The sequence below is a fragment of the Phocoena phocoena genome, chromosome 3, assembly GCF_963924675.1.
Source record: "Phocoena phocoena chromosome 3, mPhoPho1.1, whole genome shotgun sequence".
Classification (NCBI taxonomy): Eukaryota; Metazoa; Chordata; class Mammalia; order Artiodactyla; family Phocoenidae; genus Phocoena; species Phocoena phocoena.
This window is the reverse complement of record NC_089221.1, coordinates 136,914,855-136,986,943: the sequence shown is the minus strand read 5'-3', so window position 1 is coordinate 136,986,943 and position 72,089 is coordinate 136,914,855. Positions and strand designations below refer to the sequence as shown.

Genomic DNA, 72,089 nt, shown 5'->3' with positions numbered 1-72,089 from the left:
CTTTCTCAAGATCGCTTTGGCTATTCAGGGTCTTTTGTGTTTCCATACAAACTGTGAAATTTTCTGTTCTAGTTCTATAAAAAATGCCATTGGTAGTTTGATAGGGATTAAACTGAATTTGTAGATTGCTTTGGGTAGTATAGTCATTTTCACAATGTTGATTCTTCCAATCCAAGAACATGGTATATCTCTCTATCTGCTCATATCATCTTTAATTTCTTTCTATCAGTGTCTTATAGTTTTCTGCATACAGGTCTTTTTTCTCCTTAGGTAGGTTTATTCCTTTTCCTTGCAATGGTAAATGGGAGTGTTTCCTTAACTTCTCTTTCAGATTTTTCATCATTAGTGTATAGGAATGCCAGAGATTTCTGTGCATTAATTTTGTATCCTGCAACCTTACCAAATTCATTGCTTAGCTCTAGTAGTTTTCTGGTGGCATCTTTAGGATTCTCTATGTATAGTATGTCATCTGCAAACAGGGACAGTTTTTCTTCTTCTTTTCCAATTTGTATTCCTTTTTTTTCTTTTTCTTCTCTGTTGCTGTGGCTAAAACTTCCAAAACTATGTCGAATAAGAGTGGTGAGAGTGGGCAACTTTGTCTTGTTCCTGATCTTAGTGGAAATGGTTTCAGTTTTTCACCATTGAGAACAATGCTGGCTGTGGGTTTGTCGTATATGGCCTTTATTATTTTGAGGTAAGTTCCCTCTATGCCTGCTTTCTGGAGGGTTTTTAACATAAATGGGTGTTGAATTTTGTCGAAAGCTTTCTCTGCATCTATTGAGATGATCATATGGTTTTTATCCTTCAATTTGTTAATATGATGTATCACATTGATTGATTTGTGTATACTGAAGAATCTTGCATTCCTGGGATAAACCCCACTTGATCATCGAGTATGATCCCTTAAATGTGCTGTTGGATTCTGATTGCTAGTATTTTGTTGAGGATTTTTGCATCTATGTTCATCAGTGATATTGGCCTGTAGTTTTCTTTCTTTGTGACATCTTTGTCTGGTTTTGGTATTAGGGTGATGGTGGCCTCGTAGAATGAGTTTGGGAGTGTTCCTCCCTCTGCTATGTTTTGGAAGAATTTGAGAAGGATAGGTGCTAGCTCTTCTCTAAATGTTTGACAGAATTCACCTGTGAAGCCATCTGGTCCTGGGCTTTTGTTTGTGGGAAGGTTTTTAATCACAGTCTCAATTTCAGGGCTTGTGATTAGTCTGTTTATTTTATTTTATTTTATTTATTTTTCTTTTGTGGTACACAGGCCTCTCACTGTTGTTGCCTCTCCCGTTGCAGAGCATAGGCTCCGGACGCGCAGGCTCAGCAGCCATGGCTCACGGGCCCAGCCGCTCCACGGCATGTGGGATCCTCCCTGACTGGGGCACGAACCCGTGTCCCCTGCATCAGCAGGTGGACTCTCAACCACTGTGCCACCAGGGAAGCCCTGGTCTGTTTATATTTTCTATTTCTTCCTGGTCCAGTCTCAGAAGGTTGTGCTTTTCTAAGAATTTGTCCATTTCTTCCAGGTTGTCCATTTTATTGGCATATAGTTGCTTGTAGGAATCTCTCATGCTCCTTTGTATTTCTGCAGTGTCAGTTGTTACTTCTCCTTTTCCTTTTCTAATTCTACTGATTTGAGTCTTCTCCCTTTTTTTCTGGATGAGTCTGGCTAATGGTTTATCAATTTTGTGTATCTTCTCAAAGAACCAGCTTTTAGTTGTATTGATCCTTGCTATTGTTTCCTTCATGTCTTTTTTATTTATTTCTGGTCTGATCTTTATGATTTCTTTCCTTCTGCTAACTTTGGGTTTTTTTTGTTTTACTTTCTCTAATTGCTTTAGGTGTAAGCTTAGGTTGTGTATTTGAGATGTTTCTTGTTTCTTGAGGTAGGACTGTACTGCTATAAACTTTCCTCATAGAACTGCTTTTGCTGCATCCCATAGGTTTTGGGTCACCGTACTTTCATTGTCATTTGTTTCTAGGTATTTTTTGATTCCCTGTTTGATTTCTTCAGTGATCTCTTGGTTGTTAAGTAGTGTATTGTTTAGCCTCCATGTGTTTGTATTTTTTACAGATATTTTTTCTGTAATTGATATCTAGTCTCATAGCGTTGTGGTCAGAAAAGACACTTGATATGATTTCAATTTTCTTAAATTTACTGAGGCTTGGTTTGTGACCCAAATATGATCTATCCTCGAGAATGTTCCATAAGCACTTGAGAAGAAGGTGTATTCTGTTATTTCTGGATGGAATGTCCTATAAATATCAATTAAGTCCATCTTGTTTAATGTGTCATTTGAAGCTTGTGTTTCCTTATTTATTTTCATCTTGGATGATCTGTCCATTGGTGAAAGGGGGGTGTTAAAGTCCCCTGCTATGATTGTGTTACTGTCGATTTCCCCTTTCATGGCTGTTAGCATTTGCCTTATGTATTGAGGTGCTCCTATGTTGGGTGCATAAGTATTTACAATTGTTATTTCTTCTTGTATTGATCCCTTGATCATTATGTAGTGTACTTCTTTGTCTCTTGTAATAGTCTTTATTTTAAAGTCTGTTTTGTCTGATATGAGAATTGCTTCTCCAGCTTTCTTTTGAATTCCATTTGCATGGAATATCTTTTTCCATCCCCTCACTTTCAGTCTGTATGTGTCCCTAGGTCTGAAGAAGTGGGTCTCTTGTAGACAGCATATATACTGGTTTTGTTTTTTATCCATTCAGCCAGTCTATGTCTTTTGGCTGGAGCATTTAATTCATTTACATTTAAGGTAATTATCGATATGTATGCTCCTATTCCCATTTTCTAAATTGTTTTGGGTTTGTTATTGTAGGTCTTTTCCTTCTCTTCTGTTTCCTGCCTAAAGAAGTTCCTTTAGCATTTGTTGTAATGCTGGACTCTCTTCACTTCCTGGACTTGATTGGCTATTTCCTTTACCATATTAGGGAAGTTTTCAACTATAATCTCTTCAAATATTTTCTCAATCTCTTCCTTTTTCTCTTCTTCTTCTGGGACCCCTATAATTCGAATGTTGGTGCGTTTAATTTTGTCCCAGAAGTCTCTTAGACTGTCCTCAATTCTTTTCATTCTTTTTTCTGCTCTGTGGTAGTTATTTCCACTATTTTATCTTCCAGGTCACTTATCCATTCTTCTGCCTCAGTTATTCTGCTATTGATTCCTTCTAGAGAATTTTTAATTTCATTTATTTTGTTGTTCATCATTGTTTGTTTACTCTTTAGTTCTTCTAGGTCCTTGTTAAACATTTCTTGTATTTTCTCCATTCTAGTTCCAAGACTTGGGATCATCTTTACTATCATTACTCTGAATTCTTTTCCAGGTAGGCTGCCTATTTCCTCTTCATTTGTTTGGTCTGTTGGGTTTTACCTTGCTCCTTCATCTGCTGTGTGTTTCTCTGTCTTCTCATTTTGCTTAACTTACTATGTTTGGGGTCTCCTTTTCAAAGGCTGCAGGTTCGTAGTTCCCATTGTTTTTGGTGTGTGCCCTGAGTGGCTAAGGTTGGTTCAGTGGGTTGTGTAGCCTTCCTGGTAGAGGGGACTGGTGCCTGTGTTCTGGTGGATGAGACTGGATCTTGTCTTTCTGGTGGGCAGGACCGCGTCCGATGGTGTTTTTTGGGGTGTTTGTGACCTTATTATGATTTTAGGCAGCCTCTCTGCTAATGAGTGGGGTTGTGTTCCTGTCTTGCTAGTTTTTTGGCATAGTGTGTCCAGCACTGTAGCTTGCTGGTCGTTGAGTGGAGCTGGGTCTTAGCCTTGAGATGGAGATCTCTGTGAGAGCTTTCACCATTTGATATTACGTGTGGCCCGGAGGTCTCTGGTAGACCAGTGTCCTGAAGTTGGCTCTCCCACCTCAGAGGCTCAGGCCTGACACCCGGCCAGAGCACCAAGACCCTGTCAGCCACTCGGCTAACGTTTTAGGAATAATCCTTTGAAGAGCTAATTTACTGAGGTTCCAGCCTGAAAAATATTATCTCAATCACTTCTTAGCAGAGATGTTCATGCCGCGCTCATCCTGGGGCCAACCTGGCTGTCGACCCCCGCCTGGACCCCAGCATAAGCAAAGGAAGCAGCCTGGTCCTTTTTGGGTCCCACAGGAACCCACACTCCAGCCATATCCAGGACGTGCAGTTGCTCAGATGCACCTGGGGATTCTATCCCACTGTGCCTTTTCTTGTGCCCATGAGAAAACTGATGTAGTGAAGACAAGGCAGGGACTTGTTATATATCTGTTGAATCAAATCATACTTTATTTTTCCCTCTTGTCGTCTTTAAAAAGCACAACAAAAATAAAGACACAGATCAACATAGCTATGAAAACCGTACCTTAAACAACAGGGATAACTGAAATAAATTCCTGATGCTGACTTGTCTATCTTGAGCCAGGATTGCAAGAGGCTTGTCCTAGCACTAAAAAGGGCAAATTGGAGCTTTTGTCTTATCCTTTGTCTGGGGGCTAATAGCCCTGGAATTGAATATCCCCCCTAGGCTCCATCACTCTTTGCCCCTTACCCCACATTACTTTTACTCAAGTAGAGAACCGGAGGCTACAGAAGAAGCCTGTATGCCACAGAATATGGAGGTAAAACAACATTTTGTAAGAGGGCATTTGTCTTTTCTCTATTGGGGACCAATTCATGCTGCCCCTAATTTGGTGGCTAAAACCATTTTGTATGCAGGATTCTTGGGTTAAGAAAGACTCAAGTCAGCCCCAGTAACCTTATGGTGTTAGCTATAGTAGGGTCTATATTAGTTCTCATCCAGGGGCATTTTTGTCCCCCAGGGATACTGGCAATGTGCAACATTTGGAAATGACTTGGGGTGCTCGTCTCCAGATGATCCCACGGACACAGCTCAACTGGAGCCTCCTCAGAGAGGTCTTCCCTGTCCATCTTACAATCACTATCTATGGTAATCATTTCATTTCATATTCTTCATAGCATTCAACAATATCTGAAATTAGCTTATGTATTTGTGTACTTGTCTAAATCCCTCACTAGAAAGTAAGTTCCATGAAAGCAGGACTCCCTCCTGTCTTGTTAACCCTTACATCCCAGTGCCTAAGGCAATGGTAGGCAGTAGGAAACTTTCATCCTTGGTAGATCAGTGAGTAACTGAAGCCACTGTTCCTTCCTGCCCATCCTCATCTATTCATCCTTCACTACTAGTCTAAAGTTCACACCATAGGCCTATGTAACCCCTTCCTTTTTTTGACTCCTCCTAGCACTTTATAACTCTGATTGACTTTTATCTTACTCTGCTGTGCATTTGGATTCTGTGGCTGTTGTGTTGACCTCTCTGCCCTACTGTAATCTCCTCAAGGACAAGGAGTGGGCTTTACACCTGGATGTATTTCCTGGTATCCTCCCAGAGTCTACACTGTATAGAGTGCTGCTTAGATATTTGTTAGTGCCTGTTGCATTGAATTCCACTTGGATTGCCCCCCACAGGGCGGACAGGGAGCTTTCTTCTCCTCCAGCATCTTCAAGGTAGAGACACAGCCTTTAGCAAACTAGATTTCACACCTAGTGAATTTTCAAGCAGACGAGCAGTTTTTAAGGCAAGAGATTGTTGAGTCAGGCTATCGTTTGAGCTCCTCTAAGTGTATATTCTCAGCAGAATCAGAGAACTTATGAAAGGATAAGTAGAGCACTGCAAAACGTGCAAAATTCCATGCTATCGATGAAATGTGGTTTCTGATCTCCTCTCAACTGCTCTTTTAAGCTGGCCCAAACAATGCTGAGATTCTCTTTTACTAGAATAATTCCACTGAAGAATAGTAAGCATTACATTCAAGAGAGTTAGAGCTAGGACGGATCTCAGAAATAATCCAGCCTGACTCTCCTTATTAAGAGATGAGGAAGTTGAAGTTTCAGGAGTGGTTGTGTCCAACATTACACAGAAGTCCGGGGCAAATGCAGGATACCCAGGCAGGCCTCCTCACCCTTGGTCAGTGCTGTTTTCAACTCAAGTTTCATCCCTTTATCTCTGCAGCTCTTCTGATGCTGTCACGTAACATGTTTCTTCCCCCAAACTGCAAGTTTTAGTCTTTTCTGCACCCTGGATGGTGGAATGGGGACTCGCCTCCATGGTCCGAGTTCAAGGACATCGGGAAATCTTCTCTGTTTCCTTCCTGCCCCAGTCTCCCACCCTAGTCAGTCACTGCTGCCAGAACTGCACCGTAAGAGACAAGCTACTTTATGTCTGGACATAATCTGTCTTTAGATCGAAGGTTCAACCTCAAATGCCTATGGGGGCTAAGAAGGTAATATGAATGGTAAGTTGGCACAGGTGGGGCTCTGGGGGGCTGGAGAGTACAGGCCATGTCCAGTGGGCCTAAAGAGGCAGCTGTGGCTCCACTCCAGCTGGAGAGGCCATATCTTCTGTGTTTTCAAAAGAAGCTAGAAACGAGGATTTTTTTCATTGGAACTCTTCTGAATTTTAAGCACTGGCAACAACAACAACAGAAAAATTAAAGTACTATCTGGCTAAAAAACAAACAAACAGAAAGACCTCTCCAAGCTGGACTTGATCTTTTACATAGGAGTGTGAAGCCATGTATAGATTTTTTCTAATGGACGGAGTTTGGGAGAGATCAGAGAAATAAACTATATCCTCAGGGACCAGGTTTAGGTAGCATCTGCAGGACCTGCAGTAGGATGGGGGGAATGACACACCCAGAGTGCAAAAAACACTGAACTTGCATGACCTGGAGAGTGATTGCCTCCTTCAATTTTGCACCCTGGATCCCTCACTTACCTCGTCCTACCTGCAACCCTAAGCAAGGCAGGGGTGGGGTATAGCAGAGAGAGGTGATGTGAGTCAGGGGAAACCATATCTAAAGGTCAGGCTGAGTGAAGCGGACAAAGTGGTGTGAAGGCCACTGAAGGCCAGTTTTGCAAGCTGTATGATGCTGCTCTGATTCCCCTGCTGTGGAGGCGGCTGGGGAGAGTGTGTCCTGTGCTAATAGCACCACTGTTTGCTTCCACGCTATTGCCAGACCTTCTGGAAGCCCTGACTCAGTCTTGCCCCAAGTGACCTCAGTGGAAATTGTGAGAAAGCAAGAAGCAGCAGTTGTTTTTATCTCCAAACCAAGCAGAGAAAACAGTTGTGGACACTGCCTAGATCTCAGGCCTCAGCCTTTTGACCCTCTGGGAGCCCCCAGAGCTGCTGGGGACCATTCCTGACAGGTAGGGAAGGAGGTATCAGCTAACTCAGAGGCCTCAGGAGCTTGCATAGGCCTCTACCTCCTGTGAGCCACCTCGGGGGCCGGGCAGACTTGTTGCCCTTGAGGTGCTGTCCTGTTTAATTGTGAAGAAGGGGAGGCTGGGTCTTTGCAGAACACAGCCTCCCTGCCTCCTGAGTGGAGCCCAGCAGGAATCTGGAGGAGCAAGACTCTGAGCAGCTCCTCCTGCTGCCTCTTTGGCTCCCCAGCCACACGCCTGTGGTTTGGGCCCAGCACTGGGGACAGCTAGGTTTGTTTTGGTGTTCAAACCAGGGGGGAGGGACATGATTTTAACATCGAAAAAATAAAGTGTTTTCAAGAGAGAGAGAAGGCTTCCAGTGGGAGCCTTTGAAGGCTCTAACCCTGCCTGCTCCCTCCCAATCTCAGAGAATTTAATGCCTGATGGGAGCCAGCAGTTAGCAGCAGCTGTAGGGAAATGAACAAGCAATGCTGTGGGAGTTGGACCAGTTATCCCCAAGATGTTGGGAGGGTCCACATAACCTTTACAGTGGGGGTCTCTGTGACCTCCTTGTTTACCTGAATCCTTGCTGCTACTGGCTGTTCTTAATAACTGCAGCACATATCTGGGTCTCCAAACCCTGTGGGGCTGCTTGAAGGGGTCCAGGGGGAGGAGGGATTTGAGGGGATAGGAAAGATGTGACAGCTGTCTGCAAATACTGGATGTTGGAGAAGCTGTCAATTGGAAATCGGAAAAAATAGACTTTTCTGGGAGCCCAGACTATAATTAGGACCCGACATGGAGCTAAAGGAGACTTATCTTCCTATTAATATAAGCAAAACAACAACCAGAAAAACCTCAAGTTTTCTTTTCTTTTCTTTTTTTTTTAAACAATCATGGATGTCTGCCAATTGTTGTATCTGGTCTCAGTCACCTCCTCAGAGAAGACTTTGACGAACTCCTCCCCCTCTCTTCCTCCACTACACTTGATCCTCCCTCAGTTATTCTGTGCCAGCAATCTGCTTGTTTTCCTCAAGTTACTTATCAAAGTCAATAAACATTGCACCTACTGCCTGCTCACTTGCTCAGTTTCTGTCTACCAGTCTGGATGACAAGCTTCATGAGGGCAGAGATCTTGTGCCTCATTCATCCTTGCTTCCCCAGTGCCTAGCATGTGGCCTGGCACATAGTAGGAACTCAATAAACATTAGTTCTAACCAAAGCAATCTACAGATTCAGTGCAATCCCTATCGAAATTACCAATGGCATTTTTCACAAAACTAGAACAAATAATTTTTAAATTTATATGGAAACATAAAAGACCCTGAATAGCCAAAACAATCTTGAGAAAGAAGAACATAGCTGGAGGAATCATGCACCCTGACTTCAGACTATACTACAAAGCTACAGTAATCAAAACAGTATGGTACTGGCACAAAACAGAAATATAGATCAATGCAACAAGATAGATAGCCCATAAATAAACCCATGCACTGATGTTCAATTAATTTATGACAAAGGAGGCAAGAATACACAGTGGAGATAAGAGAGTGTCTTCAATAAGTGGTGTTCGGAAAACTTGTAAAAGAATGAACTTAAAACATTCTCTAACACCATACACAAAAATAAACTCAAAATGGATTAAAGACCTAAATGTAAAGCCTGAAACCATAAAACTCCTAGAAGAGAACATAGGCAGAACACTCTTTGACATGAATCATAGCAATATTTTTTGGATTTGTCCTCTAAAGCAAAGGAAATAAAAGCAAAAATAAACAAATAAGATCTAATTAAACTTAAAAGGGAACCACTGACATAACAAAAAGACAACCTACTGAATGGGAGAAAGTATTTCCAAATGATAGGACTGATAAGGGGTTAATATTCAAAATATATAAACAGCTTACCCAACTCAACATTAAAAAAAAATCAAACCAATTAAAAAATGAGCAGAAGGTCTGAATAGACATTTTACCAAAGAAGACATAGATGGCCAACAGGAACATGAAAAAATGCTCAACATTGTTAATCATCAGAGAAATGCAAGTTAAAACCACAATGAAATATCACCTCACACCTGTCAGAATGACTATTATCAAAAAGAACACAAATAATAAATGTTGGAGAAGATGTGGAGAAAAGGGACCCTTCATACACTGTTGGTGGGAACGTAAATTGGTGCAGCCACTGTGGAAAACAGTATGGAGGTTCCTCAGAAAACTAAAAATAGAACTACCATATGACCCAGCAATCCCACTACTGGTTATATATATGAAAAAAATAAAAACACTAATTCGAAAGGATACATGTACTCCAATGTTCATAGCAGCATTATTTACAATTGCTAATGGAAGCAACCTAAATGTCCACCAACAAATGAATGGATAAAGAAGATGTGGTGTGTGTATATATATATATATATATATATATATATATATATATAAAATGGGATACTACTCAGCCACAAAAAAGAATGAAATTTTGCCATTTGCAACAACATGGATGGACCTGGAGAGTAATTATGCTAAGTGAAATAAGTCAGATATCACTTAAATGTGGACTCTAAAAAGTAAAACTAGTGAATATAACAAAAAGACTCACAGATATAGAGAACAAACTAGTGGTTACCAGTGGGGATATGGAAGGTGAAAGGGGCAAGATAGGGTTAAGGGATTAAGAAGTACAAACCCTTATGCATAGAATAAATAAGGTACAAGGATATATTGTACAACACAGGTAATATAGCCAATACTTTATAAATAACGATAAATGGAGTACAACCTTTAAAAATTGTGACTCACTATGTTGTACACCTGAAACTTATATATATATTGTACTATATACCTCAATAAAAACCAAACCAAACCAAACAAAAACCCATTAGTTGATTGATTGAATGAAGAGTGAACGAATACTTCAGGAAGAAAAGAACTCCCTACCACTGGAAAGATTTAGGCAGAAGTTGGGTGGTCAATAGTCAGGGATGCTAGAAAGCTCTCCTTCCTCCTATTTCCTGCACTGGTTAGTCAGGCTAGCTGCTGGGACAAACAGACCCAAACTATATAATTGTTCAACTATCAAAGTGAGTTCTTTTTGCTTATGCTTAGTTTTAGCTGGGCAATTCTGATGGGTAGGCAGCACCTCTCTAAGGGGTGGTTCAGGGACTCAGGACCCTTCCATCTTGTGGATCCATCATCTTCAATACGGTAGTTCTCCCCTTAACTGCAGTTTCATTTTCTGCGGTTTCAGATTCCGATAGTCAACCATGGCCCAAACATATTAAATGGAAAATTCCAGAAATAAACAATTCATAAGTTTAAATTGCATGCTGTTCTGAGTAGTGTGATGAAACCTCATGCTGCCCGGCTCTGTCTCACCTGGAACGTGTATCCTCCCTTTGTCCAGCGCATTCTGCCCATTATCACTTAGTAGCCACCTCAGTTATAAGATTGACTATCACAGTATCATAATGCTTGTGTTCAAGTCACCCTTATTTTATTTACCAGTGGCCCCAAAGTGCAAGAGTAGTGATGCTGGCAGTTTGGATATGGCAAAGTGAAGCTATAGTGCCTCCTTTAAGTGGAAGGGTAAAAGTTCTCTACTTAATACGAAAAAAAAAATCATATGCTGAGGTTGCTAAGATTTATGCTAAAAATGAATCTTCTATCCATGAAAATGTAAAGGGAAAAGGAATTCATGCTAGTTTTGCTGTCACAAACTACAAAACTTATGGCCACGGTGCTTGTTAAGTGCTTAGTTAAGATGGAAAATGTATTAAATTTATACACTAAGATAACAAGGTTTGGGTCATGGCCCAGGAGAGAGAGGGGATGAGTTTGGTTCATAATCTGTCAGGCTGCGCTGTACCTACATAGGCAGGAGGTGGGAGCAGATCTTTTCTGGAAGCCTCTCCAGTCCTCAGCATTTGTGTTTAAAAGTTTGTGTTTCCTTTTTGCAACAGCTTAGCACGTAAGGAAAAGTCCAGATATTTATCACCTCTCTTTCTTTTTTCACTTTTTAAATCCTTTTTCTTTTGCTCATGAGTTCCCTTAAGCATTTCTGGTGTGTCATTAGGGACAGTGAGAATATTTGCTTAGGCAACCACAAAAATGCCCAGGTCTAACAGACCTGTCTAGGAATCCCAGCTTTATCACTCCCTAGGTATGTGGCACTGGACAAGTGATTCAACCTCTCTGTCCCTCTACTTTCTCCCCTGGAAAATAAGGACAATAACATAATACTACCTACTCTGTAATGTTGTGAGTTTTAAAAGAGCAGAGGTATGTATCATTCATGGTGCATTCACTCCAGGTTGTTGTGTCAGGTGCTTTATTTTTATCATCTTTTTAAATTCTTCACAGGAATTCTATGACTTACAGACTATTGTTTGTCCTAGTTTTATAGAGGAAAACACGGAATCACTGAGAGATAAAGCAGCTTGCCTCAAGTCATGCAGCTAATAGATTGGGAACACAGACTTGCACAAAGTCATCCAATTTCAGAGTCCACAAGGTTTGTAAAAGATGATAGCAATCATGATTACCAAGAGGATGATTTTTTTTGGTTGTTATCATTTGCTCTCAAGCCAGTTCTAGGATTACTTATAATATTAGTCATGATTTGCAGAACATTTCACAGTCTATAAAGTGCTTTTGTGGCTCTTAGCTAGATAGTTCTTCACAATGACTCTGAGGTACAATCACTATGGTACCCCTTTGATAGGTGATAGAAATGAGCCTCAGAAGGCATGAATCACTGGCCCAAGGTCACACAGATAGAATATGGTGGAGGTGGCTCTCAAGCTCGAATTTTTGACAAAGCTGTTGCCCTGGTTAAATTCAAGTTAATATTTGTCAGAATGGTGCCTGGCACATAGTAAGCATGATATAAATGTTTGTTAAATAAATTAATTAAATAAATATCACACACCACTGATCTCCTCAACAAATATTTCTCTAGCACCTGCTACCATCTGGGAAGTGGGGGGGGTGTAACTGTGAGCCTGGGTCTCTTGTCCCCCCACCCCACCCCCACCTCGTGTCCAGTGTCCTTAGGCTGCCTCTTGGCTGGGCTGGTCTGTTTCTGTTCACCTTCCGCCTTGCTCTGGTCTGCTCTTTTTGGCAGCTCCCTATGACCTGGGCTCCTCCCCACAATTAAAAAAAAGACTGGCTTCTCACTGTTCCTGTTTTTCAGGCCTCTGCTTGCTACAGTCTGACGGAATTGACTTCTAGAAGGTGTTGTTAACTAACAGTGATCTGATGGGTCATAGTGCCCTCTCATATAACTGATTTACAGTGGGCTTCAATTAACCTGAAGGAATTATTAGTGGTGGAATTTCAGGCCTCTGCATAGGCCAAGGGGGAGAGAATTTGATGAGAGGGCCTGAAGTCACAGCACAGAAACCTGTGAAGCAGGAGGGCCAACGCTGCTCAGGGTTTTTACATGAAGTCCACTCTGACTGGAAGACTGGTGATGCTTCTTTCACTCTGCCCTCTTTCGTAAAAGTTCTTCCTTAAGTTGCTTCGGAAGATTCCTAACATTCCTTGTCAAATGGAGCCCCACATGATTTGTAACTCATGTTTTTTATGGAACAGACCCATAAATTCCCAAACAATGAGGAAATAGAATTGAGAAACATGTGTACACTTAGTCAACAAGTTTTATTGAGTCTCTGTTATATGTCAGGTACTGTTTGAGGTGCCAAGGAGGCGAGAACAAGCAAGTAAGCCATGGGTTCCCAAGAGCTTTGAGACGGCCTGTAAAATGTGTTTCTGCCTTTTAAACCTTGAGGGAGAGTTGCACCAGATGGTCCCCTAAAGTATCTTGGGCTTTAAGACCTATGATCACATGACATGACAACCTATTGCTTTGCTAGTTTAAAGAACTCCTTCCTTCTACAAGTAAAGACATCATGAAAATGGGGTGTGTCTGAGACTTCCAGTCATATCCTAGTATCTTTCTTCACCTGTAGTAACAGAACTTCTGATTTATAGCTGGGCATTTGGCTACAGGGGATAAAGACTGTATTTTCCATCTTCTTTTGCAGCTGAAGGTGGCCATGTGACTAAATTCTGACCAAGGAGATGTGAGCAGAAACACGTGTGCAACTTCTTCTGGCCGCACTCTTAAACTGAAGGGATATGCTCCCTCCCATTTCCTCTTCTGACTCTCAGAGAGTGAGGATGTGGTGATGAGCCATCAAGGGCCATGGGGATAAAGGTATACTCTGGGGATAGTGGAGCAACAAGATAGAAGAAGAGATGTAAATAGCTTTTTTTGTTGTTGTTTAAGCTACTGATATTTGGGGGCCTCCATCATAGCACCCAATTAGCTCTATCAATTAGTGAAAGAGTGGAGTTAAATTTTTCTATTATGATTCCTGATTTGTCTATGTATTTCTTTGATTCTGTCCATTTTCATGTCTTTTGAAACTTTTTATTAGTCATTTACCTATTTACGATTACATGTATTTTTGATGAATTGACACTGTTATTTTGAAATGCCCCTATTTATCTCTGATATCACTTTTTTGCCTCAAAATATATTTAATTTTAATTTAATATAGCCACTCTAGCCTTTTTATTCTTATTATACACATGGTATAGTGATTTACTCCATGGATGTGCATGGGACATCCATCTACTTTCAACCTATATGTGTCTTTATGTTTGAAGTGTGAGTTTCAGGCAGTACATAGTCTAGTCTTGCTTTTACATACATTCTCATAATTTAGTTGAAGTGTTTAGTCCCATCACATTTTAAAAAATAAAATTTACATTTTAAAACAGTTTAAGAATTACAGAAGAATTACAAACACCATCCAGAGAGTTCCCTCAAACTAACAGTACATATATAATTTCCCCTATTAGTAACATCTTACATTAGTAGCCCGTTACCTTTAATATAATTATTGATGTGGCTGGATTTAGATCTACCATTTCAATATTTGATTTCTGTTTTTCCCTCTGTTTTCGGCTCTTGTTTTCTTTTGAATTACTTTAATTTTAGAATCCTCAATTTCTCTATTGGCTTTTTAGCTATACATTTTTGCATTACATTTTTAGTGGTTACTCTAAAGGACTACAATATAAAATTTTCACTTTTCAAAGTTTGATTAGAGTTAATACTGTGCCACAGCACATAAAATGTAGAATACTTGTGATGATATAATTTCATTTACTTCCCCGTAATCTGCCATCTTTTATGGTATAGTTGTCATATATAGTCTATCTACCTATGTTATAAACCCTGCAAGACAATATTATAGTTTTTCCTTAGACTGTCATATGCATTTAAAGAAATTAAGAGTAAAAAACAGCTTTTATTTTTATCCAGATATTTATTATTTCTGATGCCCTTAATTCCTTCCTGAAGATTTGATTTTTTCCTCTGGTATCATCTGCTTTAAGCTTGATGAATTTTCTTTATCATTTCTTGTAATACAAGTGCTCTGGCAACAAAATGTCTTAGTTTTCTTTTAACTGAAAATTTCATTTTAGTCTCCTTTTTGAAGAGGTTGGGTATAGAATTATGTCCCTGGATATAACAATATGGATTGTTTTTTTGCTTGTAACATTTTAAAGCTGCTGCTCCCCTGTCTTCTGACCACTATGATTTCTGATAAGAAGTTCATGGTCATTTGAGTCATTGGTCCCTTGCATATAATGTGTTTTTCTCCAGCTTCCTTAAAGATTTTCTCTTTTTATATTTATATATATATATAATATTTTCCCTTTTTATATTTATTTTCCAGCAACTTAACTATAATCTGTTAGGCATTGTTCCCCTTCTGCTTTGATTTTTCTATTTTGAATCTATAAATTTATGTCTCAACAAAATTTAGAAAGTTTTCAGTCATTATTTCTTCACATATGTTTTCTATCCCATATTTTTCCACCTTCTCCTTCTGAGAATCTAATTACATGTATGTTAAATCTTTTGATCTTATCCCATAGTTTTCTGAGGCCATGGCCATTTTTTTAGATTCAGCATTTCTATTCCTCTGTTTTTCAAGTTTACCAATGCTTTTCTGTCAACTTCATTCTGCTATTAAACCCAACCAATGGCTTTTAAAAAAAATTCAGGTATTACATTTTTCAGTTCTAGAGTTTCCATTGGGTTTAAAAATATTTTCCATTTATCTGTTTAGATTTCCTATGTTTTTATTCATTATAAGTATATTTTCTTTTTTCTCATTACATGGTTATATTAGCTGCTTTATAGTCCTTGTATAATTCTAACACCTGGGTCATCTTGGAGTTTGATTGTCCTTAGAGAATGATTCACATTTTCTTGGTTCTTCATTTGCTGAGTAATTCTGAATTATATCCTGGATATTACAATTGCTACATTGTGATGACTCTGGATTCTATCACATTCCCTGAAAGAGTATAGATGTTTTAGTTTCAGCTGGAAATTAACTTGGTTAGACTCAAACTGCAAATTCTTGCCTGTGGTTAGTGACAACTCAGATCTTGGTTCAGTTCTAGCTGCAAGATGCTATATGTGTGATTTGCTCATGCATGGTGTATGAGTTAGCCAGACACTAGGGAAGAGTTTTGCATAGAATTTGCAGCACCCCTTTTCTGGTCCTCTCTTTTCTGAGTTTTGCTCTCACTGTCTAGTAGCTGTGTTTACCTAGTCTCTGTTCTCTAGTTCTTCAGGTTAGAAAGATGGTGGATTTTCTTTGGGATTTTAGCTGCTTCATGCTGTACTGCTACTTAGGTCTCACCTGAGGCTAAAGCTATAAAAACTGGAAATTCTGTACTAGTACCTTCTTTCAAGTTTTGATTTTCCTCCAAATATGCCTGCTTTTGTTAATTTTATGGAGCCTTCTGATAGTTGTTTTTAAAAATGTTCTCCAGAGTTTATAGTTGTTGTTTGAAGGATGGTCAGTCTGTTAGGAGTTTAATTTGCTGCACTGAAATGGAACTCTGGAACTCTGAATGTATTAACTTTTTATACTTATGTTTAAAATTATTTGAAAGAATCTAAAAATTCTGAACTTACAGAACATCAACTTAATGGCACATTGTGCAGACATTAAAATAGAGTTAAGACTAAGTAACAACTGAAAAAAATGGTACAAATTAACCTATTTACAAAACAGAAATAGAGTCATAGATGTAGAAAACAAACTTACGGTTACCAAAGAGGAAAGAGGTGGGGAGGGATAAACTGGGAGATTGGGACTGACATATACACACTACTATATATAAAATAGGTAACTAATAAGAACCTACTGTATAGCATAGGGAACTCTACTCAATACTCTGTAATGACCTAATTGGGAATGGAATCTAAAAAAGAGTGGATATATGTATATGTATAGATTTACTTTGCAGTACAGCAGAAACTAACACAACATTGTAAATCAACTATACTTCAATAAAAATCAATTTAAAAAAGACTAACAACTAAGAAACATTTATGATTAAGTGAAATTTTCATTATGTAAAATCATGTCTACACTTTGATTACAGCTTTGTAAGAATTTGTGAATATGTGTAAAAAACAAATGGGAGGAAATGGGAAGAAAAGGAAAATGTTTTATTTTTAATGTATTCTTTATGTTTTAAAAAAGCATTTCTGTTGTCCTTGCAGTAAATTTCAATGCAGTTAAAAATAATTCAGGGAGAGAAATATTTGATTCCAATCCTATGCCAAATTTTGGACACAGTATTGGAGGAAAAGGAAGATGAAACAGATTATGATTCTGGGCAGCGAATGAAGTGTTTCTGGACTGAGGCTTCCAAGAGAGGGGTGGGGAAGCAGAGCCCAGCCAGGATTGGAAACCACATGCACCTTGGAGCTTGGAATTCATCCTCTTCCCTTTGAGGGTCAAGTCCAGTGCCCTCATGGGAAATGTAACTTCCTGCTCTAAAGACAAGTAGCTCAGAGCAACTCCAAAAGTCATAGACTTTAAATGGGCCTTGCAAAACATGGAGATAAGTTTGAGGAAGTGAATCAGAAACATATGGACTATATTTTGCCTGAAACTACACAGAGATTTTAATACACAGAGAAGAACATTCTCAAGAGAACTAGCACATTTTAGCATTCCTTACCCAAATCCCAAACATTTGAGAGATGTTTTTGAATAACTTCTTTAAAAAACAGAATCCCAAAAGCCCCCAAACCCTCCTAGTTCCAGAACTTGAAAAGAAAGTTCTGGATTATTATGTCTTTTCCATAGCTTGTCCCAATCACTCTTTCTCTATATCAAAGGATTTTCCTGGTATAATACTGTCTCAGAGGTAAAAGGAAAAAGATCTGTGATCTGCCATTTACCATCTCTGGGAACTGGGGGAGTTTATTTTAGTGGCATGAGCTCTATTTTCCTCATCTATAAAACAGGGCTATTTTATCTTCTTTGCAGAGTTGTAGATGAGAGATAATATCTATATCCAATGTCTCTGTATAAAGTGTCTGGCCCATAGTTAACTTTTGGTAAGCACCTAGCAATTATTATTACATTGCTAAATAAATCTGTCCATTCAACATAGGGTTTTTCTTATTCTCTAAACATACAGTAGTAATTTTTTTCTAGTTAAATTACTATTTAATTTATTGTTTGCATGAGAAGACAGGAGAAGATAAGGATTGAGCTAGAAAAGGGGTTAAATATGCTATTTTTACATCACTAGAACTGGGTTAAAAATTTGCCTCTACTAGATATGGGCTATATGACTAAGCTAAGAGATTTAAATTCTTTTATCTACAAAATGGAAAAAATAGCATTTACCTCTTAGTGTTGTGAAGATGAAATAAGACAAGGGATTAATCTCCAAGATTTACAAACAGTTCAAGCAGCTCAATATCAAAAAAACAAACAATCAAAAAATGGGCAGAAGACTGAAATAGACATTTCTCCAAAGAAGACATACAGATGACCAAGAAGCACATGAAAAGATGCTCAACATCACTAATTATTAGAGAAATGCAAATCAAAACTACAATGAGGTATCACCTCACACCAGTGAGAATGGCCATCATTAAAAGGCCTACAAACAATACATGCAGAAGGTGTGGAGAAAAGGGAACTCTCCTACACTGTTGGTGGGAATGTAAATTGGTACAGCCACTGTGGAGAACAGTATAGAATTTCCTTAAAAAACCGAAATTGAGCTACCATATGATCCAGTAATCGCACTCCTGGGCATGTATTGGGAGAAGATCATGGTTTGAAAGGATACGTGCACCCCAATGTTCATTGCAGCACTGTTTACAAGAGCCAAGGCATGGAAGCAACCTAAAATGTCCATCGACAGAGGAATGAATAAAGATGTGGTACATATATACAATGGAATATTACTCAGCCATTAAAAAGAATGAAATAATGCCATTTGAAGCAACATGGATGGACATGGAGATTATCATACTAAGTGAAGTAAGTCAGACAGAGAAAGACAAATATCATATGATATGGCTTACATGAGGAATGTAAAAAAAAATACAAATGAACTTATTTACAAAACAGAAACAGACTCACAGACTTGGAGAAGGTTACCGGGGGGAAGCAGCGGGGAGGGATAGATGGGGAGTTTGGGATTGACATGTACACACTGCTATATTGATTGATTGATTATTTTTCCCTGTTCAGCCTTGATCTTTATTTTTTTAATTTAATTTAATTTTTGTAGAATGTTTATTGGAATATAATTGCTTTACAATGGTGTGTTAGTTTCTGCTGTGTAACAAAGGGAATCAGCTATACGTATACATATATCCCCATGTCTCCTCTCTCTTGCGTCTCCCTCCCACCCTCCCTATCCCACACCTCTAGGTGGACACAAAGCACTGAGCTGATCTCCCTGGGCTATGCAGCTGCTTCCCACTAGCTATCTATTTTACATTTGGTAGTGTATATATGTCCATGCCACTCTCTCACTTCATCCCAGCTTACACTTCCCCCTCCCTGTGTCCTCAAGTCCATTGTCTATGTCTGCATCTTTATTAGTGTCCTGCACCTAGGTTCTTCAGAACTTTTTTTGGGGGGGTTCCATTTATATGTGTTAGCACACAGTATTTGTTTTTCTCTTTCTGACTTCCTTCACTCTGTATGACAGTCTCTAGGTCCATCCACCTCACTACAAATAACTCAATTTCATTTCCTTTTATGGTTGAATAATATTCCACTGTATATATGTGCCACATCTTCTTTATCCATTCATCTGTTGATGGACACTTAGGTTGCTTCCATGTCCTGGCTATTGTAAATAGAGCTGCAATGAACATTGTGGTACATGACTCATTTTGAATTACGGTTTTCTTGGGGTATATGCCCAGTACTGGGGTTGCTGGGTCATGTGATAGTTCTATTTTTAGTTTTTTCAGGAGCCTCCATACTGTTCTCCATAGTGGCTGTATCAATTTACACTCCCACAAACAGTGCAAGAGGGTTCCCTTTTCTCCAAACCCTCTCCAGTATTTATTGTTTGTAGATTTTTTGATGATGGCCATTCTGACTGGTGTGAGGTGACACCTCATTGTAGCTTTCATTTGCATTTCTCTAATGATTAGTGATGTGGAGCATCCTTTCATGTGTTTACTGGCAATCTGTATATCTTATCTGGAGAAATGTCTATTTAGGTCTTCTGCTCATTTTTGGATTGGGTTGTTTGTTTTTTTGATATTGAGCTGCATGAGCTGCTTGTATATTTTGGAGATTAATCCTTTGTCAGTTGCTTCATTTGCAAATATTTTCTCCCATTCTGAGGGTTGTCTTTTCGTCTTGTTTATGGTTTCCTTTGCTGTGCAAAAGCTTTGAAGTTTCATTCGGTCCCATTTGCTTATTTTTGTTTTTATTTCTATTTCACTAGGAGGTGGGTCAAAAAGGATCTTGCTGTGATTTATGTCATAGAGTGTTCTGCCTATGTTTTCCTCTAAGAGTTTTATAGTGTCCGGTCTTACATTTAGGTCTTTAATCCATTTTGAGTTTATTTTCATGTATGGTCTTAGGGAGTGTTCTAATTTCATTCTTTTACATGCAGCTGTCCACTTTTCCCAGCACCATTTATTGAAAAGCCTGTCTTTTCTCCACTGTATATTCTTGCCTCCTTTATCAAAGATGAGGTGACCATATGTACATGGGTTTATCTCTGGGCTTTCTATCCTGTTCCATTGATCTATATTTCTGTTTTTGTGCCAGTACCATATTGTCTTGATTACTGTAGCTTTGTAGTATAGTCATAAGTCAGGGAGCCTGATTCCTCCAGATCTATTTTTCTTTCTCAAGATTGCTTTGGCTATTCGGGGTCTTTTGTGTTTCCATACAAATTGTGAAATTTTTTGTTCTAGTTCTGTAAAAACTGCCATTGGTAGTTTGACAAGGATTACACTGAAACTGCAGATTGCTTTGGGTAGTATAGTCATTTTCACAATGTTGATTCTTCCAATCCAAGAACATGGTATATCTCTCCATCTGTTGGTGTCATCTTTAATTTCGAAATTTCATCAGTGTCTTATAGTTTTCTGCATACAGGTCTTTTGTCTCCTTTCCTAGGTATTTTATTCTTTTTATTGCAGTGGTAAATGGGAGTGTTTCCTTAATTTCTCTTTCAGATTTTTCATCATTAGTGTATAGGAATGCAAGAGATTTCTGTGTATTAATTTTGTATCCTGCTACGTTACCAAATTCATTGATTAGCTCTAGTAGTTTTCTGGTAGCATCTTTAGGATTCTCTGTGTATACTATTATGTCATCTGCAAACAGTGACAGTTTTACTTTTTCTTTTCCAATTTGTATTCCTTTTATTTCTTTTTCTTCTCTGATTGCTGTGACTAAAGCTTCCAAATTTACGTTGAATAATAGTGGTGATAGTGGGCAACCTTGTCTTGTTCCTGATCTTAGTGAAAATGGTTTCAGTTTTTCACCATTGAGAACAATGCTGGCTGTGGGTTTGTCATATATGGCCTTTATTATTTTGAGGTAAGTTCCCTCTATGCCTATTTTCTGGAGGGTTTTTATCATAAATGGGTACTGAATATTTTCAAAAGCTTTTTCTGCATCTATTGAGATGATCATATGGTTTTTATCCTTCAATTTGTTAATATTATGTATCACATTGATTTATTTGTGTATATTGAAGAATCCCTGCACTCCTGGGATAAACCCCACTTGATCATGGTGTATAGTCCTTTCAGTGTACTGACACACTGCTATATTTAAAACAGATAAACAACAAGGATCTACTGTGTAGCACAGGGAGTTCTGCTCAATACTCTGTAATAACCTAAATGGGAAAAGAATTTGAAAAAGAATAGATACATGTATATGTATAACTGAATCACTTTGCTGTACACTTGAAACTAACACAACATTGTTAATCAGCTATACCCCAATATAAAATAAAAATTTAAAAAACACATGGGCTTCCCTGGTGGCGCAGTGGTTGAGAGTCTGCCTGCCGATGCAGGGGACACGAGTTCGTGCCCCGGTGTGGGAGGATCCCACATGCCGCGGAGCAGCTGGGCTTGTGAGCCATGGCCGCTGAGCCTGCGCGTCCGGAGCCTGTGCTCCGCAACGGGAGAGGCCACAGCGGTGAGAGGCCCACGGACAGCTAAAAATAAAAATAAAAAAAAACAAACAAAAAAAAACACACAAATATGTAATTGGCATAGCACCTGAATATAGTAATTGCTCTCAAAACAGTAACTGTCATCATCATCATATCAATATTCTATCAGTTGGCAAATATTCTTTCGTTTCCTTACTCTTCCCTATCTTAAATATCCCAATCCAGTTAGATACGAAAAATCACCATCTACAATAAAACACTACACACAAATATACTAGATTTTTGGGTTCTTCCATCCTTTTCTTCTTGGGTCAACTTTACTTAATATTATTATTCACAATTACCTCCTGGAAGCATTTGCAGCTATAGTTTGCTGGAAAGATGGTGTCTAACCACATATTCTTTACAAGTAGATTCACTACTAGTGTGAAATTGAAAGTTTTGGTGACATAGTGAATGATCATTGAATGAGTCAATTTCATGTCTCTTAACTGAACCCCGAGATTCTCAGGCCCTCATTCTACAAAAAGAGCAGGCAACCCCAGGTATAATTTTACCCTCTGTATCTCCTTGAGGGGTCTGTTGGAAGTAGTTATAGCATGTAAATGTGGAAAGGCACTTTGGAGGCAATCTTTTGACCCATACTTATTGATCACTTGCTCTGTGTTCAGTACTGTGCTAAATGGCATAAAAAGGCATAAAAAGGAAAATCTTTAAGGTACAGTCCCTAACCTCAGTGAGCTCACAACCCAAGTAGGATATTAAAGGTTACTAAAATGCAAAATTTCCCCAAAGATTAATATCTTCAGCAGGGGACATTAATTGACTTGGCCTAGGGAAGAAAGGAGGGGGAGACCTAGTGGTGCTTTGCATGAATTATCTCATTTAATTCTTCTAACATCCTATGACACAAGCACTTCATTATCCCCATTTAACAGATGAAGAAGACCCAGAGAGGTTACATAGTCTCTCCTACTAGGACAAAACAAAACAGTGAGCTGAGTTTATGATTGTGCTGAAAGTCAGAGAGAAATGATCCTTCTAGTTTAGGGGGGAAAAAAAGGAGGACAAACCTTTCCAGTTTGCCCATCTGTAAAATGGGTTAATAGCTACTAACAAGCAAGGAAAAAGGAGACAAAGTGAAATCCTCTATGGGAAATATATATTTTTTTATGGTTAGAATACTATAAAAATGTTACAGTTCAATTCAGACCTCTAAGCTCTTTCCTCTTTTTGTGACAACTTCCCTAAATCGAGTTGGCTTCTGAAAGAGTGCTCTGAATGTACTAAAACATCATCTCACTTCACATAACAAAACACCATGCAGCATACATGCACATCATTTTTGCAATAATGTTATAGTGATAAAAATCGACAAGTTTCTTGTCAGAACATCTTGGTTATTAAAAATACATTAATAGCTCATTTTTCAAGATACTGTACTAATTCTGCTCATTTCCTATTGAAACCTATTGAATACTAAGAGCCTAATCAACCAGAAATAGTGTTCACAAAGAGTATGCTCCATTAAAGAAAAAAAAAGAATTATGACCAAAAAGGTAATTATAATACATTGTATTTATCTGGCACTGTGCCCCTCTAATGGTTGAAGGGCTTTATAATTCACATAGGAAAGGGTTGAAGATGTAAGGTGTCCAAAAGTAAAATTACAGACAGCGGCAGGCAATAAGGTTTAAGAGCTTTTCAGAACTCTTCAGAAAAGAAGGTCTGCTTAAAGTGCTTTTGCAATGGGTTTTCCTTTTTCTGTTTTCTTCCCTCCACTATCTTAATATCTACATATCTAAATGATCAGAAACAACTACAAGCCGCCTCGAAACCAGAAATTTCCACTCTACTACATATTAGCAGTGTGACTTTGGACATTCTTAACACTTTATTTAGTCCAAACGACTATCAGATTTTAGGTGTCATTCTCTGGGTATCAGTAAAATCATACTGAAATAATATGTCATACCTTGCAGGGGTTGTGCTAAGACTTAAGATTAATGTATGTGGAATATAGGCACACTGTAGACACTCAATAAATTATGGTATTACTGTTCTTACTCCAAATAGATGAGACTTTTTAAGGGTGGGGATTATATTTTATTCAACTTTGGATCCACAGCACTAGCACCATGCTTGGCATACAGAAGATATTTAGGATATGTTTGTCACACTACACTGGAGTCCCAGATCTGAAGCAACGTTTGATCTTAAAATCCCTCTAAGCATCATGTTCTCTCTGGGTGCCCAATAAATGTTTGCTTTTGACTATTCAATAACAACTTAATGATTACTGATTAAATATTGAGCTTCATTTTTACCCTCAAGGATCTTAAAATTGATTTGGAAAAGCTAGGTTTATACATATGAAACGATGGGAGAACACAGCCTGCGATGGATCTTCATTTCTCTTCTCTGCCCAAACTCCATTTTCTCTTTTTCCTCTTTTTCTGGTAACACATCTTGGTTTTCCTTGCTGGAATTGATACTCCACACTCCATGCTATTAGGAGCTGTTCAGCATTCTCCAGAAAATATATACTATTAAAGAATCTAACACTAGAGTCATTTCTGCCATGTGGAGCTACTCAGGTCATCATGTGACTCAGGCCAGACTAATTGGAGCATCACATTCCTGTGGCTACAGCAATTGACCCAGAGATGAGTAGAAGGTCATCAGAAGCTTGTCAAAAATGTACCCTCTGAACTGAATCTTACAGAAGTTACAGACTACTCTGATAAGCTCAAAGAATATATTATCAGCAGAATACCAGGAGACCACAGGCTGTAGGATGTTCAGAGACTTCAGCTGCTTGAGATGCTTCAGCTTCCCATGGAAGATGCTCTTGGGTTGGTGATGATGGAACTGGGCCCATCAGGCACAAGGTCCTGACAGTCTCAGGAAATTCCCAGTGAGGCATCATACTGTAAAACTGTAGCTTCGTGGTTGCAAAAACTGACTTTAGCAGCTCTTGTCAATTTCTTTGTTCTCCATGAACACCAGTATGCTGCATTGTGCACAAGTCATGTAATAATAACCAAGTGTCCCTATGCTGGTGCCACAGTTATCTAGTGATGACAGTCATGGCCTGGGTCTAGGAGGAGGTGAGCACAGCAGACCAACAACAAGCATGTGCCCAATCAGACCCAATGATACTCCTACATGGGAATCCTGTGGAACTGCTGGGAAAGAGGAAATCTGCTTCCTGCTGGTGTTATTAAGAGGACAAGATTCAACTTGGAGCTGCTGGCAGCTATCATGCCATCGTGAGGTAGAGATCTTGAGAAAGGAGCTCACCCAGAGGAAGAGGGAGTGCAGAAAATCAAGCTGAGCCCTGACGGTATCATTGAGCCTCAGGATCCAGTCATGCTTGAAGTAAGTTTACCCCTGGACTTTTCAGTTTTGCAGCAAACAAATTGTCTCTTTTTGTTTTTGCTTAAGACAGTTTAAATTGTAAACCGTCGTTTGCAAGCTACCACACAAACAAATGCGTGACTCACATGACAAATGTGATTTCAGAGAACAAAGCAGAAATTATTCCTAGAATAACTAGGTTAACTTCTTGAAGCACGTGGAATATAGACTGGTTCTTTGCAAACTAGAGAATATTTGCGTTAGTACAAAAGGGAGGATTTCTACATGCTGAAACAGATTTTTAAAAACAACATAAAAGAGGATAAACGAAGGAACGGAATGTGGAAACAGTCTGATGACAGAAAGAGCACCAGAGGGTCAAGGTTCTAGTCCTTACTCGGCTATCAACCAACCTGATGGCCTTAGAAAGACTGCTTTTCCTCTTCAGGACTCAGTCTCCCCTTATGTCAAGCACAGAATTGGACTCGTAGGTCTCTAAGATTCTCTCCGACTCTACCTTCTAAGGGTCTATGAAATCATAAAAGCTGTTCACAGTCCTGTATATTTAAACATCTCCACAGTCACTTACCCATTCTCGGAATATAGACTCTTCCTGGTCTTTTGTCTTTCCCTCCACCCCCCATTCCTTCATGTTCTGAATGAAATGGAAATAGACAAGCTACACTCCCTGAAAAGCCATGACTTTTAAGCTCTGAAAGCACTTGATTGTGCCCAGAGAAAGCTCCTCTCTGAGTGAGGGTGATGAAAGCAATGGGAAGGGGCCTCCTGGTTAATTGCACCTCTGTGGAGATTAAAGCATGAGCAAGGAATTTGGAGGAACTTTGCTCTTTCTGAGCTGTCTTCCTCTGTCCTCTTCCTTTTCTGTGGAGAGAGGCTTTGGCATCAAGGTCTAAATTAACATCCAAGCTGTGTTGTATGCAAAATAGATACTGAACTAGCTTATAACTGTGCAGCCTGTAGCATCTGCTAAAATAGAGTCATGTATCCCCCAAAGAAACATTTTCATGTTCATAATCCAATGAAGATTGACACCAATTCTCACCAAGGCTTGCACTCTTGGTTGGAATGTGTTCTACCTTAAAACCATTGCAGGTAGCACAGGGAGATCAGTTCAGTGCTTTGTGACCACCTGGAGGGGTGGGATAGGGAGGGTGGGAGGGAGGGAGATGCAAGAGGGAGGAGATATGGGGATATATATATGTATAGCTGATGCACTTTGTTATAAAGCAGAAACTAACACACCATTGTAAAGCAATTATACTCCAATAAAGATGTTAAAAAAAAAAACATTGCAGGAAGATATGTAAAAATGATGAGAACTCTTCAGGCTGGATTTGAAAGGGAGGCTTACAAAGGCATATATCTTCGAATTCTAAGTGCCCAAGTCATTATCTAACACTATTATACAAATTTATTTGTTTACTTACTGTCTGCCACCACCTTGAAGGCAGTGACTTCATCTTGTTTACCACTGAATACCGGAGCCTGGCACAGACTAATTGATCAATAAATGTTTATTGAATGAGTGAATGATCAAATTTTAAGTAGTAAAGGATTTAGCTCTTTTAATTAACCAGAAACATAAACAGTTGTTATCAGAATTTGGTGAGAAAACCACAGATACCACACAGACCTGATATAATTCTAGCTTAAAGCAAAGACACCTGACAATGTATGTTCCTTCACTGTAGATAAATGTGTAGTATTAATCTGGCTTTTGAAAAGAGTTCATGGTCCTGGGGTTCAGGGAACTCAGCCTGGGCATCTTCAATGTCTCTTAACCTCTTCATGTTGCATTTAATGTATAGAAAAAGATTTGTGTTCTCAGCAGATGCTCGAGACTCCCGTTTAAAGTAAACCCTGGCATTATTGAGACAATGCTTGGTTGGCTACACCTGCTTGGCCAGGGAGTCCCTGCAGTCAACGAATGTTGGCCAAACTCCAGGCTTTCAAGAAAGGGCCAGAACCGCTGCACCCAAGACATTTTGGGGTCCTGGGGGAAGGAGAGAGAAGAGACAGTTGGCCAATGGAGTGGGATGAGGGCAAGGCTAAACTGTGAGCGGCGACTCCTCCCGTGACCTCTCATGTTGTTTTTAAACTCACTACACCCATGGATTCCTAGCTGCACTTTCCTTTTTTTCTTTTTTGGATGCATGGGACCTGAGTTTCTCATCTGAGAATGTTGGTAGGGGATGGACAGAGACAGGACTTGCAGATCCAAAGTCAAAAATGCCCATGATAAAGGATGCCCTTGAGGATTTGGAGAAATTGAGATCTGTCACAGGCAGTGGATGGGGAGATGTCTGAGTTGAGGTTATTTAGATGTCTGAGAGATGGCGGCTTCAGTGCCACTGGGGTTGCATGCAGTTGAGGAAGCCAAGGCAACAAGACATTGGTAAAAACAAACAAACATAACACAACAAAAAAGATTCTGGTTCTAGAGCCAAATGCCCTGTAATTGAGTTAGAATCCCAGCTGTCATAACTGTTCCAATGGGCCCTACTCAAGTCAAAAGCCCTTTGAGCCTCCATTTCCTTGGCCACTGCCTTAGAAGGTTGCAGGAGACACAGCTTATCAGCTCTTAGCACAGAGCTCAACAAGGAGTTCATATTATTTTGAATTTAGGAGATCTGCCCAAAGCATCCAGACCAGAAACGAAAACAAGGACAAGAACCTGGCCCTCCTGTCACCTCGTTTGCTGCCCTTTCCCCAAACTCTGAGGCTCCATCCCTATTTTCAAGGTAACAGCACAGATGGAAGCGCCAGCTTTGTGTTTTTTAAAGGCCCAGCTGCTTACTTGATGGAAACATCCTGCCCAATGTGACTTTATAAAAGTGAGAACAACATGACTACTTTAACTAACAGCAGTGAATTATGACTTCCTGTGTATTTATTAGGACAACACTATAAATGGGAAATTGTTGTGGTGTCCTTGGGGAGAGGAAGAATTTAATTCCATGGGAATCCCATTGTCTTTTCCCATTTGGGCTCTCTTTGCTGGGGAGAAGTCACATTTATCATCTGATGTCTAACATGACATTTATAGTCTTGTTGAAGTTGTTTGCAGTGTTGATGGGCTGCTGGCTAGAGATGTCTGAGCTTGGAGCTTCACTGAGACAGTGAACCAAGGAGGAAGTCTGGCTGGATGTGGAGCCCACCCGTCTGTGTCCAAGAACCAACTCGATTTTCTGTGCGGACATAGGAAGATAATTTCCCATCTCAGCGCCTCAGTCAATGCAAGTGAAAGGTTTAAAGGTTTGGCTTAGACAAATTTTAAGGGTCTTTCCACCTAATATCACATTATTCTAATAATTGAAGCCAATTTCATTGCCGGTCGAAAGGGAAATCATTCCTTTGCTGACATTTGCTTTGCGTGTTCTTTGCATTGGGTCTCCATATGTCCACATGCTGGCTGCACAGGAGACAGATTTCTGTTTTCAAAGTGAATTTCCAGGCAGCTGAGCTCTCCGTTAATTTCAAATTGTCAGCTTTGTCTAGCTACCCAGTATCCTTCTCTTCACCCTGCGCTCTGCCCTTGGCATCTGCCTGGGCTTGTCCAAGGGGATTCAGAATTATGTGGAATTCATGTTGTCTTCTTTGAAGATGACAGACTTCTTAGGGCTGCAATGAGGAAAATGTGGGACTTGGTGTATGAGAAATTGTGGCGGTTTTAGATGATGTCATCTTTCTCCAGAGAAAACTTTATTTTCTTCTGGCCAGCAGTGAGAGGAAGAACAGATCCTGCCTATCCAATCAGGAATGGAGATGGGTCTCAACTGAGAGTTAGTAGGGGTTAGTCTACTTCCAGTTTGTCAATCTGTCTTTACTCTTGGTCTTAACTGGAAGCCCGGCGTGTTTAGTAGGGCTCCTCATTCTAACGTCTATGAACTTCACCTTTGTCTCTCCACCTCTGTGTCAGTTAGTTTTTTAGCTTCTGACCAGCCGCCTTCTGCTTGGTTTCTTGACCTTTCTCTCCCATCCAGTTTAGGATGCAACAAATTCCTTTAGGTAAAAAGCAGAGCAGAATATCAGGCTCACTTCTCTTAGAGTCTCTGTCCCCTGGAATCTCGTGCCCTCAAGTCCTGGCTGCCGTGGTTGTTCTCTGATGCCATCAAACAGACTTTTTCTTGTCTTTGAACTTAATCTAGCTTTTATAGTTATTTTAATTAAGATTAATGGGAGGGTTGGTCTAAATCAACGCACTCCATCATAACTGGAAGCAGAAATTATATAATGATTTAATTTTAACTATAACCTTCAAGAGGCAATTGTCTGCATGCTCTGGTTTGGAAGAACATCAGAGTCATACTGAACCCACTTTGAATGCCAATGATGACTTTCACTTATTCATTCAAGAAATATTTATTGAGTGCCAACAATATTCCAGGTATTGCATATCAGGCACTAGGGAGACAATGGTGTACAAAACGCGAGGTCTCTATTCTTATAAAGTCTTCTTGGGAAGTTTATACATTAAATAATACATAGATATAGATTACAGTAAGATCTTTGAAGAAAAAGAACATGATGCCTAGTCGGAGAAATAACAAGGTAGAAGTAATTTAGAGGGAGATGGTGCTCAGGGAAAGTCTTTGAGGAGTCATGCAGGTTGAAAGCTGAAGGCTACATTGCAGTTAGCAGGATGGAAAGTGCGGGTGCTGGGTGGGTGGGGAGCATTTCAAGCATAAGGACCAGCACATGCAAAGACCATGAGATGGTCAAGTCTGATGAACGAGAATAACTAAAAGTAAATGCATCTGGATGAAACACAGAGATCAAGGATGAGATGAGGTAGGACTAGGATAAGGACTAGGATTGCTGGCCTAGGAAAAAGTCCAGGTTGTACCCCAGGAGGACTGGGGAGCCACTGCAATGTTTTTAAGTACGGGAGTGATGAGGTATGATTTATTTGATGAAGATTGCCCTATTTTGAGTAAAATGGATTTGAGTTGGGATAGGGCAAGAGTTAAGGAAACCTGATACAAAGTGGTTATGATGATCCAGCTGAAAGATGATGGTAGCTTGAAGGACACAAATGGCAATGGAGATGGAAAGAGGTGATGAATCAGAAATATTAAGGAGGAAAAGCATCAGTAGGATTTGGTGATGGACCAGATTGGAGCAGAAGGGAAGGGAAGGAATCAATAATGATGCCCACATTTCTGACTTGAACAGCCAAATGGTCATGTGTGGATCCACAGTCACTAATTTGCCACGGCCACTATAACAACGTATCACAAACCAGTGGCTTAAACAAGAGAACTTTATTATGTCACAGTTCTGGAGGCTAGAAGTTTGAGATCAAGGTGTTGGCAGAGTTGGTTCTTTCTGAGGGTTGTGAGAAAGAATCTGTTCCATGCCTCTCCCCCAGCTTCTGGTGGTTTGCTGGCAATCTTTGGCATTCCTTGGCTTGTAGATGCTTCACCCCACTCTCTGCCTTCATCTTTACGTGGTGCTTTCCCTCTGGACATGACTCTATGTCCAAACTTCCCCTTTTTATAAGGATACCAGTCATACTGGATTAGGGCCCACTCTGATGACTTCATCTTACTTACCTGCTTACATTCCCAATGATGCTTTCCAAATAAGGTCACATTCTGGGGTACTGGGAGTTAGGGCTTCAACATGTATGTTTTGGGGGAAGATGCAATTTGACCCAAATAGTCATATAGCATCTCTGGGCCTCAGTTTTTTCACCTGCAGACTGGGGACAAAAATACCTCACAGAGCTCTTATGAGGAATAAACAAGAAGATATGTTTAACATGCCAAGAACAGTATTTGAAACATAACGGAATTGAGGAATTGTTAGTCCCTTTCTGCTCCGTTGCCTAACCCAGATAGAATGGGGAACTTCAGATCAGAAGGGAGGAAAATCCATTAGGGAGGCCTCCTGGGGCACTTGGGGGTCTCAAAGTGTCCCCTAAATCATGCTCTGTTGGTGAATACCTCCAAAACAGGGCAGGCTTGATTCCCTGGGACTAGGCCAGCCAAGAGTTGGAGGAATGACTGAGACTCGACTGCTCTGGTCAGGGAAAGAGCACTGGCCTGGGAGTTGGACGCCTGAGTTCTAATGACTGTGTGAGTAACCTTGGGCAGGCATCTGCCTCCTCTGGGCCTGAGATTTCTATTCAAATTATCAGGCACTATTTATTTGTTGGCTGAACGCATGCTGAATGAGTAAGTCACAGAGCACTTGCTGTGTGGCAGGCCCTGTGATAGACGGTTTATATCCATACTCTAATTTAATGCTATCAAGAGCCCCATGAGATTTCATAGGTGGGGAGCCTTGGCCTTAGAGAGCTCCATCACTTGTCTAAGCTGACACTAGGTCTGTCCTCCCTTACCATCTGGGTTCTGAACTTCCCTGTTCCCAGGCTTTAATAGTTCAACATTCCATACATTCCCGCCAACATTCTCATGCTTCTTCCTCTGCCTCTGATGCCCCATGGATGAGGCTGGACCCTGGTACAGCTACAGGCACGTGACACCAGGGGGACCTGGAATGCGGCTGTTGCATAGTTTCCCAGCCTTGCCCAGGGAAGCCCATTAAACATGAAAGGAGAAATTACAAGCTGCAATCAAAGGCACATGAATCAGAGATTCCTTCCCTTTAAATATTTTGACTCACTTGCCACTTTTTTGACTTCTAATCTACATTTTTGTCTCTGTCATTCTGAAACAGATTTCGAAAGGGATAGGAGAAGTGGGCATGGAGATGGAAGTTTCTCTTTCTGAACAGTTAGCTAGGATTATTTACTGCAGGCTGATTTTTACCCTTAGGTAATTTCAGGCTTCCTTCTTCTTGTTGGTTCTAATAATATTAATTCTGATTTCTTCTGCCAATATTTGGGCTGTCCCTGTAATGATGAGGAATTGTGTGGTGATTCAGAGGCAGCAGCTGTGGCAGTGTCATTTGAATATTAGAACCTGAAATTTGCTCAGATGGGGTCCCTAGTATAGGATATGGCTTTGATGGGTATATGATCCTCATGGTGCTTTCTTTCATAATGGATGGAGGAAAGGTACAAATGACAGTAAGAAAAGGACAACCACTTGGGTCTGACCTAGAGTACATCAAGAGCTCAGATCTGCAAAGGGAAGGTAAACCAATCGGGAACTTGCCTTTTTTTTTTTTTTTTTTGTATTTAAAATATATTTTAATAGAAACACTTTCTCACCATCTTAAAATAAAGATGATTTGCATTTTTTAATCTGAAATGCTCTGGCATTAGGACTTAATTGCTCCCTGGTCCACAGGGTTTAGATGCCATGCACTACTAATTCTCCAGTGTTCACGAGGCAGGCATTACGCACATCCTCCTTTGCTGCAAGTCCTTGTGGCAACTTCAGGGACTTGATTCTTTTTTTGTTTGTCTGTTTGTTTCTAACAGCTTTATTGAGGTATAATAGACATACAACAAAATGCACACACTTGAAAAGCATATGGTGCTAAGTTTGACATACGTATACACCCATGAATCCATCACCTCAACAGGGACTTGATTCTTATCAAATGTTTAACCACTTTCTTTTTTGCCTTCACTGAAGGGATATTCTTGTGAACCTGAGGAATAGGTGCTTTTTCTAATCCAAGCATCTTTATCGTAACCTTTTTCCCAAATGGATGTCTTTTCCTAGTTCTTATTCTGGTAACAATATGCAGTTTATGAAGGTGCTTTGGATCCCCACCATATTTTTCATGGTCTGCAGGTGAAGGCTGAAAAACTTTATCTGGAATTCTTGACCTGGCAAATTTGTGATGAATCAAATCTGTACAGATGAGAGGCTCTATACCTTTTGTCACTGTTTGCAGTCTGCCTGCTGGCCGCTGACCCACAGAGTGCAAAATCCCTGCAGTGAATATGGTGATTATTCTCTTTATAGGCCACTGAGGGAAAGCCAAGCAAAAGAAGGACCTTGCCTTTGTAATACTAACAATAGTAACCACCTTTTGAGAGTTTGCTAAAGTAGGTACTGTCATCACCCCCATCTTGTATATATAAAAAAAAAAATGAGGCTCACTGAGGATACATAATCCCAACTCACTCCTTTGGAAAACGGCAGACTTGGGATCCAATCTCAAATTGTCTAAACTATTGCTCTTATACACTTGACCACTATACCTACAAACCCAGACTTGCAAAGTAAAGTCATCTAAGGTCCCAGGACTGCTGATGGGCATCTTGGGAAAACAGCCCTGCCCAAACCACAGCCATTCACAGGGCTTGTGATGAATCATCACTGTACTTAATACACACTTAAATGCATTATTTCATTTAATTCTCACAATGTTCCTAATGAAGTAGGTACTATTATCATTCCCAGTTTATAGGTGAAGAAACTTGGGTTCAGAAAAAAAGAAGTGACATCCTTGTGCCATGCCACTAGTAAATGGTACAGCTGTATTTTATTTTACTTTCATTATTCTACTCTCAACATCAATGACTCAGAAACTTTTTACCAGCTGGAGATTTAAATTGGGGGCATTTTTATGAATCTAAAAGCAATGTTCTTTTATAAGAAAGCATTTGCCGTCTTCTCCTCTGTAGGAATATATTCTGAGTGAGTCTTTCTTTAGCATCTTAAACCCACATGGCCCTAATAATCATCCATTTCCTGGGCAGCTACAGAGCTTTTTGCTAACTCTAATTCTCTTCCCTTCAGGGCTCAGATCACATCATTCTGTCCTCAGATCCTGTGAGGACTGGCAAATCCAGGTGGCTCAAATGGAGCCCTTTCTAGTGTCCTCTGCTCACCTGAACCCCAGGCCTTTCCCTCTTTTGAACAACCTTCCCTCCACACCAAACTGCCATCTACCCCCTTCCAGTTTCCCTCTCTGACTCTCACTTATGCCCTCCATCCCAAACGTCCTAGTCTCCGTTCTTCCTCCTGTAAATAGTTTTTAATGGTGCAGTGGAAAGAACCTCATGGTCCCTTAAAACCATAGTCAGATTATTGCATTCTTGCCTGGGGCGGGTCTCTTATTCCCTTCCAAAGGAGCTGAGAAATACAGAAAAGAAAAATGGCGAAACACGCTGTGTGACTATGGATAAAAGGAAAAGTCAGCACAATCATTTCCTGATATATATACATGGTAAAACCTCAACTAAATGAAAACAGCAGAATGTGGAATTCTGGGTAAAGGAATTTTCTGGCTATTTCAGGATTAATCCTCTACAGTCTACTTTCCTGCTTCTGTCAGAGTAGCATGCCAGACAAAATGACCCTCTGTTGACTGAGGATTTTATACAGTCCTGACATCGTTGTTCTGGGCAGCCACGGCTTCCACAGTTCCTCAGGCAGACCCAAGCCTGCAATTCCCCTCCCCTTGTGAGACATGCTACATCTAAAGAATTTCGTCTTCTCTCTTCATTCCTGGCAACTGGAGATTTTCTTTCCTGATTTTCAGCCAATACATTTTGTGAAAAATTAAAAATAATATTTAGCTTGGTATTTCTAATGTTGAGGGGGCAGGGCTTCCTGCCTCTGTTCACTCTGCCATCTTCACGGGGACTGAAGTTTACCCCGTGTCTCCCAGTATCTAGTACTCAGCCATCAGGCCATTAACAATGGGGGAGAGCTCTCTTATTTGCCAAGATCTGTCCACTAGCCTATGTCACTGAGGTGAATCGGGAGGAGAAGGAAGGCACCTACTACTTACTTCTTTTAATCCTTACAAAAAACCAGAGACACAGGCATTTATTATCTACAACTTTAAAGCCTGGGGAAACAGAGGTTCGAAGAGGTTAAGCTGTCCAAGGTCAGTGAGGAAGTGGCTAAGAGAGGATTTGAATTTAGGATTCTCTGCCTTCAGTGCACTTGCTTTTCCCACTAGCCTCCACTGGCTGGGATACAGTCCAAATCTGGAAAACTAATTCCTCCCAATTTGTAGCAGTCCTTCTTCCCTTAGGCGGTGGCCTTGTGCAAGGGTGGGCTATTGGGTGCCTGGCAAAGGTACATTCTGGAGGCCTCATCCTCCTGTAAGCTCTAACTACACCTACACAGTCATGGAATGGCCCCATCGAGAGCATCCCTCCCTTTCCTGACCTCTTCCACCTGCCCTCCTCCCTCCCCAGCAAATAAACTTTCCTTTAGTAAGGTCAGCTGGGGAGCCATTTTCTTATAATCTCTGATGCGAGTTCATTTCCCAAACCAGTGATGCCTGGCTATGCAGCTTGGCCAAATCTGGTAACATTTCTGAATTTCATTTACCTTCTTGTATATAGGCACTCATAATTCCTCACAGTAATATACAGTGTCCCAAGAACATTACCATTCCTGTGGTTTTATTTTGTTTCCAGGAAGTTAAATTAATAGTACTTTTTTTTTTAAAAGCTCACAGTTACTGAGCACTGAAGTGCCAGGGGCCAAATCTGTTTATATTCATGTTCTCATTTATCCTCACAACTCTTCTATAGAGTATGCATTTCATTATTTCCATTTTGCAGACTAGGAAACTAAGATTAAGTAACTCATCCAAAGTCACATACCCAAGAAGTGAATGAGACTGTCTGAATTAATAGCTCAAATACGTGACTTCTATCTTACGTGACTTCTATATTCTGATCTTTATTAGATTATAAAGTGTTCTTTCCATTTTTCAGGTGTCAAGAGATATGTTTAAATTCACACACCAGCAGAATGAGGAGTAGAGCTGGCCTGGGGCTTAGCTTTCTGGATGGGGCTTTTGTGACACAATCACATGGTCTCATAAGGATGTGGAGACTCGGAAATTTGGTAACTCCATGAAACGAACTGTGTTTGGATGAAGCCTCTAGGCACAGCCTCCTCCCTGCCAAGGTCTGGAGGCTGCCTGAGGTCTTTCCTCAAGCAGTTGACTCTCCCTGTCCACTGCTCTTTAAGTGAGCTCGCTGGCTCTGTGCCCATGCCCAGGCCTGGGACTTACAGCCTGGGCTGCCCTCACACCCCTGGGGGGCCTCCCACCGCCTCCCGAGCCTGGACTGTGGCCTGAGGACCTGGCTCCCCCAGAAGGCATTGCTCCCTTTTGGCAAGGTGCCAACTGTGGGTGGGTTGGGCTAAGCCCAGGGCAAGGGAGGAATGAGTAGAGAGACAGCTTGATTTTGTGCCCTGAGAGATGCTTGGGGGAGTGTGAATCCCAGTGACCAGCCCCAGAAGCTTGCAGGGATTTTAAATTCCTGAGTTGGCCCTGAATAACCCCCTGCTGGATCTGCAGATGTCTCCATTGCCAAAAGGCCCAAGGATGACCCAAGTCCTCTCCCACGGAGACCTCCCATCCCTGAGCCCCCCTGGATGTATACACTGGGGCCCTCCACACAAGGACAGTGTGCCTCATTCACGGAGGTCAACTGAGGCTGGAAGGACAGCTGGGGTCAACAACACCCAACTCCCAAGGGTTGATGGTTTTGTTTTATGCTTCAACTCCCCCTCCTCCCCTCTTCCTCCAACTTCTTATCTCTTTTCTCTTCTCTCCCATCACAGAGCCAACACATTCTGGGTTCAAACACCAGTTCCACTTATAATCAGTCATGTGTCTTTTGGAAAACTACTTAACCTCTCCGTGGCTCAGCTTTTTTTACCTGTAAAATAAGGGTGATAAAATCTTTGCCATTTCTAAGAATTGGAAAGAGTGTGCTAAATGCCAAACACTTGATAAATGGTAATATGATAATAACTTACTATTACTATTATGCAGTGTGGTAAGGAAATTAGCTAAAGGGATTTCACTGTATCTCCAAGTATACCTACCAGGTGTGTATAACATTACAGCTCAAGACTTTTAGGAATAAGCCCTTAATCAAGGCTCAAAGGCTTTTAAGAATAAAAATATGGGCATTACAGCTACGGAAAACATTGCAGAGACTGCATGAGGATCAATTGCACGTGTCACCCTCTGTGTGCACAGATTTTTCTGTTCCTTCGGGTCTCTCTAGGTCCTCAGATACAAGTTCTTTTATCTGTCACTGCACAACACACACACACACTTACAGACCACTCCCACTTTGGGTCCTTCAATCTTGAAGAGAGCAGAAAAATGAACTATAAGTTCACTGCTCAAGAGAGAGCAAGAAATCTGCCGTGATGTTGGATGGGCTCAGCATCCCTGTCAGCAGAAGACCCTATGGCTGATGAAGCTGACCACGGGGACACGGTGGAGGAGGGCTAGCTCCACAGAGGCAGTCCTTGGGAAAGAATGGTGTCAAAAGTCTCTCGCAGGTAATTTACTGTCCCGGATTAGAGTCTACCCCACATCATGCCAAGCCCTCTCTTCTCCAACCAAATGGCTCTCTGTGTGTCACACACTAGGAACAGATAACCAGATCTAAACTGGGAGATCAGAAGGCTAGCTCTCCAAACTGGGAGACTTTTGCAGGGTCGGGGGAGGGTGCTAAAGCATCAAGTGCGGGAGGCAACAAACAGACTCCATGTTCTTAATGTTCAAGACTAATTATTCACTAGAGTAAAAAACGCAAGAGATAGAAAGAAAACAAGCCTCTGATCTAAAATATCTGAAACTGAAATCCTTCCCCTGAAGAAGCACACATCTGGAACTCATTTTCTGCTGCAGCAAGCCATGGACTAGCTCTCCACCAGAACCCTGCCCAGCCCCTGCACGACGGCGACTGAATGCAGGCTGTGCTGCACGGGGGGCTCATAGAATTCTTCGTAGATAAGTATTCCTGCCAAAGTTAGTTTTCAAGCCACGGGTCATAAATATACAGTAATCCAGCAAAAAAGTACAGAATGTCCTCCTGGGGTTGACAAGCAAATAGTTTTATAAATAACCCTCTTGACACGTGCAAGATGTTAACATTTTTGAGGTTTTGGGTAGGGGCAGACGCAGATTTAATTGCTCGATTCAGACTGGAGCCACTCTGGACTTGGACCTTACATCTTGGGGGCCTATGGCAATGTTTTTCTTGGTTTGAGAGAGTTCATGTTGCTTGTCAGCACTGAGGACAAAGGCTTCTTCTCAGAAAATTCTGGGCCAGTGTGCTGCACAGGTGAGTCTGACCAGATCTGTAAGCGAGGGGACCTGCACTGGGGCGTCAAATAAATTGCAATCCCTTATGTAGGAGGAGGGCTAGGCTGAGCCACAGTGTTGACTGTTGTAGAGGCACTGAGTGCCCAGTCCAGGCAACGTGTACATGAAAGAAGGAAAATGTTCCTAAGAAGCCTCATATTTTGATAGTAATTTTATTTTCTTTTTTAACAGCAAATTTTGGGCAGATCCTGGAGTGGGCCAGATAAACACTGAGTCTAGGGGGATTTTAGTATCAGAAACACCACTGGATCTTAAATTAGTGCATGGGACAGATTGAGGTTTGTCAAATACGCTTTTCATACTGACCCTAACACATGGCTAGACTTCCCACCTCTGAAGTCCACTGGGGTCCAGCCTATTCACATGCAGAGTGTTATCTGGACTTAATGAGGACATTACACTTCCGAGCATCTCAATGTCATTTATATGGTGCTTTCAAGTTTTCCAAGCCCTCTCACATCCACAATTGCAACTGAACCCCAGAGTAGCCCTGTGAGATAAACAGGGCAGGCACTACAATTCCCGTTTTACAGATGGAAATGCAGAAGCCAGGTGAAAGGAAGAAAATTGCCCAGGGATCCCAGATAGTAAACGGCAGAACAAGGATTCACATTTAGGCCCTTGGCCTCTTGAAGCTCTGTCAACAAACTGCTTGGTTTATCGGACATGCTAGGAAAGCAGAGAGCAGGGCCAGAAGGAAATGAGCACTAGGACAGCAAGGTTTTGATGAGGGACAATAAGAGGAAGGCTCATGCTGGGGACTCTGTTCTGATGGGAAGCCCACAGTGTTCGACTTTCATTACACCTTAACCAGGAGTTGGGAAGATAACCAGTCACATCAGTAACCTCTCGCTCCAACTCTGTGGCTGAAGCTGGGGACAGATACAACATCGCCATGATGTTCTGAGGTGTGAGAAGGGCCTTCGCAGCTCTCAATTACAATATATCGACAGACTGCACGGCAACCTGATTCTGCAGGTAGTCCTGAATTTGCCGGTGAAGACAGGAGCTTCCTAAATTTTTAAAAGCAGAATAAGAAATCTCTCCTTCCTCTCACTTACTAGGCGTACTGGGTTTCTGTACATTGACTAAAAGGTCTAAATCAGTTTGCAATGAATGTTAAGGTAAAGATAATAGTAGTAATCACTGTCATCTAACAGCTGAGCCAGGCTGCAGCGCCTCAGTTAAGCACTTGACATACGTACCCAATTTATTGAGTGGGCTGAACTCAAGGGAGGTACAACCAAGCAGTGGATGTCTTTTGCCTTCCAAATGCTGCACCCCCAATGCTCCGCAGACTCCCACCCAGCCCCTTGATGACATCTTGGACAGTTCCATCTGCTGCTTTCTCATCAGTTTAAGTTATGAAAACAAGTTCTGTTTTGTTTGTTCACACTCAATTCAGGTATTAAATGGTCCCCTTGAGGTGAGATCAGAACTTCAGTATCCCTTCTCATTCAGACTCCGCCTCCCCCACCCCAACCTCTCCAACTCTAATTACAGGGACCTGCAGTGGGGATTGTGGGGGACTGTAATCTCTTTTATCACTTAACTTTCTTTCCTGTCCCTGTGACTGGCTGGCTTTTTCAGAGTCAGGGTAGAGGAGGGGATTAAGGGAAAAGGGACCCTCTTACAGGGCTGCTGGAATCAGTCATCAGTACCCTCTTTGGCAGGTGCCTGCTTGGTGGCCTCATGGGCACACTTGGAGATTCTCAGAGGCTCTGGTTGTACACTCAGGCTGACCTCTTGTGACATTCTTAGCTCCTGTCCTGGTTGTCTGTGCTAGAGCATCTTATTGCTGGGGGCCCATCATGAGGGCTCAGGCTCTGCTGGCTTCTGCAGCATCTCCTTGGCCCATGGGAAACTCATGCATTCTTGCCTTAGCAATGGGTAGGCTGTTGTCTACCAAGTCCTATCTCCTGGCCCCAGTGTGGTGTGTGTCACCACCCAACCTCCTGTCTTTTGTAGACCAGCCTCTGTGGTCACGAATGTCACCAAAAGCATGCCATGCTATCCCAGGAGTCCTCCCACTGTTCTTGGCCCTAGCCCCAAAACAGCAGTGGATCCTGTGATCCTGCACCTTTGTGAAGATACAGCCAGGTGTAAGTGCCTGCCTCAGCTTCTTCTAGGCATCCCCAATCTCTGTGAATGTTTCTCTTGGCTGCACTCCCACCTCCAACACATTCGGGCTTTGAAGGGACACTCCTGAGCTGGGGAGGTGATAGCCAACAAAATCCCTTTCTAGACTCTTCCAACACCCTTTGAACCTCCAGTCTTCTTTACCATTGCTGGTTCATGGGGTTATTTTGCTGAAATGGTTCTGCTCTCCTATTTTTTAAACTAAATCTGCCCCAGGGAACTAGCACCCCTGTTTAGCATATGGGAGTACTTACCGTTTATTGTATTCTGTGTGGGAGATATAACTGAATTTTAGAGACAACAGGAGGAATTTAAATTTAACATCCTATCTATATACCTAAACCTTACAAAAACACATGCCAGCTAGCTCTAATTATTCCTAGAGCTAGGAATACTGAACACGGGGACACTGAGGCTCAGAGAGTTCAGTGAGTTGCCAGACCACACACAGCAAGGCAGTGGACTGGGTCTCACTCTGGTCTGTCTGACCCCAAAGCCAGTGCTCTTAACATGGAATGTGAGGATGGTGAGGAAGTCATTAGCCAAAAAGTCTGCAATCAGCTAAAGACAGAAGTGGGGAGGACAAATCTCAAACCTGTGTCCTGTTTATACTTGTGTTCTTTCAAATAATTGTCATGTGTTAGTCCAAACAACAGTATCCCAAAGCCTTGATTTTGGTTGTCTATAAGCCTTGATTTCGGTTGTCTATAAGCAATGGTGGGGCAGTTAATCTTGTGAAAACTCAATCACGCTGGCCTCAATTGACAAGCACAAATGGCTGTGACGAAGGTGAGGGAGCCAAGTGCAAATAACAATGCCATTAGAGTCGACAGCCGAAGTGCGATTAAAGAATGTGCTAACCAGAGTTCCCTGTGTGATGTCAGTCCTCTCACCATCTCCTGCTTGTAGTCAAATGAATAATTATACTCAACCTGCGAACACGGATTTTCCCTTTCAAAATGCATTCACATCTGTGACCGCTTTTTGTTTTTCCATTGGAGTATGGTTGCTTTACAATGTTATGTTAGTTTCTACTGTACAGCAAAGTGAATCAGCTATACGTATACCAGTACCCCCCTTTTTTGGATTTCCTTCCCATTTAGGTCACTGCAGAGCATTAAGTAGAGTTTCCTGTGATATACAGTAGGTTCTCATTAGTTATCTATTTTATACATAGTATCAAAAGTGTATATATATATCAATCCCCATCTCCCAATTCATCCCACCCCTCCCTTCCCCCTTGGTATCCATACGTTTGTTCTCTACATCTGTGTCTCTATTTCTGCTTTGCAAATAAGATCATCTACACCAGCAGTCCCCACACTTTTTGGCACCAGGGACCAGTTTCATGGAAGACAATTTTTCCATGGATGGAGGGGTGGGGGGGAGATGGTGCAGATGGTAATGCAAGTGATAGGGGGGATGGTTCAGGCAGTAACGCGAGCCATGGGGAGTGCCAGGTGAAGCTTTGCTTGCTTGTCCACCACCCACCTCCTGTTGTGCGGCCCAGGGGTTGGGGACCCCTGCTCTATACCATTTTTTTACATTCCACATATACACGTTAGTATACAATATTTTTCTCTTTCTGACTTACTTCATTCTGTATGACAGTCTCTAGGTCCATCTACATCTCTACAAATGACCCAATTTCATTCCTTTTCATGGCTGAGTAATATTCCATTGTATATATGTACCACATCTTCTTTATCCATTCCTCTGTTGATGGGCATTTAGGTTGCTTCCATGTCCTGGCTATTGTAAATAGTGCTGCAATGAACACTGGGACCACTTTTAATGTGGCCCCTGCAATATGGCAGTTGGAGCTGGGATTGCATTATTGTCTGGTTGTCACATAAGAAAGCTGAGATCTGTGAAGATGAAGGCATCCCGAGTGCCCCCAGCAGGAGAATGGCAGGGTAAGGACTGGAGTCTTTTGCTCAAGTGACACTCTTCAACAGTATATTCAAAGAGGCCTCAAGGAAAGCAACTGTCCTTGGGGGCCTATGAAGCTGCATTCCTGCCAGCTGCTTCTGTGGGCACAGGGGAGAACCCTTTCCACCTGTCTGAGTCTTGCTTTTGTTCCACCTTGCTGTCTGCACCCTCATGGTATACATTCATTTCCATGCATTTTTTTATTTTTCAGGAGAAAACAGAAGACAAATCAAAGGGCTAAAAACACAGGCACAAACTTGATCCTGTCCTATGTATCTTCAGGGGACCCACAGACCCTGCCTCCTGAATTCCCTACCCCTCTGTCCGAGGGAAGCACTGGGATGAACAATAACTTCAGTAACAACTCCTGTCTGTTGAGCACTTACTTTGTGTTAGGTATGGTGCTCAGTGTCTTACAAGCGCTTTTTCCTTCCCTTCAGGTCCGTAGTGTCTGCTCTAAAATTTTGAGGCCAGGTGTGTTTCCGAAATCAGTTTTTTAGTTGTTGGAAAGCTAAATGGTACACTTGCCATATGTTATTCTAAGCCCAGCAGCGTCTGCAGCAGTGTTTAATTATCAAACCCATTCATATTTCTGTGATGAAACACAGAAATAGTCATAAGAGGCATAAAATAAAAGCTGTAAACAGCCTCATGTCAATATATGTCAGCTTTTCCTGCCAGGTCACAGTGTGCCAAACAGTGAAGAAACTTACAGTTTCAGAGCTCTTTGGATTGTGGAATCACAGATGACAAATGGTGGATCTGTATTATTATGCTCATTTTATAGATTAGATACAGATGTTCACAGAGTCTCCATAACTCGCCCAAACCACAGAGCTGCTGAGGAGCAGAACTTGGATACCAACCCAGGCCTCCCAATTCTAGCACCTGCTCATCAACCTCCACATAGAACATTTGTCTGTGGAAGCATTAGACACAGACACTTCCACCAACGAGCAGCTGTTATTTCCATTCATCGAGGGCCGGGGCAGTAGAACCTTTGCAATCTCTCAATCCAGTTTTAAGAATAATCTACCATGTCTGGACACTGATCTAAAATCCTTGCTACTAAGGGATGGTCCATGAACCAGCAATATAGGCATCATTGGGAGCTTGTTGGAAATGCAAGATCTCAGGCCTCATCCAAGACCTTTGAATCACAAATACATGCTAACAAGCTCCCTGAGTAGTTTGCTGGCACAGCCTAGTTTAAGCAGCTCTGGCCTAAAACTCTTTTTTTGTATGATCTCATTTAATCCTCACAATAACCCCATAAGGTAGGTGCTATGGTCATCCACCTTATACAGCTAAGGAAAGTGAGGTCCAGAGAGATTAATAACTTGCCCAAGGTCACACAACTGGTAGGTTCCAGACATGAATGCGGGTTGGCCTGACTCCAGGGCCCAGGCTGTTCACTACTACACTGTCCTTTTTCTTGCAGGCAGGAAGTGAGGCTCAGGACACACTCAGGGACATTGGATAAGGCTGCTCCTCTTGATTAGTAAAGACAGAGATGAAAATCAAATCGCAAATTGTTGGCTCCAAGGAGACTTCCCTCCACTGTCCCCATCCGCCCTCCCTCAGCTCCTTTATCTGACTACAGTAGTTGGCAGAGTTGTTTACACCTTTTCTCATTCTCTGCCTCCTGGACACATGGTATATCTTCACTTCCTTATCCCACTTCAACACAAGCAGGGCCATGTGACTTGCACTGGTCAATGAAACACGAGTGAAGGTGCTATGCATCATTTCCAGGCTGGTGCATTCATTTGTCAGTGCCCAACAGTGCAGCAACCCCTGACCCCTGTAGTGATCCTGGAAGCACTTGGGGAGATGAAGCCTTTATCAGCCTGGGTCCCTGACTGTTTACAAGGAGCAGAGCCCCTACTAAACCCACACTGGACAGGCAACAGGAATGAGAAACAAACCATTGTGCTTTGAAGCCTCTGAGATTTGAGGGGTTGTTTGTTACCCTGGCATAACCTAGCTTATCCTGGCTGATCCTCTGACTCATCTTCCTCTGCTCTGGAGGGACTGATTTACGCTGTAGGAATGCCAGCCAGCAGCTCTGTGTGTGGGAAAAATGTACCTGTTTTTAGGTACCCAAGCTAATAACCTCTTTCTCCTTATTTCTTGTGAGAGTTTGTCTCCTTCTTTCTTTCTTGGTGCCAAATTTATTTCTGATTTGTTTTCCTTGTTGAACCTCTACAACTCCTTATTTTCCAAGGCTATTTTTAGTGGCTCCACTCTACCCTGAAGGAAATAGTTCACATCTTGGTGCCCAGGGCTTTTTTAGCTCCTTTTAATGGGAGAGGATAGTACATATCAACAATTCTTTTAGCCACCATGTCATTTCCCCAAGAGGCTCAGAGAAGAACACAATGTCTCCATCAGATGAGTTGTGGTTATTAGTCGCCAAACTCCTCACTGTACATAGTTCTCTCTGGTACAAATGAGATATTAACTTTCCATTGCCTCTTTCCTTTTGGAGGTTAAGCCTATGTTCCTTCTACCTGGTGATTTCCTAGTCCTACTGAATCAGTCTTTGGGAGTGGGGCTCAAAAATCTGTGCCTTCTATAAACTCCTTGAGAGATTTATCTACAGACAATTTGGGGACAGGTGTTTGGGAGGCTTTGGGTTGACTACGTATCCTACTTACTGAGCCACATATGTTTGTTGGAACTCATCCTTGCTCATCTGGAAGTCATCATTGATTAGAAATATAATTAAAAACAACATTCCCCATGAATGTTTATAGCAACTTTATTCATACTTGCCAAAACGTGGAAACAATCAAGATGTCCTTCACCAGGTGAACGGATCAATAAACTGTGATACACCCAGACAATGGAATATTACTCAGTGCCAAAAAGAAATGAGCTATCCAGCCATGAAAAGACATGGAGAAACTTAAATGCATGTTACTAAGTGAAAGACGCCAATCAGAAAAGGCTACATACTCTATGATTCCCATTATATGACATTGTGGAAAAGGCAAAACTATGGAGACAGTAAAAGGATAAGTAGTTGCCAGGAGTCACAGGGGATGGAGAGATGAACAGGTGGAGCACAGAGAATATTTAGGGCAGTGAAACTCTTCTGCATGATACTGTAATGGTGGGTACGTGTCAGTATACATTTGTCAAAACCCACAGAATATACAACACCAAGAATGAGCCCTAACGTAAACTACAGACTTTGATGATAAGGATGTATTCATGCAGGTTCATCAGCTGTAGCAACTGTCCACTCTGGCGCAGGACGTTGATAGTGGGGGAGGATGGGCATGTGGGGGATGGGGGTATTCGGGAACCCTGTGTTTCTGTTCAACTTCGCTGTGAACCAAAAACTGCTCTAAAAAACGTCTATTAAAAAAAAAATAACATTCTCTTTCATGCTTCTGGAGGAAATTGTGTCCCTGTGAGCAAAGCTGAGGGGAGAAGTTGAAACTCCACTTCTACGGATTTGCCATTTTCAGTGTCTTCCATCTTACCAGGAAGGCCGGTCAGGATAAAAAAGAAGCATCAGAGTGTAGCTGGGATCATGTGAGGAAGAGCTTAGGCCATGGACTGGATAAAAAGAATGAGCAAGGCCCTGCTTGCAGCAAGTTGTGACCCATTTCTTGTCCAGCAATTTTCAGCCAGACTGCTAAGTTCTGTCATTTCCAGGGGGTGTTGGGAAAGGTATGGCTCTATATCCTCTGTATTTCTTCTGTGGGGGGAGGTAGGGTCATGATGGCTTACAGAGACTAGGTAGGAAGCTAGGGAATCAGGCAAAAGGGCAGCATGTATTGAAGGAACATCTGGAGGAGAGAAATCCAAGCAGACCACGGACAAGGAGTCAAGAAATATATGGAATTCGGAAGGTAGGAGATCAGAAGCCAGGGAAATAGACTGGGTAATGGATAGGAGAAAGGAGCACCTGACCAGTGAGAAAGCCTCTTAGCTTTCTTCGACAGGGGAGCTGTGTGAAATGGAGACAGCCACCCTGGGGTACAGTGGTGGCTGCCATGGTGAAGAACAAGTAGGGTAACCTCCCTGTACAGGGAGGGAAGTGCTCAGAATCAAGGATGCTACTGGCTCATCACTGGAACATGTAACAACGAGCTTAACCACTTTTTACAATGTCCTCCAAAATCAGCCACTGAACTGAGGGTCTCCCCTCCATGGGAAGGAGAAGAAACTGGTTAAGAGACAAAGACACTGTCTCTATTAGACCACGACTCTATCTTCTGCTTACTACCCCCAAAGAAATCCTTTCCTCTTAGTTCCAGTTCTGTTTAAGTTAACTAGCCATCAAAACCTTTCCCTTTGAGAGTTTGTGAATATTTTAACAGAACATCTGTTGACACTTAGTAAAAACAAAAGGATCAGCCTCCTTATGAAGAGCTGTGAAAACGTAATTGACACTTGAGCTCACATGTCACAAAGGAAGCTGAAATTTGCCAGGCTCATGTTTAGATAGTAGAAGCACATTAATGGTAATAGCAGTAGTAGTTGTTGTAATAATAGCAATAATAAAAAGATGTTAGTAACTGATGAACCGCTCTACTATGGTTCAGAGATTTGTGGCTGGGCAGGTCTGGATGGAGCCAATTATCTGGACTTTCCTGTGCTTTTCCAGCTTTCTTTCCTCTGTGTTATAATCCACCTTCAGCATAGGATCTGGTATAATTTACGCTACCATGTTAAAAAATGTGATTATCAATGTGATGCCTGTTTTAGGGGAGGTAGTCTCTAAATCTTATTATTATTATTTTTCTAAATCTTATTTTAACGTGAAATGAAAGCTTTAAATTTGCTGATGCTGGACTTTAAGGTTGAGGGAGTTGGGGTTAGGGGCAGTATTTGGGTGCGTGCAGCCTGGGTGATACTGGGGTTTATTAGGGGTTCTCCCACAGTCCTTGAAACTGTACTTTACATTAACAAGTGAAAACCTTTGCAAGCTGTAAAGGATCACTAGATGCCAAAACAAATTATTTTTCTTAGTACAGGTGACCAAGAGCAGATGCTGACACCAGGGTAAGACCAGAAGGAACTGGAAGAGTGATGGCCGAAAGGTGAATTACTAACAATTTCCAAGTATTAGAGTGCAGCAGCTAAGAAACAGCTATTCTCTATAGCCACCAAAGCCAGAAAAGTAAGTACTAATGAGCGCAGGAGGAGAAAGTTAAGAAAGATATAGAACAATACTAACTACAGGAGGGGGTGGGAAGTAGGACTCATTCATGCAGTCATTCAGCAAGCATTTATTAAGCACCTACTATGCAGCAAGAACTGGGCTAGGTGTTGGGAGTATAAAGGCCAAAGCCTCTGCCCTCAAGTGCTCACAGAATCATGAGCTTGCCTGACTGTAAAGCTCCTAAGGGCAGGAGCACAGCAGTCCAGTCACTACATCCCAGATATATGTCTTCCTCCTAGAAGATACCTCATAGATATTCCTTGCATGAACAGTTGAACTAAGATTGAACCAGTAGGCAAGACAAGGAAGTCATTAGGTATCACAGAATCTTTTCTCTGGCCTGCAGCTGATGTATTTCTGCCTGAAGGCAGGAGGCTGGCTGACAGAGCTCTATATTCAACTGAAGCCTCCACTTATCTTTAGGCCTGATTCCCTGCAGTGCTGTTTTTGGAGAACATTGCCCAGTCTTTGGAAAAAGCTAAGTTTAACAAGTCAGACCTGAAACTTCACCAACCCTCCAAGTTGAGTTCTTGGGCCGAGCATTTATATTTAATTGTATGTTGTCACCAGTCATCTGCTGCTCCAAGAACACAGAACACTGCTTCCAGAGCAGATACCATTTTTGGAGCTGCACTTCTTGAATCTTGACAACTGGAGTCAAAACAGCGCCTGGCAGCGTGAATGACAACTGCACATCGGCGAGCGGCTGGAGTCACTCAACTCTGAGAAAGATCTGGAAAATTTCCACCTCCCTGCCTGCCTCAATGCAAAGAGCTGGGCTAAGCATGGTTGCCATGAAATACACACCATTTGCATCTGGCTGGACATCTAATGGGTAGAGGCAGCAGCTTTGTCTGTGAATCCCAGCCTTCTCCCTTCTGTGTATCCTAAGCTGTCCCTGATTCCCTTGAAGCCCACTGGAAGACGCCCACACAAAGGCCTTTCTGCCTACATGAGCTCCTCCCTGTTGCTTTGCCTTCCTTTTTTCTAACATCTCAATAAACCCTTCTCATCTCATATTTATCAAATGCAATCACAAAGGGACCACTTAATTAACAGGCTGCCATTGTGTGGAAGATGACTTGGAAGCTTAAAACCATTTAAGAAACCTCACGCTGTTCCTGACGACAAAAACAGTGGGACGCACCATCTGGGAGGGAGCTTCCGCCGAAACAGATGCCAGTGTTTCCATGATTAAGAACCTAATATTATAACATCATAGTATGTGGTGCCATTTGGTTAGGAGAGACAGCCTTGTGAGCGAGTGTTCTCAGGTCTCGCCTGCTTGGATGCAGCCAAATCATTCAACACCACAATATTTGCTCTGGCAAGGTGCCCCGGTTTATACTGATCTTGTTATCTATTCCCTAATAGACCCTATGTGGGGCTGAGCACACTGAAAAAGCTCAATTAAAACTTGCTGAGGCATTTGTTGGCTGTGACTAGCATACTCTGAGGTTATTATGGTCATTCTGCGCTATGATGGTGACTACAGGTGAATTAAGAGTTTCAACAGTTTGTTTCAAGGCTGATTGATTTTTGACATGAGGACCAGAAATTTGTTTCAGAATAAAGTGCCAGACTTGGCCTTCTATCATCCTTAATCCTATCTCAAATTATTTTATCGTTTAACTTATTTTATTGAGCACCTACTACCTTATTTTATTGAGCACCTACTATGTGCCTGGCATTGTGCTGGGCTCCATAGGACAATAAAAAATAATAAATACGATGTAGATGCTGCCTATGAGAACTGAAAAAGCTTATATGATCCCCTGAAAATATAACTGCTGGTACTTCCCCTATTTATGCAAGAAACAAATTTTCATCATGGAAAACTAAGAAAACACAGTCAAGCAAAAATTAAACAATAAAAATTACCCATAACCCTTAGAGATAAGCTTCTGAGAGCAAACTCTTTGTACTTTTCCTTCCAGTCTTTTTTTCTGCATTATGTTCTATGCAGGCAGTTCCTGCATTGCTTCTCTTTCAGGCCATTCTTTGTTTCATCTCTATACTGCTGATGACTTGCCCTTACGGGGAAAGCCTTTTCACGTCCCTTCTGGCTATCCAAGTCCTACTTTATACTAACTTCTGGCCCCGTCTTCTGGGAGACTAATCTCATTCCCATTAGAAAGATCAGGGGTTACAGAGACTGTTGTTTGGGTCTTCTACTTAGTAAACTGTGGAGGAGGGCAAATCACTTAACTTATTTGAACCTCAGGTTTCTCATCAAGACACTGGAGATTAGAAACTGGCAGAGTTATTGTCAAAGTTAAACGAGGTCAGAGGAATAAAGAATGAAGTCAGTAAGTGATGTGTCTCTGTTTCCTCTCTGGTTCTCTGCACACCGAGAGCACTTGGGGTGTGTCGCCCGCAATTTCGCCCATGTTATACGCACTTCATGACCTCTACCGTTGCTAGGACACACTCCCCAGTCGTTATGGTGGTTCATAAGACCCTGCTGCTCCACAGCCTCATTTTGTCCCAAGCTCCCCCTCATTCTCCATCCCAGTCACCCTTCCCTCCCTTCTCTGTCTTGTTACCTATTTATCTTTCAGACCCTGGCTCAGTTGTAACACCATTAATACTCTTGCCTGGGCTCTCCAGAATGGAATAATCCTCTCCCGCCTTTTCATGGCACCACATAACTATTCACGGGTCTTATTTATTTATTTGGGTCTTTTTTTTTTTAATTTATTTATTTATTTATTTATTTTGGGCTGTGTTGGGTCTTCATTTCTGTGCAAGGGCTTCCTCTAGTTGTGGCGAGTGAGGGCCACTCCTCATTGCGGTGCGCAGGCCTCTCACTATCGTGGGCTCTTTTGTTGTGGAGCACAGGCTTCAGACGCGCAGGCTCAGTAGTTGTGGCTCATGGGCCTAGCTGCTCTGTGGCATGTGGGATCCTCCCGGACCAGGGCTCGAACCCGTGTCCCCTGCATTGGCAGGCAGATTCTCAACCACTGCACCACCAGGGAAGCCCCTATTTGGGTCTTTTTTTACATTAATATTTTCTCTTCCAGAATTAGTCTCCATGAGGGTAGCCCACGTCCTTTTTTGTTCTCCACTGGATTTCTAATGCCTAACACAGAAACTGCCACATAGTAGGTGCTCCATACATACTGTTGAAGACTTAAGCAATTTTGTTTTCTAGCTAGTTGCTGGCACCAACGAATGGTAGCCTCTTAAGGAACAGGGCTGTGTCTTCTGCTTTCATGGTGTCATTGTGGGCTACTTCATCCACACCATAGACCCCACACACATTCAGGCCTAGAAGTATCATGCTGCATTAGCCCTGGTTCTGTGAATATCTCTCTGGCCTTTCCAGAACGTCTGTAAAGAGCTGGATGAGGTTCTGTCATCCATCCTGCTTCCAAGATGATTCCTCTTGCTCTCTCCCCTTCCCCTTTCAACAGAAAGTCTATCAACCAGGCACAGCCTAAATGCCTCCTCCACCATGTAGCCTTCTATGGTATCCCTTTCCCATCAGCATGGCATTTTTTTTCTGCCCTCTTTGGCACAAATAGAAATGATATCAACCTGCTCCTCATAAAAGAAGCTGTGTGCCGAGTTGTTAGCTCTTTTGCCCTCTGGCTGAGTCCCAAGTGCTTAGCAAGTTTCCCTTCCCTACCTGGCTCTTACTTCCTGTTTCTCAACACTCTTGCTTCTTTGCTCTCATCTCTGCAGGTATACTGAATGCTTTCCAGTTCTTCAAACCCAGCATGATCTCTCACATTTCTGGGCTTAGGCACACGCTGTTCTCTCTTACTGAAACTCTCTTCCCACCTCCTGTCCATATGCCTAACTTCCAATTATCCTCCAAGACTTGGCATCAAGTTTGCTTCACCAGGAAAGCTCCCTTGATTGCCTGGGTTAGGCTGGTTGCTCCCTCTCTGTGTTGTGTCCCTCTAGCCCTTGATGTGGCACTTCTTCCACCTTGTTCACCCATCTTCCCCAGGGGGTGTAAGCTCCATGAGGGCAGGAGCAGTCAGGGTTACCTTGCCCACCTGGAGCATAGTAGGTGCTGAATAACTACTTGGTAGATGAACAAATGAATGAATTAAGGCTGCCACAGTCACCTTTGTAACTGTCATTCTGTCCCCTCTGCCACTGAGCTCTGCACAGAGTAGGGCTCAGAAATGTTTGTGGAGTAGAAAGGGATGGAATTGAGTTCCCCCAGGTAAACACTTGTGGAAATGGCACAGAAAGAGCATCCGTGAGCTCCCCGCAGCGGGGTCCAAGCTCATCCATCTCAGTGCCACCAGCACAGGCCTGGGCATGCAGCAGGGGTTCCACAGTATCTGTCAAATTACAATTTTACTGAATATATTGAGAGACTTAGTTGTACCAGCTGTGTCATATCTAGCAAGTTCCTTTCTCTCTGGCCTTAGTATCTGATCTGCAAAGGAGAGATAAACAGCTCATCTCCCTTAAGGGCTGTTTTGAGGGTTAAGTGAATTAAGATCAAGAGAGTGCTTAGGAGAACGGGAGTGTGAGCCACCGACCATTTGCCACCTGCCACATGGGGTTCTTTATGCCACAAAGGCTGCCTCTGAGCTCGCAGCGGTAGAACCCAGGCTGGGCGGCCAGGCTGAGGCAGGGGAGTTGCTGCCGGCTCTGGGGACTCCCGGGCTCCCTCCCGACCCCGTGCCATGGTCCTAGCCACCGTGCTTTCGAGCCACACCTGGCCACAGCCCGGCGCCCCGGGCGCCGCCACAGGCCTGCATCCCCGCCCCTGCGCCGCCAGCGCTCGTGGAAGTTTCCGCTGTGAGTCACTGCCCTTTTTTTAGCAGCAGCGCTGGATGTGCATCATAACTCACGGCGGATCCCAGAGAGCCCGCGCCGCGCCGCCGCAGACGTCAATGCAGACGAGCAGGCAAGGGCCAGGCGCTCGGCCGCCGGGTGTGGGGCGAGCGGGTGGGCGGGGCACTGGAGAGGATGGGGGAGGCGATGCCGTCCCACGCCTCTCTGCACTGCCCCGCGGGTCACAGCACCACGGCCTGCGGGTCCTCAGAGCTCCAGGGCAGCCGGGATGCTCGTCAAGGAAGCTCACCCCTCGGGAGCGCCCTGGCAGGGTCGGTCTGCGTGCTTCGAGGCCTCAGAACTGAGGACGGATGGGCAACGGTGATGGAGGGGGAGAAAAGCAGCCTTCTGTGCGTCTGTCCACCTGTCAATCATCCATCCAGTTACCTGCCCAACTACCAGGCTTCCCATCTATCTGGGCCTTCCCCGCACACGAAATCACCGAAGACTCTTCCTCCCATCCATCCATCCATCCATCCATCCATCCATCCACTCGCTCATCCACCCATCCACCCATTCCATCATTTATCCACCCTTCTGCTCCACCACTCAACCACCTGCCTTCCCAATCAGGCATCTGACATACTAAGTTACCTAAGGTCCTCCCTCCCCACATCCACCCACCAGTAGTGCACTCATTTATTTACCTCCCACCAATCTGTCTCCGTCCATATTTCCATCCATCTATCCATCTACCTACTCATCAATTCAAATTAGCATCCACTATACTGGATGCTCAGAATTCAAAGATGATTTGAGCAGCATCTCCACTCTTGCAGAACTCAGAATCAGCATGGTTTAATGTGCCCCAGGAGAAAAACACTTGCCCTTATTATTCTCAGAATTAAAGAAATATGTGTACTAGAATCCTATTACAGCAGGATGCTAATATAATAAAAATAGTAGCTAATATTTATTGAGCATGATTTGCCAGGCAATGTTCTAAACTTTTCACATGTAGTATCTCATTTGATCCTCATACCAACCCTGGAGGTAGGTACTATTATTACACGCAATTTTCAGATGAAAGAAAAGAGGCTCGCAGAAGAAACTTCTGCAGCTACACAACTGTTAAATGACCAAACATTTAGAAACTAAACTCCGACTCTGAAACCAGTACTTCTAGTCGCTTTACTGGCATTTGTTACCTGGGAGAGGTAACACATTAAAAGGAGTTGGATCAGCTTTGGTTTTCTTTTCTGTAAAAGTATTTTCAGAGATAGTGTATATATTCAATCTAGTATCCGTCTGCAAGGACTAATGTATCTGAAAAATTGGTTACTAGCCAAGATTAGAGAATAAGAGTGGGATCCAGGGGAAATGAGACTTATCTATTATTATCCATGATCATTATAGAACAATTAAAAGTAATTTTTAAAATCTCTTGTGATTCTATTATCTAAAAACCACAGCTGCTAACATTTGGTTTGTGTTCTTTAAAATGTTTGCTATCCATATACACAGATGCATGTGTATATATTTTTCTTTGCAAAAATTGGATATTTATACACATTTTTTAAAAATGTAGTATTTGCCATGGACATCTTTCCAGAGGTTCACCATACTTTTAAGAAATCTATAAAGAGATTTCTTTAATACATACACTGCCTTCTTGATTGCTGCTCCTCTTGTGCTTATTTTCCTCCTCCCCTCCTCTTTCTGCTTCTTCCCTTCCTCCTCCTTGATACTGGTTAGAGGTCCTAGTTGTAGGCAAAAGAACCCACTCTAGTAAGTTGTAATAGGAGGAGGTTTATTAATAAATAGATCAATAGTGTTTATTACTATTTTTGTTGTTAGGGGATTATTATTAAATAGTTCATATAATTATTGGATGGGCTGAATAGAGGACAACTCTGCAAATCACAGGACAGAAGTGGGCCTCCAACAGAGCTGCAAAATGAGAAACTGCCACTATGGCCACTGACCCTAGAAGCATGCTACCTCTGCTACCATTCACTTGCAAAATTATGTCTCTTAGTCTGTCCTCTCTCCTACATTCAGTTCCAGATCAAAGTCTTGTGCATATACATCTAATGGGCAGAACTTAAACCACATCTGAAACCTAGCTAAAAGGGAGTCTGTAAAGCATAGATTTTAGCTTTCCAGTTTTTGCACACTAGAGTGAGGTTAAAGAGGGCATCGAGTGAGCCAGTCCACAGGACCAGCTATGGGTTATTTTAGTAGAAGAGTTAGTAGGGCTCATCCTGTTGAGCACCCTCATTTTACCAATAGGGAAACTGAGGCCTATGGGGGGGGCTTCCTCATAAGTTTATACTGAAAGATGGCTAGAACCCAGAGTTGAAGCAGGATCACGTCATGGGACGTTGAGGACACTGGGGATCTATCATCTCCCTGGGCTCGCATCGAAGACTTCTTATGATTGGATCTACCCTGTATTCCTTTTGTCACCACCCCATCACCATATTACCTGAAAATTCATCCTTAAAATCCCCAGGGTTGTCAGCATCAGGGGAGCCCGTGTGTTAAATGATTGTCATAATTGTTGCTGACATCCTCGTTTCCCATCCCCTTTGTTTCTTTGCCAGGCTGATATCATGGGATGTCCATCTGTACAACAACTCCACAAGGTTGGTACTACTTTCCCCATTTTAAAGATGAGAAAACTGAGGATCGGAAAGATTGATTTAATTCCTGCAGGATAAAACCACTAATAAGCAGTTGAGTTGGGAGTAAAGCCCAGCTGTGCTAACTGCTGATTCTCATGAAGCTCTGCTCTTGTTAAACACATTTATCTGGCAGGCTCACTCCCAACCTCTGTCTTTGTGCATGCCTTTCCCTCTCGTTATACAAACTATCCCTTGCATCTAGATTGAACACTTGATCTCTTTCTCTTTGGGGGTGAGGGGGTGGGAGAAGGGCTTATTTATTTTGAATGATAAACAAAAGCATTTGTAAATTGCAACTGCCAACTCAACCATTATGAGATGGAAAAAAAAATACCATGGTTGCTCTGTTACAATTTATTTATCAGATATTTATTGAGGGTCTCCTGTGTGTCAGCTACTATGCTAGGCACTGAGATACAAAGTTGAGGATGAATTAGACACAGACCCTGATCTCATGAACAGTGTGTGCTAGTAGGAAAGACAGTAATCAGACAACTGCAATATAGTAAGACACCTGCTGAGCTATGACAGAGGTACACCAAACTTGACATGGGAACACAGAGAAAAGGCACCTAACCTAGTCTGGAGGTCAGGTGTATTAGTTATTTATTACCAAAATAATTCTGCATAACAAATCACCCCAAAACTCAGTGCTTCAACAAGCATTTATTTAGTTCATGAGTCTTTGGGTTAGCTGGCTGGTTCTTCTGGTCTAGGATGGGTTCACTCAAACCTCTGTGGTCAGCTCTAGGTCAGTTAGTTGGTCCAGCTGATCTTGGCTGGGCTCTCTCACACATTTGGGCATGGACTGGCTGTTGATTGGTCAGTGATGGCCTTGGCTGGGGTCTGCTCTGCTCTAACTCTGCTCTGTTCCAGGTACCTCATCCTTCAACAGGCTAGTCTGGGCAGGCACTCATGGTGAAAGCAGAGAACAAAAAAGTGCAAATGCTTTTGTAAGTTTCTCTTTGTGGGACAACTGTTAAAACCCCATTGCCATTGGCCAAAGCAAGTCACGTTGTCATACCAAGAATCAAAATGTGGGGAAGTAGATTCTACCTCTTAACTGGAGGAGCTATTCAGCCACCTTGTAAAGGGTGAGAATACAGAGAGGAGCGAGGATTTCAGGCCAGTTTTGCCATCTATCACATCAGGAAGACTTTCTGGAGGAGGTGGTAACTGAGCTAGTTTTAAAGAACGAATTTTCAGGTGAAAAGCTTTTGGGGTGGTGGGAAAGGGTATGCAGGGGAGATGTGCCAGCATGTTCAAATGTCCAAATGCCTTATTAGGGAATTGCTAGTGGTTCCATGTGGTTAAAGGCTAAGAGAGCAAGAGGAGGGTATCAGGAGATGAGGTAGGCAGAGGCCAGATCACGAGGGAGCTTACGTTAAGGAGCTTGGACTGTGTACTGGTAGTGGAACTTTATGAGTTTTAGGAGAATTAATGTTTGTGTTTTCAAAAGAAAACTCTGGACAACAATTGGAGACAAGAGTAGCAGTGAAGAGCTTGTGGTAGTAATCCAGATTAGAAGTAATGATGGCTCAAACCAAGGTATCAGTAGTAGAGGTGGAAAGAAGTGAATTTAGTTGAGAGATAGGAAGAATCAATAGGACAGGCTCATTAACTGGATGGGGGGATGAGAGAAGAGGAGGAGTCAAGGATGATGCCATGTTTCTGGCTGGCCCAGTGGGGCAGATGATGGTTCATCACCAAGATAGAGGCGTCTCAGTTCGAAAGAGGTTTGGACATGCTGAGTTTGACTGGTGTTGTAGGCAGAATAATGTATGCCCTAAGATGTCCACATCCTAATTCCCAGAACCTGGGACTATGTTACTTTACGGCAAATGAGATTTTGCAGATGTGACTAAGTTAAGGATTTTGAGATGGACTATCCTGGATTATCTGGGTGAATCCAATGCAATCACAAGGGTCCTTATGAGAGCAACGCAGGAGGGTCAGAGTCAGGGGAGCTATAACCACAGAAGCAGAAATTGAAGTTTCAGAGTCACAAGCCAAGAAATGCAGGCAGCTATAGAAGATAAAAAGGTAAGGGAATGGATTCTCCCCTGAATCCTCCAGAAGGGACAAAGCCCTGCAGACACCTTGATTTCAGCCCACTGAGACTGATTTTGGGCTTCTGACCTCTAGAAATGTAATATTATAAACTTGTGTGTTTTAAACTATTATGTTTGTGGAAATTTGTTACAGCAGCAATAGGAAACCAATGCAAGAGGCCTGTGGGATATCCAGATGGAGATGTACAGGAGTTGAGAAAACGTCTGGGATGCAGAACTGAACATGATGTGAGTCACTGGCAAATGGACTGGACCATAGCATCAGATCTTCCAGTAAGACAGCCTCACGTGAGAGGTTAGGACAGCCTGGAAAGGGCTCAATTCAGGGGAAATCTTTGAAGGAAAGTGAAAAGGAGGACCTGGAGAAATATGAGAAAATCTAGTGATGGGAAATCGAGAGCAGAGTTTCAAGAAGGAAACCCTTCCTGTCCATCATCACAGAGCAAGATTGCTGGATCTGATCATCAAGAATACAGTCATGGTGTAAGCAGTTTAAGAGGCAGAAGACGAGTGAAACCTGTCTGACTGCAGGGAGAAATAGTGGGGGGTGAGGAATTAAAGACATAAGGAGAGACAAGTTCCTTAGATCATTGGCTTTGATGGGGAAAGAGATAAGATAATAGCTGGAAAAGGATGGGGGATCAAGGGAGGACTTTATTTTTTAAGATGAGAGAGAGCTATAAGCTTAGTTGCTTCTGGGAAGGAGCCAGCTAGGGGGCTGGGGGATGGCTGAAGATGAAGGACAGAGGGAGAGTTTATGATGCAGTCAGGTCTCTGAGGAGGTACGTGTTGGGGGTGGGATCCAAAGTGCCGGAGGGATTAGCCTTAGATTGAAGGAGGATGATCCTTCATCAGGGAAGGAGGCAAAGACAGCTGTGGAGGTGTTATGGTGTATAAGTAAGGATCGTATGGGGGACAACTTTCCATGTGCTAGTTAAAGCATTCCAACATTTTAGGACAATTCCTTTCTGACTTGCTATAGTGAATTGCCACCAAAATTTCACTACTCAGATCAAGAAAGTAGAATTTAGATGGAACAAAGAGACTGGGCTAGTGGTCAGTGGATCAGCATAGAAACCAAAGTAATAGCTGAGAAAAATTTTTATCTTAAGAATCATAACACCATAAAATATAGGAATTGCCATACTGGGGCAGACCCGTGGTCCACTCAGACTGACAAGCTGCTGCCAACAGAGGTCCCATGGGATGGGCACCCAGAGGGCACAGTCATGCTGTACCCACTCTTGATCTTGCTTAAGAGACAGAGAAACCACTTCCCTCCTGACGTCAACCATAAAGGTTAGGTATATCCCAGCACCCATTTATGGCCCTGTCATGCATAAACATACCCAAACCCTCTCCAACTGCCTGCACCATCCCCCTTGGGGTTATGTGTTTCATTAGTTTATTTCCCACTGTGTGACACAGAATTTTGAAAAAAATCTATTTCTAGCTTATTTCGTTTGGGGTTTAAAGAGTGGCCATTTATCCCAGCAGGCATGAAATGTAATAGTGCAAATGAAGTACATTTAGCACATCATAAAACCTGACACATTACAGATGATTCATAAAGGCTAGTGATGATGATGATGATGAAGATAATGATGATGTTTCAATCCTCATTAACTCTCCTTTCTATGCATTATCTTCCCCTTTTACATAAGGGCAAACTAAGGAAGGCTCAGTGAGGTTACTAGACTTGATAAAGGAGGTCGGGGAAGAAAAATATTGGAGATCAGAGAGCAGTTAATTGAAAAGTAGAAGCTTGGGGTGTGGGCTAGAAGCTTAAGGAGAAGCAGCTTGGAAACACCCTCTGCCGACTTCCTGTAACCCACCCACCCTCTGCCAGCCTGCGGCTGCATTTGCTGGTCAGCTTCCTTTACCATAGGTGGAAAGGCTGCACCCAGTTCAACCAAGCCCGGGGCCAACCAGCCTGACATGATCTTTCAGGTTCAGAGAGCAAAAGGATCCGGCTTATTTATTCTACCCTCGTGATGGAAACAGCCCCAGAAAATGTCCTTGTGCTTACCAAGCTACTTCCCCGCCAAAGCCAGCCAGAGAATGTTAATTATCTCATCCTTTTTTCCCCCTCCATGATGAATTACTGACTTCCAGTGCACACTGTCTTTAATTGTGAGGTACTCCAGAATGAGTAGGTTATCAAAAATGTGCAGAGGGGGAGAGCTTTGGTCCAGCCCTGGGAAGCTAAGGTGGGGAAATTTATCCTTATTTATTTACATAGTAATGCGATGAGATTTTGCCAGCTTGCTAATGGGTTCTTAAAGAGAAATAGGCTTCCTGTGGCCTAGTTAGAACGACTGGTTGCCTGCCACCACGTAAAACACCAAATCGAGAAGGCAGTGGCTCTTTTTTCTAGAACTGTCTTCTGTTGGGGGGACTATATGAATGATTTGCATGGGAGAGGGATGTGTAATTTATAGTGGTAGGCAGGGTGACAAGGTGGACACAGCTGCTGCATGGTTTAAATGCACCAGCCCTTGGCTCTGCAACCAAACAGGTATTTGGACTCAGATGGTGCATTTAATCACCCCTAAGTCTCAGTTTTTCTATCAGTCACATGGGGATGGTTATGATTTGCACTAAACCGACTTAGAAAGCTTGTTGTAAAGACAAGATGAAAATAAGTTGGTTTTAGGAGTGCTTAATGATTGTATATTGTATCTCTGAGAAGCTCATGTGATTTTCCAGAAAGCAAGAGACAGGTCCTAATCACATTTAAAAATAAACCTTAGCATTTTCTAAGTACTTGGGCAATTACTCCAAATAATGTTCATTCTAGAGGCTGCTGGGGGTGGGAGGATGTAGGTGTGAGTCACGTGATGAATGTATGGGCTGGCCAAAAATTCGTTCAGGTTTTCCTGTGAGCTCTTACGGAAAATAGGCCAACCCAAATATTAGATTGTGGAACAGCCAGAGATGGGCTTTATAGGGTATCATTCCAAAATCAAGGAGGAAGGATCCAGGTCCACAGACAGCCCCAAATCTCTCTCACTGCAGCCACTGGTTTCTCTTCCCTAGAGATGTCTGGAAACCTCTCTGGGATCTTCCTACCTTGTCTTCTTTACCCTTTGGGTCTTTTCATTGATTCAGTACGTGTTTGTTGAGCACCTCCTATGAGCCAGGCACTGGGCTAGGCAATGAGTAGAGACACAGCCTGGGAGGAGGGAAGAATTTAAACTAACCCACAAATAAATATGCAATTACAAAGGGAGGTAGGACCATGGGCTTTCAGAGAGAAGGTAAGGGGCAGGGGCAGTTTACATCAGAGGGTCAGGGAAGGCCTCTCTGAGGTCGTTATATTTGAACCAAGGTGCAAAAGATGCACTGGTCAGAGGGAGAGCAGGGAGAAGGGCATTCTGGTCAGAGGGAACAGCAGCTATGAAGGCAGGTGTGAGTGGGGAAGAGCTTGGCACGTTGGAGGACTGAAAATGGAGTGGGTGGTGTGTGTGACTGTGTGTGTGCAGGTGTGTGTATCTGTGTGTGTGTGAATGTGGTGTGTGTGAGCATGCACATGCAGATGCATGAATGGACAGTAGTGAGAGAGGGAAGGGTAGGGTCAGGTGAAGCAGAAGGGGCCAGGTAGGCCTGGGTTTGAATCCTGGCTCTGCTAACTGTTTTCCGTATGATCCTTGGTAAGTCACATCAGCTCTTTGAGCCTCATTCCTCTCCTTTGCAAAGGAGAATGGATGACAAGTAGCTCGTGAGTTACCTGAGGTTTTCAAAGGTCAATCAACCTGAGGTTCAAACGTCTCCACAATAGCCTACGAGGCCCTCTTAATCTGGCCTATGTTACCTCTTGGACCGTCTCTCTGATTAATCTTTCCCTCCCTCTTTCAGTTCCAGCCAAGTGGCCTCTTTGCTGCTCTTCATACACACTAGGCACATTCTACCCCAGGGCCTTTGCACTTGCTGTTCTCTCTGTTGGCAGTGCTCTTCATCTGCAAGTCTCACCCCTTCATTTCCTTCAGATCTTCACTCAAATACTGTGTTTTCAGCTAGGCCTTCCTGATCACTTTATTTAAGATCATCACTCTATTCTTTTCCAAACGTCCATCCCTGCTCCCTGCTTTATTTTTCTCCATAGCACTTAGCACCATCCAGCCCACTAAATATTTATTTTGTACATTATCTGCCCTCCCCATAAGAAGGGGGGTTCTATGAAGGCATGGAGTTTGTCCATTTTCTTCACTGCAGTGCCCCTAGCACCAAAAGAGAGTGCCTGGCGTATATTAGGTGCTCAATAAATAATGATGAATGTAAAGATATGTGATAAGTAAATAGAACGGTTACATCACTTTTAGAAGCTTTGTTTGCTTCAAGGTCTCATTCAAGTCCCATCTCTTCCTCAAATCCTTCTTTTACTTCCTTCCCCAGGCCACGGGTATCTCTCCCTCCTCTAGTCACTTTCAGTACTTTCAATTCTTATCTCTTAAATGAGGCTTATTATTGAACGCTTTGTGACATCTCCCATTCTGTCATTTAACCTTTTGATATATAGGTTCTTCTATCTATCTTCATCTATCTTCTAACCAAGACTTTAAAACCCTGAATTCTAGACTTTTAGAGTGGGGAGGGATCTTAGTGATCCTTTTCTTCAGTTTTACACAGCAGGGCACTTTCTGCAAGCTCCTTGACGCACAGGGTTTTATGCTAAATTTCTTGTAACCCTTTTATTAATTTATTTGGCAAGTGTTTGTTGAAGGTTGCTGTGTGCCAAGTCATGGATTAGGTACCGTGCTATGCTGGTGAACCTGACACAGTTTGAACTCTCAATTTCTGACCTGTTGGAGCTCCGCACCCAGTAGATGATGAATAAATTTGTGCTAAAGGAATGAAAAAATGAATGAGTATTTACAGCCAATTTGAAGTTGACTGTGGTCAAATGACTTACAAATAATGAGGTTGCCTTTATAAGTTATAGGATGTCAGGCTTTCTAGAAGAGTAAATATTACTCCATTGAAGATTTGGGATGGATAGAGGTGTGGAGGGTACTTGAATGATATGGAGAGGTCTTGAATTAAGATTCTCAACAGGGCCAGAAGAGGGAGTTGAACTGACCTCCCTGTGGGAGACCCATCAAAGCTTGGAGGATGGGTGGGTATGGGGTGTGTGGTGGTTACTACTGCGTTAGAGGTGAATCGCCTCTTGATGTTAATAAGGTGAAGGTCAAGGATGCTACATTCTGGCGTCTACTTGGGAAGACCCTGAGATCTATCAGGAGGTTCTAACCTTCCCACTGGGGACCCCTTCTCTAGAGGACAGAATTCTCTTACTGTCTTGCAAGTGATTGCTTATGGAAAACAGTTTTATGCTTGGCAATAGCAAACACTGTCAAGTCCATTTATTTCACTTCCAGTTTCCTTCCCGAGGGGGACATTGTACTGCCAAGTGGTTCAGCCTATGTGCCAGGCTCCAGTGGCTTCCAGCACCTGGGGGTCTGATTTCCAGTGATGCTACACTCCATCACTCAGCCTGAGAACATCTTAATTTAGCACAAAGTGTGACTGCCAAGGCTGAAAGCTGCTAAGGGCAAAGCGTTGTCATTGCTGGTCACTGCTAGTTGCAAATGTGGTCAATCTCTGGATCCTGGTTCCTTAGAGCCTGCTACCCATTTGGAGTTATTTCGCATTCCAATACCGTATCCTCCTCCTCATCATCCACCACCACCATCATTATCATCATCATCAATCACCATTACAGATTAAGCCCCATCAGATAGGTTTGTAATTATCCTATAATAGGGGCAATTTTCTGGGTGAAGAATCGCTAATCAACAAAATCTGCTTGGCCCTACCACAACCTCCAAAATGTTTGTCAGCCAAGAAGGTGCTTCTATTCTACCAAATTCAAACTAGGAATCACAATTCTGAGAACAAAGCTACAAAACTGGCAGGTGCAGAAATGAAGTGTTGGGGAAACATCGAGGAAGATTTAACAAAAGAACCTGAGCTAAGAATCAGAAGACCTCGGCTCTAGTCCAGGGATTTTGTTTTAATTTGGGGACTCCCACTGAGAGCGACAGTAACTCTGCTTCTTTGGATTAAAGTTAATGCTTTTACCTACTGGGATCAATAATTCTTACCCTATTTTACTTCAGAAAAGTGTGGTAAGAATTGAGTATGTTACTGGATGGCCAGGTTTAGGAAGAACAAGTAAAAATTGATAGTGTGAGATGTTCTTTGTGAAGCGTGTTAGATGTTATGGTCAAGATGTTATACTGAAGTGAGGCTAAGGACTTTAACACTAAGGACTCTTGGTTATAAATGACAGAAACTCAACTCACAATAGAGTAATCAAGAAAAGGGACTTGATTGGTGTGTGCAATTGAAAAGACCACAGGTGGAACTTGCTTTAGGCATAGCTGGATTCAGGACTCTGTTTCTGTGTGGTGCCATCATTTTCAGGCTTTGCGCGAAAGAAAGGGAGCTGGAGCAAGTGCAACCTCTCAAGTGCAAGCCTGGTGGGGAAGTGTGCATGCCTTTCTTTTCGGTCTTACAAGTGAAGTTCGTCAATGAACTTCAAGTGAGCCTGACTAGTTTGGTGTGGGTCACACACCTATCCCAAAGTAATCGCTGCGGCTAAGGAATGGAGTTGACTTAGACCTTGGTGCTGGGACGGAAGTTTTATCCTTGGAGTAAGAGATGGGGAGGCCCATATGTATCACCATATGAAAATTAAGGTAAATATAGTGATGTTGGGTGGTCAAAACATTTCTAATATCCACCAGGATGACTAACCAATCAGGAACTCTTTAGAGGAAAAAAAAGTGTTGATCAGTCATTACTACCAGCAAATAGTAATGTAATGTAACTAAAATCTCCTTATTATCTTACTAATTCTGACAGGTGGTATGTTTGCATCTCACATATATGTGCTGTGCATTTCACATCTTAAGTTTTCTAGAATGGACCCAAACTCACCCAACATTTTCTCCTAATGACAGGAATGATCAAGGCTATAACTAATGTCTTCATGCTCTCTCCATCATTCTAATTCAAAGCACTCAGTTGGCAATTAACCATGCAGTGACTGTGATATAGTTTACATTATTATTTGTGTTATTTTAGCTCATATAATTAAAAAAACTTTTAATGGGTTCATGTCTTCCCATCCAGACAGATTTCCTTGAAGGCAGAGACTATACCTCATGCTCCTTTGCCTAATACCGTATGCTCAAAAAGTTGGTTTCCTTTAAATTTAATATTCTAATTAAAGCTATAGCCTCTAATAAACAAAAATACCATGTAAATACCACTAGAATCTTAGGCAAAGAAGCTCATCTTCATATTAAAAGTATAACCATGAAAGCTTATTTGGTGACTATAGAATGGGATGGTAGTTATTCAAAAACCCTTGAGAAGATGGCAAAATTATCAAGGGTATTTGATAAGTGCTACTCATTTTTCCAGGTCCATGGTAGCCAAAACTAATTAATCATGCCACTCTTTAAATCTGGATGTGGTTTTAGAATCTGAATGCCGTTTTAGCACTTTAGGAGGGCATTACTAATTGATGAAGGTGTTGGCCCAAGAAAGAAACCTGTTTGTCATCATGCAAATCCTATTTTCTGTCCTGGGTTGTTGCCCTCTTTGCCCAAATTAAGAGCTTTAAGGGGAGCTAGATGGGATGAAAGGGACACTTGCTCAGTTAGCCAGAGAAGTCAATGCAACTCAGCAACTGGAGGTGACAGAGGACAGAGCCAAACCACCCGCACAGTTGACATTAAACTATATACTCTTTATTACCATATAATCCTAAGTACTAAGATAAAGTATCTGGTAGTCTCTAGTAGGACCAAATTCTCTTTTATGTTTAAGAGTCCGATAAGATGCATTCATTCATGTGAGCCTGTCTTAGGAAACTCACTCGTTCATTGACAAATCTGAAGTAGAAATTACCATGTGCTACGTTATCCCAGGGAAACTCCTTTTGGAAGGGATCAGGGGAGCTGTTTTCAACTCGTCTTTTCAGGGTGTGTAAAACTTTTCCAGTGAAACACAGTATGTATGTAGGGAAGGAGGGGTCAGACTGTTGGTGTAGAGAGGATAGTAACATTTTTTTGTAATATTTGCAAAGGAAATACATGAGTATGACAAACAAAATACAGTTTGTGATTAAGGAATAATGAGTCATCAACTGTGGCTACGATGTAGGGTTCATGAAGAGATGTGTCAAGAGGTAAAGCTGAAAGAGTAGAGTGAGATCCTATTTTGAAGATCCTTGAATATCATGTTAAGGAGTTTGATTTATCCTATGAATAATAGGAGACACTTATATTATTAAGTAGGAGAGAGGAGAGAGTGGGAATTAGTAGATGGTCTTGGATGCAGTGCACAGTATGGACAGGAGGAGTTGCAAGACCAGGAAAATGGGCAGGGAGAAGCCACTGCACCTGTCCAGATAAGCAATTATGAGAATCTGAGCCAGGACAGTGATCACGGTATAGGGACAAGGGAAAAGAATAAAGAAAGTCATTGATGGGCTTCCCTGGTGGCACAGTGGTTGAGAGTCTGCTTGCCGATGCAGGGGACACGGGTTCGTGCCCCGGTCCAGGAAGATCCCACATGCCGCGGAGCGGCTGGGCCCGTGAGCCATGGCCGCTGAGCCTGCGCGTCCGGAGCCTGTGCTCCGCAACGGGAGAGGCCACAGCAGTGAGAGGTCCGCATACCAAAAAAAAAAAAAAAAAAAAGTGGGAATCAATCCTGGGCTTGATGATGCTTTTAATTGAGATAGAAAACACAGGAGGAGGATCATCTTCAGCAAGGAGCTAGTGTGGTTTAAGGCATGTGAGGTTAAGATTTTAATGTGACACCCCAGTGGAGATATCCAGTTACTTGTTAGGTGTGCCAATTTAGGGCTTATGAGGCACGATGAAATTGGCAGTGGATATCTGGAAGTCAGCATAAATGAGATGAAACCACAGAGTGGATAAGTTCACACAGAATGAGAAGAGTGCTGAAATGTAACCCTGGGAACACCAACATTTATAGTCCAGATTAAAACAGAACTCTCAAGGAGATAGAGAAAGAGTAGTTACAGAGGTAGGAAGAGAAATATAATGGTGTCCTGAGACTACAGAAGACTCCAAAGAAGAAGTAACTGCACCGAGATCAGATTAGAAGAGGGGAAAGTGGCTAAAGTTCTCAGATTTAATAATAAAAATACAGGACGCCCAGTTAAATGTTCATTTCAGATTAATTATATATATAATTTTATATACCTGTGTGTGTGTGTGTGTGTGTGTGTGTGTGCCCAAATAATGCATATAACTGGGAATTTTGTATTTTATCTGTAAACCCTACAAGTTGACCAAAGGATGACAGGAAATCACTGGCTTTGACAATCAGGAAGCTGTTGATGTGCTCTGCATGGGCAGTTTCACCACAGCAGTGTGAACAGAATCTGAAAGTTGGTGAGCTTGTGACAAGGAAACAAATACGGTGAGGAGGTGAGGTGGTGAGGAAGTGAGGTGGTAAGCAAGCAAGATTAGTGAGGGAGTCAATTCTGTGGAAGATTTTTGTGTCCAAGGAAGGTGAGAAATAGAAAAGTAGTCTGAGAAGAAGAGAAAATCAGGTAAGATGTTTTCTGTTTTGTTTTAGAAAAAGAGGGAAACTTCCACATTTGTAGGTGGACAGGGAAAAAAATGTAGAGAGAAAAATGAATGAAAGAAACAAAAAAGAGAAGGTAATTGCTGGAGTGGGATTCTGAAAGAGGATTAAGAGAACAGTGGAGAGGTCAGCCTTGGACAGGAGATGGAACAGCTTTTCCACGAGCTGAGAGGCAAGGAGGAAGGGTGAACAATGGTATAAATAAATCTGGGAATATAGGAGAGAAGTTGGAGTTCATGTATGACAGTCTCTCTTTTTTTTTGTGATCTAGGAAGGTTCATCATTTGATGGAAGCTGGTAGAAGGGCTTCTGTGAGAGCAGGATTTTGAATCTAAGGAAAACAGTAAAAGAAAATGTCTTGAGTGCTGGAAAGGGGAAGGCTTAAAGGCATGGGTCTGAAAAATCAGTATCTGTCAGTGAGGCTAATGCAGACTGGAGTGGATAGACAGGAATGTGTGATGGATAAAAGGGCATCAAATTTGGAGGTATATAGGCCTGGGTAGGGATCCTGGCTCTATATGTATTTAGTAGCTTTTACTAGGGCATGGTGTATGACATGCAGCCCCCAAGTCTCAGTGGCTTACAAAAACATTTCCTTCTTTCTCATGTTGCGTGGAAATGGCTGCAGGTCAGTTGTTACAGCTCTTCTCCAGGCAATGGTTAGGGTTCAAATCCATTTCATACTCCAGGATTCTTGTTAGCAGAAAAGCAGCTACTATGGCATGACTCCTCATGGCAGGGGACAAAGGAGCAAGAAACCAAATTGAACCAAACAATTGCATTTAAATGTCTTTTCTTGGATGATTTATGTCGTGTTTGTTCAAGTTCCATTGGCCAAAGCAAGTCAAATGGCCAAGCCCCCCACCTCCTAGAGAAATGGAAATAAAAACAAAAATAAACAAATGGGGCCTAATGAAACTTAAAAGCTTTTGCACAGCAAAGGAAACCATAAACAAGACGAAAAGACAACCCTCAGAATGGGAGAAAATATTTGCAAACAAAGCAACTGACAAAGGATTAATCTCCAAAATATACAAGCAGCTCATGCAGCTCAATATCAAAAAAACAGGGCTTCCCTGGTGGCACCGTGGTTGGGAGTCCGCCTGCCAATGCGGGGGGCGCGGGTTCATGCCCCGGTCCGGGAGGATCCCGCGTGCCACGGGGCGGCTGGGCCAGTGAGCCATGGGCGCTGAGCCTGTGCGTCCGGGGCCTGTGCTCTGCAGCGGGAGAGGCTGCAGCAGTGAGAGGCCCGCGTACTGCAAAAAAACAAAACAAAACAAAAAAAACAACCCAATCCAAAAATGGGCAGAAGACCTAAACAGACATTTCTCCAAAGAAGATGTACAGAGTGCCAACAAACACATGAAAGGATGCTCAACATCACTAATCATGAGAGAAATGCAAATCAAAACTACAATGAGGTATCACCTCACACGGGTCAGAATGGCCATCATCAAAAAATCTATAATCAATAAATGCTGGAAAGGGTGTGGAGAAAAGGGAACCTTTTTGCACTGCTGGTGAGAATGTAAATTGATACAGCCACTATGGAAAACAGTATGGAGGTTCCTTAAAAAACTAAAAATAGAACTACCATATGACCCAGCAATCCCACCACTGGGCATATACCTTGAGAAAACCGTAATTCAAAAAGAGACATGTACGTACCACAATGTTCATTGCAGCACTATTTACAATAGCCAGGACATGGAAGCAACCTAAGTGTCCAGCAACAGATGAATGGATAAAGAAGATGTGGCACATACATACAATGGAATATTACTCAGCCATAAAAAGAAATGAAATTAAGTTATTTGTAGTGAGGTGGATGGACCTAGAGTCTGTCATACAGAGTGAAGTAAGTCAGAAAGAGAAAAATACTGTATGCTAACACATATACATGGAATCTAAAAAAAAAAAAATGGTTTTGAAGAACTGAGGGGTAGGACAGGAATAAAGATGCAGACATAGAGAATGGACTTGAGGACACGGGGGTGGGGGAAGGGTAAGCTAGGATGAAGTGAGAGAGTGGCATGGACATATATACACTACCAAATGTAAAACAGATAGCTAGTGGAAAGCAGCCACATAGCACAGGGAGATCAGCTCGGTGCTTTGTGTCCAAATAGGGGGATGGGATAGGGAGGGTGGGAGGGAGATGCAAGAGGGAGGAGACATGGGGATATATGTATATGTATAGCTGATTCACTTTGTTATACAAAAGTAACTAACACACCATTGTAAAGCAATTATACTCCAATAAAGATGTTAAAAAAAAAATGGCCAAGCCCAACATGTATGGGATAGGGAAATATTTTCCAGTATGGGGAAAGGGAAGTGAATATTTACAAATAATAATAGAACTACCATATCATCTAAAGATTTTGTAACTCTGGTCAAGTTACTGCAGCATTCTGGCCTTCAGTTTCCCCATGTGTAATATGGTGATATTAGCATCTGTTTCCTATGATTACTGGGAGGATGAAATAAGATTAATGTGTCTAAAACCTACTATAGTGCCTAATACATAACAGATACTTTATATGTATAAGATTGACTCACCTTGGTGCTAAAAGTCCATACATTCATGATCATAGGAAATCAAATTAAACTTTCTGCTATACACTTTCCTTCTCCCAACTGACTGGGTGAACTGTAAGACCCTTTCTGGCTCTAAAATCTGTTCTAAAAATCTTATACCAAATAATCAAACAGTCCCTTACCTCCAAAGAACCCTCTGGCTTAAGAGGAAATTATAAGATTTGGTTTATATCTCATTTGGTTTATATCTCTTTGGCTCAGCCAATTACCAAGGGCAGAGAGAAGACTTGTTCAAATAAACATAAATCTATACGAACCAAAGTGTATGGTAGACCATCTCATCATCCATTAGCAACACTGTTTAAAGCTTACAGAAAGGGTGATACTTCACAGAGAAAGATCAAGATATACTTACTTCACCTGGAGGAGTTTAGCCACCTTGAATAATAAGCTCTGAAGATGAGACGTGAAACCTGACAGCAAGTGAGGAAATAGTTGAAGAGGAGGCACTGGAAATGCCCAGAGGCTTCTCAGGTGCCACCTGCTGCCTCAAAAATGTGTGAAAGCCTTGAAATGGTGTCTGGCAGAGCCCCGGAAACTACCCACCATATATCACTGACTGTTTCAGACTGGAAGCAGGTAGAGACATATCTGAACAATGTTTAAGTGACCAATTATATCAATTAGGATTGTGGGTGGCTACAAGGTACAGAGACCAGACGACAATGGCTTATATAAAACAGAGGTTTATTTTCCCAGCTAGCCATCCTTTGGAAGTAAACAGGCAACTATTTCACCATGGTATCAATGTCATGGGAATTTCTGGTGTGCATTAGTCTAGAAGACGGTTGGCATGGAACGTTTTACTAGTTGGCAGGTTGAAATTCAAGCTCAAACCCAAGGATTTCACAGGTGCATTCCAACTTTAGTGTATAGCTTAAGGGGGTTGACCAGGTGCCCAATTTAAATACCTAGCTTTAAAACCAAGCAGCGTTAATTGGTCAAATATCTAAGTACCTACCACAGGTCCTATTCTGGTTTGGGTTTGTAAATAACAGAACAAAACACAAGATTCAGTCCAAGTTTAAAAGCAAGCAGACAACATACAGAGGAAAGAGATTATTACATTCAGGGAAAAGCTGGTTAAAAAATTATTACAATTTTTCTCCCATCTTTGTCCAAATCTCTATTATTTTTAGTGGAAAAGCTATCACATTCTATCTTTCCAGTTAATCTAGTCTCAACACAGCAGTCAAAAGGATCTTTAATAAACATCAATCAGATACAACTTCTATACTTAAATCCCTCAAATACTTCAATTGCATTTAGAGCAAAATCCAAACTCCTTACTCTGACATACTTGGTAGGCCAGCCCTTCCTCTCCAGTCCTATTCTGCACTACTGAATTCTCATCCTCTCTGTTCCAGCCACACTGCTCACAAGACTAGTTTCTGCCTCAGGGCCTTTGCATTTGTGATATCCTTCACCCAGGCTGCTCTTTCTGCAGAGCAGAGGGTTGGATCTTTTCTTTTTTTTCCTTTTTTTAAATTTGGGGATTTTTTGGATCACTCATGTTCTATGTTCCTAAATGTTATCAAGCTAAACACAATTAATCTTCCATTTTTCATGGATGTAATGAACAAATGTCCAGGACCAGATGGCTTCACAGGCAAATTCTATCAAATATTTAGAGAAGAGTTAACACCTATCCTTCTCAAATGCTTCCAAAAAATTGCAGAGGGAGGAACACTCCCAAATTCGTTCTACAAGGCCATGATCACCCTGATACCAAAACCAGACAAAGATATCACACAAAAAAAGAAAATTACAGACCAATATCACTGATGAACATAGATGTAAAAATCCTCAACAAAATACTAGCAAAAGAATCCAAAAACACATTAAAAGGATCATACACCACGATCAAGTGGGATTTATCCCAGGAATGCAAGGATTCTTGCAAGGATTCTATACACAAATCAATCAATGTGATACATCATATTAACAAATTAAGGAATAAAAATCATATGCTCATCTCAATAGATGCAGAAAAAGCTTTCGACAAAATTCAACACCCATTTATGATAAAAACTCTTCAGAAAATGGGCATAGAGGGAACCTACCTCATCATAACAAAGGCCATATACGACAAACCCACAGCAAACATCATTCTCAGTGGTGAAAACTGAAAGCATTTCCACTAAGATCAGGAGCAAAACAAGGATTTCCACTCTCACCACTATTATTCAACATAGTTTTGGAAGTTTTAGCCACAGCAATCAGAGAAGAAAAAGAAATAAAAGGAATACAAATTGGAAAAGAAGAAGTAAAACTGTCACTGTTTGCAGATGACATGATACTATACATACAGATTCCTAAAGATGCCATCAGAAAGCTACTAGAACTAATCAATGAATTTGGTAAGGTTGCAGGATGCAAAGTTAATGCACAGAAATCTCTTGCATTCCTACACACTAACAATGAAAGATCAGAAAGAGAAATTAAGTAAACAAGCCCATCTACCATCACAACAGAAAGAATAAATACCTACCTAAATGGGAAGGAAATCCAAAGAGGGGATATATGTATATGTATAGCTGATTCACTTTGCTGTACAGCAGAAATTAACACAACATTGTAAAGCAAATATACTCCAATAAAAATTAATTTAAAAAAGAATAAAATACCTAGGAATAAACCTACCTAAGGAGGCAAAAGACTTCTACTCAGAAAACTGTAAGATACTGATGAAAGAAATCAAAGACAACACAAACAGATGGAGAGACATACCATGTTCCTGGATTGGAAGAATCAATATTGTGAAAATGACTATACTACCCAAAGCAATCTACAGATTCAGTGCAATCCCTATCAAGTTACCAATGGCATTCTACACAGAATTAGAACAAAAAATTTGTATGGAAACACAAAAGACCCTGAATAGCCAAAGCAATCTTAAGAACAAAAAACGGAGCTGGAGGAATCAGGCTTCCCCACTTCAAACTATACTACAAAGCTACAGTAATCCAGACAGTATAGTAC

The 72,089-nt window shown here is 41.9% G+C and overlaps 1 pseudogene; it reads right to left on the bottom strand.

Annotated features, from left to right (window-relative positions):
* Nucleotides 1–32,325: 32,325 nt before the first annotated feature.
* LOC136120306 (large ribosomal subunit protein uL30m-like) lies at nt 32,326–52,101 on the bottom strand (annotated as a pseudogene).
* Between the last annotated feature and the right edge of the window lie 19,988 nt (nt 52,102–72,089).